The following is a 72,089-nucleotide window of genomic DNA, read 5'->3' as shown; positions in this document are numbered from 1 at the left end:
TAATTAATCATTTTCCCAAAGGTTAATTTGCATTGATTTTCTCTAAGGTTTGATGTAATTTACACTTTTTTTTTGCGTTTTAGACATAATTATCTTTTTTTGCTTTTGCATTTAGACATAATTAGCATTTTTTTTGGCTATAACACATCTATAGATACTTGCATCAAGTTTTTTCATACATGCAGATTTTGAAAGGTTTTCTTTTGCATAATGAAAAGATTACTAAGGGTTCCTCTGACTTTATTTCTGAAAAACTCGATAGAAGGATTATCCACCACTAGTCAAAGGACACACATAGCTTACCCCGAATTAAACCTTTCTGAATTAACATTATTTTTTCAAAAATTTAACACTTGACCCAGTGTTATACAAAATCTAAATAAATTGTTAAGAAAACCAATAAATGACAAAATGGTTGACCCTCAATTCCAAGATTCTCGCAGATTTCAAATTTGGCATGAAGGCATGGCACGAAACTAGAAATAATTTGGAAAATATCGTTTCAAAGATAAAGCACTTGAGCTTGGTTTGACACTTGATATTCTCCTTCTTGTTTAAGCAATAAACTTTTGAACTTGCAGCATATCAGCTTGTCCCTTGAACGCAATTCAATATCAGCAAATAAGGGACCTAAGTAAACTTCCACTTCTCTGCCATTACCCCGTGAAGTTACTAGAGGCCATAATTTATTTTGCTATAATTTTAGACAAAATTTTATAGGGTAAATTTTTTATATACTAATAGTATATACACTATCAGATCTTGATACATGTCACATGTATAAAATTTAATGTTCAAATTTAAATTCAAATAATGTGACATGCATTTAGATTAATCGATGTATACTTTAGCATTGTAAAAAAGATTAATCCAATTCTATATACCTTGCCAATAGAAGAACTTGTTAGTCACAGTTTTCAATTATCGGTAATACGTTTTAATTGGAAGTTTTGTTACAAGTCTATGATTTTGGCTTTCTATTGTATAAAGGCCAACATGAAACGCAAAAAGTTTAGCACATAATTACTCTAGTTAAGAAAAAATTATAGATAGGTCAATTATAATAGGATAGGTCAGTGAAAATCTTGAAATTTCAATACAAAGTAGAAGTTTTGACAATCAAGATCTGAAACTAAGATTAAATCTTCCCTTTTCAACTTCAGCTCTTCCAGTAAATTTGAAGGATGATCCTTGAATATTAGCGGTCAATCTCCCCCTCTTGATGTCCTTCTAACAGCTGACATGCCTAGCCTATCCAGGCGAGATTCCCCCCTAACTAGTTTTGGATAACTGTGGATATGCTCATAAACAGTACAGGCACGTTGTTGATGTGTAACAGCCCCACCTCCCCCTAAGGTGAACCAAAGGGTTCGGCGGACCGCCTGCCCAACTCTCGCCGGGACTCAGACGTTCACTACAGTCCTCAAATAAATTACAATATAAATATCAAATATACATCTAATGTTCCAACATTTACGTATCACAAACGCAGTGAAAACTAATTCCCAAGCGTGGAATGTACACGTCCATCCATTCAAATCCAAACATTTATACAAACCCAACTATTACACGAGGAATCTAAAACTCAAACTATACAGGAGATAATCCAACCAGTCACATGAATAAGTACTACAAGCACTTCTTTCGCCTCGAGCCCTGTGGAGAGGAATAAAATAGTTTTGGGGTGAGTTAGAAACTCAGCGAGTAACCAGTAAAATTAGTTATCAAATCAGTTTCATAACAGTTCCTTTCAATGATGTCATGATTCAATAATCAAGTGTACGTTTATTGCTCTCGTGAGCCAGTGTAATCATGGTACTTAGACGTCCAACGCTCAAAATAATCATTTAACATTGAACAGTAAGAGGGAGCCCATTGGTGCTCCAGATGAACAGTAAACAGTGGTGGAGTCGTTGGTTCTAAGCACAAAACTTCCCAAGAACTCGGTGAAGCCAAATCATGTCATGAGCTCACAAGCAAGCACGCATGATATGCAATCGAGTAAATAATGCAAGAAAACGTTCGAAAGTAACTTTGGGACAGTTTTGGGGTTACTCACCTCCACGACTCAGAAACCATCCATCATATATCATTGCCTTGCCCAAATCCAAACCCTAGATTACAACCTCAAAGCAATCAAACACTTTCAAAGTTCGGACAGCATTTCCCTTTCATTTCTTTATTTGTCCAACCTACAACCAAATACCAATTCTCATAACAATTAACCACAATCACCCATATGGTTCATAAGCAATACCATACATTCAATTAGGCCACAATTCCCCCTTTAATCAAGCCAATTAGAAGCTTAAAACCAACCATTAGAAAATCCCCAAATTAAACCCTAGAAACCGGAATTTATTTACTCAAGCATAAATTTCCCGCAAACAACCGCAATTAACACAGAAGAGCTTCATTTAACACCATAACAAGCTATCAATTCAAGACCAATCCATGATTATAATATAAAATCAGAAAATCCCCTAATAAATCAGAAATTCACCATAAATTCCTTCAACCCATGAAATACTCCACAATACAACATATTTAACCACCACCAACCCTTAATTAACCAATATTAGAACAAAAGGAAACTTGTTTATCCAACTTACCTCAAATTCAAGAAAGCTATCAGCTTAGAGCTTCCCTTCCAAAATCAATCCATCAAAAGCTTTAAACCACCATAGTACACCCTTGTATGAAATATTTTCCAAAACTATCGGTGAAATCGCAAGATTTGGTGAAGATTGAAACTAGGAAAAATTGAGAGTTTTTCTCTCTTATGATGCACGGTCAGGCCAAGTGAAAAATGAAGATATTTCCCAGCCAAAACAAGATATATATGAAAGAAAACAACTGGTCAAAGGTGGCTGTCGGAGCTGCCACGTCACAATCTGGCTAGAATCTAGCCGGATTTCAGGCCAGATTCTTGGCCGGATTCGAGGTAGAGGCAAACTCTTTTTTTCAAAATTGCAAGGCAATCCGGCCAGAAACTGGCCGGATTTCCGGCCAGATTTGGCCTCTTCCCTTTTTGCAAAATTTTTTCTTCTTTTCCAAGTTCAAACGTTGCGCTCCTCCGCTCGTCCAACAAAGATTTGTATAAAATGAAAACCCTTCTTCTTTCGGGGCGTCACATGATGATAAACACTCTCGTTAGCCAGAATGTCCGCCACACAATTAGCCTCTCAGAAACAATGAGAAACCCGCGTCACATCTCCCACCATTTGCCAGATCTGCTCTATTTCTCGACGAATCTGCTACGGGCATTGAAAGCGACGTTGTACAATCCTCACTAATACTTGAGAATCCGATTGGATGTCAACACTGCTGAAACCCTTCTCTACACATAGCTATAGCCCTGTTAGCATGCCAGAGCTTTCGCGTGTAAACTAGATCTTCTCCCAAAGAATGCCGAGTAAGCGAATACCGGGCTGCCTAAAGAATCCCGCAATATCCCTTCCCCACCACTCCAACCTGGGTTACCTTTGGAACACCCGTCCGTATTCAGCGTTAAACCTGCCTGTTTCTTTGCCTGCCACCGTACAATTTGTTAGCTGACGTCTCTCGCTTGTTGACCTGACCAGTCATACAGCTGGGGAAACATGACCCTTCCTAGCCTATGATTAAATTGAATTTCCAGTTCTGCCGCAATGTCTTACATAATGGCTTATCGGATAGTGACTGCGCACATCCGACTCCTCTCAAATACTGCTTGGTTCCTTGCCTTCCATATGTGCCAACAAATATAACAAGGCAAAATCCTGAAGAGTATGCGCCTTTTCTCAGCTCTCGAACCCACCATCCACCAAGCCACTACACGAGCCTGCAAAGTTGACACGACAGTTTGGAGCCCACTTAAGCCAGTAAAATAGGTCCATACCTCCATCGCGATCTATCCCTCCGAGAAAAGATGCTCCAATGTCTCATTTGCTCCATTATGACAGCAGAAATATTTGGAAGGCATATGAAATCTCATCTTACCAAAGATGTCTAGGATTGGCAGTCGTTCGAGCAACAAGCGCAGCATGAAGAAGGACACCTTTGTCGGAATGCGACAATGCCAGATGTGAGAGAGAACAAACGAGGAGCTTCGGCCTTGCCGTATCTCCTCGAACGCTTATGATAGAGAGAATTTGCCAGATGAAGACAAGCTCCAAATGACCTCATCCGCCCGCCCATGCTGGGTCATCGGATGATATAAAATCGAAGGGAGAAGGTCAAGAGTAATGACCTGGGAGAGCAAACTTGCATCACACTTCTCATTTGTAATGAAATCTTTGAAAGAGAGGGTTGGATGCACTGTGGTTTTAAGAAACAATGTGCCAGTTCCCAACCAGTTATCATACAAAAAATGACAAGTTTCCTCCTGGATCAGCCAGACCATAGACAACTCCATTTGCCGACTCACACTGAACATTCTCCGCAATATCCCCGAGGCCTACCGACTCAGCTCAACCTGACATGAGTGAAGATCTTTGTAGTATTTAACCCGTAGAAAACTTGCCTAAAGCGATGAGCCTGTCCTAAACTGCCACCACAGTTTGCAAGAGAATGCCGCATACACATCACTTAAACGTCTAATCCCTACTCCTCCCTCCTCAAGCGGGTAACACAACTGAGACCATCCAATCTAATGGTATTTCAACCCTGCCTCCGATCCACCCCAGAGAAAATTTGCACATACCTTTTCCACCATTTTGAACATCGAGGTTGGTATCACAGTCACTGCGATCAAATGTACTGGAATGGACATCAAAACATGCCTGACCAAGGTAAGTTTCCCCCCTCCAAGAAAGAAACTTAGATTTCCAGGAGACGATTCGACACAGCATAGCCTGACCGACCTCCTCAAGGTATGACGGTTTACTCCTACCAATGTATAGAGAGAAACCAAGATATCGAAATGAAAAAACCTGCCTTGAAAACCATGTTACTCGCTCAATCACCCTTCTGCGAGTCGAGGATATGGACGGGTGCACTAGATACCACTTTTTTGGACATTCACCAATTGGCCCGATGACTGCTGATACTCCCCAAAAATTTGCATAACGTTTTTTAATGCAGCGGTTAGGGGTGGAGCTGAATCAAATAACTCGACTCGAGCTCGCGAGCTACTTGGTCAGCAGCTCGAGCTCGGTTGACCAAGCTCGATCTCGAGCTCGGTTGACCAAGCTCGATCTCGAGCTCGAGCCGCTCGTTAGAGCTATCGAGTCGAGTTTAAACTTGGAAATATGATACTCGAAAACTCGACGAGATCTATCGAGATTTTTATAATATATATTTTTATTTTTATTATTGTGAAATGTAAATAATATCTTTTATTTAAAATTATCCTTCATTTGAAATTATATATAAAATATTAATTTTTATTACTTGAGTTTGATTAGGCTTAATTGATCTCGAATAAGCTCGATTGAGTTTGATTTGAATTGATTACATTTAATTAGTTCGAGCTCGAGTTCCATAAATTGATGTCGAGCTCGAGCTTAGCTATTTTGCCTCGTACTACTCGATCTCGACTCGACTTGACAGCAGCCCTAGCAACAGTAGACCCATTCGAAAAAATTAGCACGTCGTCTGCAAAGGCGAAGTGCGTAATAATAGGACAACCTCTTGGGACCCTAAATCTCAAAAAACCCACTTGTTGAGTTCAATTATTTAAATCGCGTGATAACATCTCTGCCCTAATAATAAAAAGCACGGGGTATAGGGGATCCCCTTGCCGTATACCCCTACTAGATCTAAAAAATTCATAAGACACCTTGTTAATTAGAATCGAGAACTAGACATTCAAAACTAGACTCCATACCATGTCTATAAATCTTTCCCCAAAATCAAATCTCCGCAGAATAGCAATAATATGCATCTAAGACATGCGATCATATGCCTTCGTTATGTCCAACTTTAAAGCCACATTTCCTCCCATTCGACTTCTTACCAGTGTCCGTCACCAGCTCCTGGGATAACAAATAATTTTTCGTGATGGCTCGCCCTTTGACAAACCCCGTCTGTTGAGGGGAGATGAGTTTTGGTAAAATTGGAGCTACACAGTCCACCAATATCTTGGAAATCAGTTTTTTAAAGAAATTACAAAGGCTGATCGGTCGAAATTTGGAGAAATCTTAGGGATTTGGAACTTTTGGAAGAAGCACTATAGAGGTAGACGTTACAAATCGAGGTAGCTCTGCTCCACAAAAGAAACTCACCACTACCCTATGGACATCACCAGCAATGATGTCCCACGTAAATGTAAAGAACCTGCCCTTATACCCATCCGGGCCTGCAGCACTATCCCCATTCATTACAAATACAACTCGTCTGACATCGAATTGTCTTCCCCCGTGATCAAGGATGGAATTAAATCTAGTAGTCCACCCAAGGCGTAGGTCATGTCTCCAGAAAAAAGATTCGAAAAATAAGCGATCACCTCATTTGCTATTGCATCATCATCCTACACCCATTGCCCATCCGCCTTCCTGATTCTGTGTATCATTTCGTGCACTCTCTTCTGTTTAACCACCGCATGAAAGTATTTGGTGTTCCGGTCCCCACTACGAAGCCATTTCACTCTTGTCTTCTACTGCCAAAATTGCTCTTCGATTACTAGCGACTTCGTAAGTTCCGCTTGAGCTCTTTGTAGCTCAATCTGCGCCTCCTTCGATGCTTCATTCTCCACAGCCTCCTCGGCTCTCAATACTCTAGTTTCTGTCTCCTGGACCGCATCAAATACATTCCCAAATGACTGCTTATGCCAATCCTGAATGCTTTGCCGTGTCACTAGTAATTTAGAACACAAGATCCGCAAGGGGGAACCCTGCATGTCCTCATTCCACGCATGTCGAATTACCTCCAATAGGTCTGGCCTTGCTGCTCATACATTCAAGAAGCGAAAAAATCGTGATTTATTATCTAGTCGTGATGCAAAGGAGATTCTTAGCAGAGTGTGATCCGAATGGTATCGTGCCAGGTGTACAACAGATATTGCCGAAGCAACATTTAGACACTCCTCATTGATTAACAGTCTATCTAGCCTTTTCCAAATTCGAGCTCGTCCCCTCCTGTTATTATTCCAAGTGAAATTCGATCCAAAAATCCCTGCCTCCTCTATAAACGCCAGAAATTCTTCACCTTCTGCCATGGAATAAGACCGTCCTCCACGTTTTTCATGGGGAGCTATTACCACATTAAAATCACCCCCAATGCACCAAGGAGAAGCATTTGGTTTATCCCTCAGTAAGTGGTGCCATAACTCACGACACTCCTCCATTGTACATTTTGCATAAACAAATGAGAAGAACAGAAGACCCGACAACCACGGATGATAAATTGACAGCGTAATATGTTGAGCCGAACTACTAACAACTGAGCATATAAATGGGCTACTAGAGAAGATTCAGAGATTTTCGAAGGATTAACAACTACTGAATCAAACGACAACCGCATGTGAATGTGATCAACATTACAAATGGGTTGCTTAGGTTCTGATATAGCCAAAAATTTAACATCATGTAATCGTACTAATTTACGAAGTCTACGAAAATTTGGGGCTCGAGCCATCCCTCTAATATTCCATAAAAGTACGTTAATCATGATGTAAATCTTGGTCAGAGTTAGAAGTAGATGTTGCTGACCTGAGCTTTCTATCAGACAGCTGATGGATGTGAGCACCCCTTCCCCTCGGTTTGGTGAAATCGTGTAAGCCCCCAGCATGATCAATGTTCAGTTCCACTACCAACGAAGCTGACTCATTATCAGGTATGGTCACCATCCTTGGTGATAGGTTGCTCGCAACCCAGGGTAGGTGGATGGGCCTTTCTTTCATCCGTGTCCATGTTCGTGTCTATTGACGCTTGCTCGGTTCCTGCAAAAGTCGAGGAGGTAACCCCTCCATACATGGCGTGCATCTCAATGCCATGGAGCTGCTCTTGCGCTTCCAAATGATCCCCGCTAGCTGTGTGTGGCAATGCCAATTCAGTAGAGACTTTCGCTGTTGACCTAGCGTTAACATGGCCTGCAAGCACCGCCTCCGCCATGCCTGAATGGTGCTGGGTAAGAGGCTGCTCACCCTCACGCAAGTCAAGCGCCTCGCGCAAGTCACTCAAAAGAACCAGTTCACCCTTCTCGTCGATCGTCGCTCTGGAGGAAAGGTAACCCTGGAGTGCGCCTTTGTCACTGTGCTCTTCCTACTGCGCATCAACCGGCCGAGTCTCTGTTGCGGCCTGCTAGGGAGAAATTTATCCCGCAGGTTCCCCGCATCACCCTCAGACTCTTGTCCCTTCGTCGACTTGGTAGCCTGCCTCTTCTGATTTTCTTTCCCTACCTCCAGCTGGACATGAAGCGGAACCCGTCTGTCACCAGAAGTGTCGTTTGTCTCCTGCACCACAGCAACGCTCATCTGGCCGTGCACATGTGATGATGGGTCGGCTGCAGCCTGAGTCTGCACCCAAGGCTGCGCATTGGGCTTCAACATCCGGTGCTCCTTAGCATTCCTCTTGCAGTCGGCCACCGTATGGCCCAGGCGCCAGCACCCAAACCAATATGCGGGCAGGTCCTTAGGCACAAGTTTTTGCTAGAAGCCAGACTCTCCTTCCACTGCCACCCAGACTCTGAAGCAAATCGATTTCATCAAATCCACTTCCACGCAAACCCGCGCCACGCTTGGCCGCGTTCCAGAAGCTGTGGCTACATCCAAGAAGAGCGGCATCCTCACAGGACTAACGATCGAGTAAAGAGAATGTTTGTCAAAACAATGGACCGGCAACAAAGGCAATGGGAACCACACTGGAGCTAGGGAAGACTCCTTATGAACGTGGAAGTCTCTCGTTCACCGGAAAACCAGCATAGGAAATTTGCCCAGCCGCCAAATCCCTCGCGTCCAGATTCTGGTAAAGCCCGATTCTGCCGTGCATCTCAACAACACATGACGATAGTCCAACAAGCCAATGGTTACCTGGTCCTTCAAGTTGAGCGTGGAGAAGAACTTCCGTATCTCCTCCAGTGATGGTCTGTCATGGGAAAATTTCCCCCCTAAGGCCCATCGAAATGGTGCAGCGAGTTTTTCCGCCTCAGCTTTAGGGAAGAATACCGTTGCCTCTCCTTTGTAGGAAGTCACTTGTCGAAACTGAATGGATGAGGCGGGTGGTTGGGTAAACAGTTGGGCAAAGGACTTCCTTGTAGATGGGGAGTCCTCTAGCCCTTTAGTCAGAGGCTGAATGTCAGCCATGGTGTCCAGTCGTAGACCCTGGAGATGGTTATTCTAGCAGCCCCTGATATGTCTTAGTATCTCCTATTTCTGCTAATTTGGACATTTTCTCAAACATGTGGTAGGCATGGTTTTAGCTCACATGCTTCTTGAAATTTGGCCAAATTTAAACCCCAAAAATTTATGCCAGCAATCAAATGTTGAAAAGAAAAAATTGGAATATATGAATTCTAAGTGCTTTTGTCCTAACCTTTGGGAAAATGATTAATTATGAAGTGATACTCCCAGACAAGTGTCCAGACGAATTAATGCCGCAAAATAAATTCAAGAAAAACTTTCTTCCTCAGCATAAGAAGGGGAGATCATAGCAACCCAATGATTTTTGGCCGGAAGTAAAACTCCACTAATAATAACCGTGACAAATTGATCATCCAAAAGCTGTGGACCTCCTTCAAGCAATGAATCACAACTTCACTAGTTCACTCTTGAACACCACTAATCACGAACTGAGATTCTTTAAATTTCAATCCAGATCAGTGAGACTTGGACCCTTACAAAACAGAGAAATTACCCCTACTGATCAGTAGCCCAGAATCATGCAGTAAATACTTTGAGCAAAACTAGATGTTTTCCTAGTCGAGGTTAGGGTAATTGATGAAGCTTTTTTGTACTATAATATGTGAGTTACCAGTCTTATCTACCAGTATTATAATAAAAGTAGAAGTTTTGACAATCATTAGGATTTAATCTAAGACAATCAACATAGTTATCGAATCCTTTATTCAGTTACCAGTAAGAATTTGCATTAATTGGAGAGCATTTGCCTCTTAGGCATGGTACTCACCTATATATCCACCCCAACCAGATAACAACAGTACATAAGTATTTCATACATTTTCTTTTTCTAGCTAGGATGAGAACTTACTATAATGACAACATAATTACGCACAAAAAGGGTAAAATGTGTATATCCTTATTTTTTTCTTGTAACTAGGTTACTCTGACATTTCTCACACTCCGTCGAATTTTGTATTATGATTACGTCTTGGTTCCAGGATTTTAGAGCTATGTTCCCACAAATAATTTTTTAAAAAATTTTCTTTATAGGTTTAAAGGTTTTCCCGCCACAAAAACTTGAAAATATTGTATGTTATATAGTTTTAGAAAAACTGAAGTTCATCCCTCAAAGTAAATTTTCTTGTTCCATGTATGTCCGTATATATATTATAGTTATTTATTTGTTAAAAAAAGGCGATGCTGAAATATTAACAATATAAGCTTAATAGATCAATTCAATTTTCTTAGTATTGTATGCAGATTTACTACCTATACAGTGAGAGAACTCCTCTTTTTTTTTTGGGTGAACAAACATCACCTTAACCTTATAAAAGCACTAAAAAAAATGAAATCCTATACTAAGCGATATACAACTTATTGAAATAAATAAAAAAATAATCCATCTTAGGTATTTCCATGTTTGTATTTATCCCTAAGAAATGTGGTAATTTTCAGGGGTGTTGATCAGGTTTTTTGAGTCGGATTTCAACAAGTCCAAACTCGACTCACAAGTTATATGAATTTTTGAGATTCGGGCTCATATTAAAAAGGTCTCGAAGTCAACTCACACTATTATATGAACTTCGGTTCAAATTGGGTTTGGCCCAAACTCATAATTAAATACATAATTGTATATAATATATATTTTACAATTATGAATTAAGACAATTTTACATATAAATTATTAACATTTTATGTCGTAATATGTAGTCAAGGCATACACTAATGTGTGTGCAACTAATAGAAAAATATTTGTGAAATATTTTGAGTATATTTATTAAAATCATTTTCAAGAAAATTGGTTTTATATTTTGAAAATACATACGTAAAAAGTTCACCAAAATAAAAGTTATAAAAAGTAGTTATTTGGTAGTTATTCATAACTATAATTGGTAGTTGCTAATTAAAATTAGGATTTACTAATTAAGTTAAAAAATAGAATATGAAAAAATACATATTACTTAGTAAAAAATCATATTGGTAGTGTTTAGTTATCAAAGATAGATAAATTTTTGTTTGTACGAAAAGTTCCCTCGTCATCAAGGGTAGTTTAGAAAGTATATAAAGTGACAGGCTTTTATTTACTCCATCCTCCCTTTATATATAGTATAGATAATTATAAATTATAGATATTATTATTTATATTATATATATAATTATACTCATATATAGACTGAGTTTTAATCAAGTCTGAATCTAATATAATTCAAACTCGACTCACATCTAGTTCGAAATTAATAATTAGATTCAAATTCTGCCCAATCCAATTAAACTTTAGGCTCAGTGCACTTTTTTTGGGCCGGGGTTCGAACTGATTCGCTCAATTGACAATCCATCAAAATAAAAAACAGATGCATATATTTCAGTCATAACGGCGTAGCTATAGGGCCACGCAACAAAATCTTTTCAGCCTTTGCGTAAGAGATACGGCTGGTGCCATGGTGTGCCAGATCCGTCAAAAGTGGATCCATTTACTAAGATTGTATTAGCATACTCTCTCGCCATGTATTACGGCCCGCTTGGAGACAATATCTAATATCATGTCTTATGGAGTCAGTCCAATTAATTAAAGGCCAAATAGTTTTATCTGATTTTAAATAAAGTATATAGATTTGAAAAAAAAAAAACTATTGACAAAGAAAGTAATATTGTTTTCCCGTAATGAGAAAAAAGTAATTTTCGGACTAGGATTCTCTGCCATTGGCAGAGAAATTGCACCATGACAATTGATAAATTTAAGATAAATTTATTTGAGCATGATTTTTACTTTCCAAAATATTCTTTATATGTATAAGTTTCTAGCTAAAAGACAAATTAAAATAGTTTTTTTCCATAGTATTTCAAAACCATACCAGATTGAACATAGTAATATAATTTTTGTTTTATTTCGAAGACATTATGATCAAGGTACAAAGCTGGAGAAAATTTAATTGCTAAGATCTTGCTGATCTAGAGTTTTGTCCAATAATTCTCTATCTCTAAATATATTTTTTTCCTTTTTTATTTTTCAATTAATTTTTCTTACCTGCTTGTATAGAAATTTAGTATCCAAAAATATTCAAGTCGGTCAGTATTAAGTAATTTCTTCTGCCACTTTTACATAAGAGAATTAAATAATAGGATGTATGAAGATTATGGAGAAATTAAATTATTTTCACAAGCAAGTAATTTAAAAGAACAAAACTTAAACATTTGTAACCGGGATATTCAGTTCCCTCTTTTTTTTATCCAAACAAACAATTTTATTAACAAAAAAAAAATCAGAACGCAAAATTTATAAAATGCCAAAACCTCAAATACATTGAACAAACTCTAATCTTTACAGGAAAACTAACAAAAGCAGCTAGCTGGTAAATTCCATTTTTTTTGTGCCCTAATACTAAATTACCAAAAAAAAAAAAAAGGAAAATGAAGGATGGAAATTGTAACATTACCACAATAATGCAGGCACAATATGCAAGCAATGATCCAGATTATTTGAGTTGCAAGAAAAATGAATGCCAAAAATACGTGGATGGGGAGTGCGTAGTTAGCACCTGTGGAGCCACTTTATCTTTTCATCTCATTAACATCAGAACAGGCATAAAATTTGTCTTCTTTGCTGGTGGATTTGAGACTCCTTGCATCTTGGCCGTGTCTGATTCTGCTAGCTTTGCCAATCCCCAAAAGCCTTTATATGGACATCTCTCCAGCATTGATTCAACAGGAACATCAGTAAGTAATTAATCTTATATATCTTTTGAAGCTTCAAATATTACTATGATTTTTTTTTTAAGAATAATGTATTAAAATAAAAAAGAGTGGCGTTTTTGGTTGGACCAGTTTTACTTGGTACCATGAATATTTTCACTAAGGGTCTGTTTGTTTGGACTGAAAATATTTTCTGGAAAATATTTTCAGGAAATTCTGGTGTTTGGCAGCCAAAAAGATTGGGAAAATTTTTTCCCGTGGAAAATCTTTTACACAATCAGGAGTAAAATGACTTCCGCATCTGTTGTACTGAAGTTATTTTCCAATAACTCTCAGAGCTCATCAACCTCACGATCCCTTTAACAGGAAAAATTTTGAGAGCTCATTAGTCTCATGATCCTTTACTAAACCGAAAATTTTCAGATCATGACTGAAAATTATCTATTGTGCCTAACCTAGACCTGCAGCCACCTTCCCCACCACCACCACAAAGATGCCTCCCCATCTTCCTTATCTTTCTTAGTACTATTTGTAAGCATCGGTGAAGTGCTTCATCTGATAGAACTCTATCAATGATAAGGATCTCATTCTCGAAGTAATTTTCAGTGACATAGCGATTAGGTAATTAGTATGATCGATAATGGTAATGGGTTTGTGATACTATGGATTTCCTGATCATGGAGTAAGATCTAATTTTTTGGAATTTGAAGTATTTGGAATGGGGTGATGAATTGATATAGGTGTGGATGGGAGTTCTAGTCGTTGGCAGAAGGAATTTGACGAATTTTTGAGGGGAACATTCTTTGTGGGTTTTGGTTTCAAGGACTATTTTTCAAAAGTGCACCAAATACCTGAAAATGAAGGCAAATAATCTTACTTTGCATTCCTAACATTTATCTAAAAAACTTTATGGTTGGATAGTACCATGCATGCTTAAATTTCTTTTGGCATTTTAGGGACTTGTGAGATTTTATACTTGGCGAAAGATGGAGGTGTATATTTTTATCTTATCCTTTTTCTTTATAAGACTATAAGGAACCCATAATGCTATGAGTAATACAATCAACAAACTTACCCATAGTTAGTAAAATTTACAAGTTAAGAACACTACAAATTAACTAATCCACATACATTTTAAAGACTTGTTAGATTTTTATACTAATGAAAGAAGGAAGTGTATATTGTTAATTTATTCTCTTTTTTTTCCCGTAAGATTATAAGGAAGCCGAAATGGTGCGATTAAATGATTAATCAATATTTAACAAACTAATCTGCAAGTAGTGGAAATTGCTACTCAATAATACAACAATCTCGCCCACAAATACATATTGTGGAAATTCTATCCTTTCGTAACAAGATGTTCAGTGATTTTTGATCAACCGATTTTTAGTAAGTACTAAAATAAAAGTTTGGCAGTAAACATAGTCTGTTAGGCTTAATATTTACCATATCTAGTCAAAAATGAAATGATGGTGCAAATTATAATTTGTGAAAATAATATAGGTCTAACTCCATTTTACACCTCTAAACTTGTACCACGTTTTCACTTTGCACCTTAAACTCTTAAGTATGTCGTATTTAAGTCCAATCAATGACAATTTTAGTAAAATTAATGACATAGAGGACTATATAAATTAATAATAACTTGCTAAAAGTAGTCAAAAGGAGTCAAGATATCGTAATTAAAAAAATATACATTTTCATAAATTTGCATTATCTTTTATCTCGTTAATCTTACTAACAATATTGGTGGTTTGGACCATATAAATCAATGACAATATGCTGAAAATCATCAAAAGGAGCCAAGTGATTATAGGTAGAACAAAATAATACATTATCATTAATTTGCACTTTTTTATAATGTTGTCCTTGATTGGACTCAAATGGGTCAAATTTGAAAGTTAGGGTATTAAATATCCAAAATTGAGAGTTTAGAATGCAAAGCATCCAATATTTAATTTAGGGTGCAAAGTGAAAACATGATACAAGTTTGGGGGTGCAAAGTGAAATTAGTCTAATAATATAGGAGTATTTCCAAAATTTAACAATTTTACTTTTTTTTTTTTTTTTTTTTGTTAGTTGAAGACATCTTAGCTAGATTATCTGTGCACAGGACATACAAAAGAATTTTTTTGGTTGTCTTTTGAATACAGATGAGAATAACATGGGTAAGTGGAGATGACAAGCCACAAGAAGTTCAGTATGGAGATGGGCAATCCCAAACATCTCAAGTGACAACATTTACTCAACACGACATGTGTAGTAAGTGACTTAATGCCCATAACCTTCTTAGCTGCCTGCAAATTTTACGGTTAGGGTTGTACTCAACTTGCAATATTTAGCAAGGAAAAGTATCAGATGCTTGCAAACCATTCTACTCAACAGGTTTATGCATGTTTCTTCCATGTTCCCTGTAATTTACAGCCATTTAAATTTTTGGAGATGGCCTAAATTCGAGTTTTGTAGAAATTTTTGTGCGAATAATATAAGCCGTTAATGCATCAGTGTGAAAGATAACGTTTCATATATGCACTTCATTTTTTTCGTCCAATTTTTATTTTGGCAACTAATTCCTCCAAAATTTCCTTCTCAATCCATCATTGCTAATTGTACCAGTATATAACTTTAATATGGACAACAAATGCAAAATTCGATGATATCAGCACTAAAGAGATCAAAGAACAGAGAACATAAGAAACCTCTCCTCAACTTTTTTTTTTTTCAAAGGAAAGGGGTTTACGTGCAGTTTCAATAGGTGAATGATTTATGTCTGCTTGAACTATTGTTAGTCCTTGGAAATTTTCTTTTTCAATATTGCAGACGAGTATAATTCAAACATACAAGATTAAACTCTATTTTCATTATTAAAGGTTCAATTCTGAAGAGTCCAGCAAGTGACTTTGGCTGGCACGATCCAGGCTACATTCATTCAGCAGTGATGACAGGACTTAATCCTTCAAGCAATTTCACTTACAGATATGGCAGGTAATTAATCCATCTCTCCATCAAAATCCTAACTTTCCGGTTGAAATGAAGCTTGAATATTAATAGGATGGGACTATTTTATTTTTATTTTGGCAAGTGAAAATTTTCGACAATTGTAAATAAAGAAGTCAAAATGTGCCATAAAATTCTCCCATTTAATAAAGCTAGTCGAGCTTAGGAAGAATAAACTCTGTTTCGCATTGTAGATGGGCACTTGTTATGAATCTACAATGTAACAATTGAGACATACTTTCTTCTGTACTAAATTCAATAGGCATTTACTACCATTTTAAGCTGTTTCTTGTCAGATATTTCACCATTAATACTTATATGTTGCAGTGATTCAGCTGGTTGGAGTGGTCGAATCACATTTAGAACACCACCAGCTGGGGGATCAGATGAACTAAAGTTTATTGCCTTTGGTGATATGGGCAAGGCCCCTCGTGATCCTTCTCTTGAACACTTTATTCAGGTAAGACAAAATGATATTTCAATTTTTGCTCTAAATATAAATTTTTATCTGCGTAAATTTGGGAAATTTCTTAGTAATTTAGTAACTAAGATTTCTTTCGTCGATTACCCTGAGTCCCTGATTATAAGTTTTAGTTACTTTCTTGTAATGCCAAAGATGAATGTACTTCTTATTGCTGGGAATATTTACATATTACTGACTTTGAGGTTATTTTTGGAATATCGATCACATAACTTAATTTGTTTGAACTTTAGGTTGAAGTCTTACGTAAAAGATAAAAAGCAGCATAATATGTAATCTAAGCTCTGATTTAGGCTTATAAATGTTTCAACATGTGATTGGGAAACACCCATTCCTGATTCTCTTTGCAAATCAGATTCAATTAAGGAAACAGACATGAGGCAAATTAGTAGGTGAAGTGATAGTAATTTTTTCTTAATAAGATTTCCTTTTTTTTGTCTTTCTGAAAATAAACCTTTTGGCTTGAGTATTTAGCTGTTGAAACTTTTGGAAATTGACAAATGTTTTTTTAAGATTTTGCTAATACGGGAGGTAAAGTAAGTAATTGTCTTATTCTCTAATTTTCACTTCTCTCTCTCTTTTTTTTTTTTTTTTAACTTTCCTATTGCTTTCCCATGCTCCCCTACGACGATATACAATCAATAAGATTTTTTTTTAAATGTAAAGAAGTGTTCTATATGTTCTATTAGAGGAAAAAGTTGGCAGCAATACAATATCAGAAATAGTTAAACTTCTATTATTCTTTCTAATTTTAAAGGATTATCTTTGTACGTGATATCACTAGAACAAATATGTACTAACATACAAAGTACGGGTTCTCATACTAGTTCAACTAAAAGAAAATGGCATTTCAATTTAACAAACTGACTCAAAACCATGACCCTTTTTGTTAATTGAGGAATTCTTGTTATTTCATATACAGCCAGGATCAATTTCAGTAATTGAGGCCATAGCTAATGAAGTATCAAGCGGAAATGAGACTCCATATTTCATATTGGAGACATAAGGTATGCCACAGGTTTTCTAGTGGAATGGGATTTCTTCCTTCACCTAATCTACCCTGTGGCTTCTACTACTTCATACATGACAGCAATTGGAAACCATGAGAGGTAGGTCCATTACGGTTAATTGATCAGAATATTGTTAAATGCCCAAAAAGCCCGTCAAATATGGTGCCTATGCTTGGTGGTATCAATATATGCCCGTCGCGTGAAGTAGGCATGACGGGCAGGGAATTTTTTTTTTAAACTCTTTCTGGCTGTCGCGCCATGTAGGAGAGACACCAGAGAATTCATAAATGTTTTTTAAAAAAAAACCTAATTGGCCGTCGTGCCATGTAGGAGCGACGGCCAGACAATTCAGAAAAACTTTTTTTAAAAATTTTTTAAAATTAAAATATTTAAAAACAATCCAGATAGTGTGACAAAATTTTTAAAAACAAACACTGGCCTCAAATAGCATTTTAAAGGATGCAGGGTAGAGGTTTTAAAATTCAATTTTTTTACGGTTATTTTAATTGATTAAATCATTTAAACTAATTATCCATGCCAAAAAATGATACACAAATAGTTCTTCATTTCTACAAATATGTTATTAATCTTTTTATACGATTGCATTTTATATAAAATAATTTAAAATATATAAATCACAATTCGTGTTATAATTTTTCATTTTTTGACACAATTGCAGTTCCTTTAACATTTTATGTGAATTATAGATGACAAAGTTAAAATTAACAAATTATAACAATATTAAGCAATACTTCCATCCAATACGCCATCACTTAAACTTAAAATCATATTATTAAACCATTTCTTAAAATTAAAAAATCATAATAACTTAATCTTACTAAAATGGTAAACCCTGAATCCTTTAACAAACGGATCAAATTTTTAAAACCTCTACCCTGCATCATTTAAAATTCTAAAATGCTACGTGTGGCCAGTTTTTGTTTTTAAAAATTTTGTCATTCTGTCTGGATTGTTTTTAAATATTTTGATTTTAAAAAATTTTAAAAAAAATTTTCTGAATTGTCTGGTCGTCTCTCCTACATGGCACGACTGCCAAAAAGATTTAAAAAAAAAAAAACATTTCTGAATTTTCTGGCTGTTGCTCATGTAGAAAGATTTTAAAAAAAAAATAAAAATTTTCCCTGACAGTCGCGCCTACTCCGTGCGACGGGCATATATTGATACCACTGAACCTAGCCACCATATTTGACGGAATTTTTGGGCATTTGACAATATTCTGATCAATTGCCCGGTAATGTCACAATTCCCTTGACCATCTTATATATTCTCACAATAGGTATGTACCTAATAATTTACATACAAAAATTTGTTTACACAAGTAGTTTTAGGTCTTGTTAGTGATTGTGGTACAATTACAGTGGTCCTTCTACATGGACATATACCTTGCCTATCATGCTATATATGAATTAATAAGGAATATTTTCAGGGATTATGTGAGCTCAGGATCAGTGTATATCACTCCAGATTCTGGAGGAGAATGTGGTGTGCCCTATGAAACTTATTTTCCAATGCCAACAGCAGAAAAAGATAAGCCATGGTATTCTATAGAACAAGGAAGTGTTCACTTTACTGTTATTTCAACCGAACATGATTGGACAGAAAAGTCTGAGCAAGTAAATATCTTCTTTAGCATTGCAACATTCTTCTTCTCCTTTTTATTCTTTCTTTCTTTTTTTCTTTTTTTTTTTTTTTGGTTGTTGGTTTAGTGGTATGAAATCCCTGCTGAAATGCAACCTATTACTATTTAACCAACAGTATAATTGGATGAATAATGACATGGCTGCAGTGGACCGATCTAGAACTCCTTGGCTAATCTTTATAGGGTAAGTTATGTTCTTGCCATCTACTTTGTCGAGGTTAACTCACTTTATATATTTGTAATGCTAGAAATTGATGATTACACACAATGCATCATCAATGTTCTTCGTGCTCCTGCATCTATGTACACTTTGGCCTTCCCCCATGTTACCGCTTGGATTTTATTTCCTAGAGTTTGTCTTATAACCAAAAAAATCAAGGATGAAGGGGGATAACGAAAGCCTTTTTATTTTATACTAACATAGTATGACCTGAATTGCAACATTACATTTGTGTCATTTAGCAAATATTTGTAGAAAGACCAATATTGTATGCATAAATTTTTTTGCATTATAGTAGTATGACAGACATTGTAACTTTGAAAGTTACAAAACAATTTACAACTCTCTCAATTCTTGATTTAATTTTGTATCACTAGGGGTGTTAAAGAAAGTATCTACAAATCAAGAGGAGAATATAAGTTGCAATGCCTGTGAAAATCCTATTTTCCAAGTTTTCTTTATGGGAAGGGAAATGAGGAAAGACAAAATGGTGAAATGGATGGGTTACCCGCATTAGTTTTGTTTTATGACAAGGAAACTTGGTCGTCTACCAAAGAGTCATACATACAACTATTATTGCATGTGTGCTTTTCCCTGTACTTCAAACTGTGAAAGAAAATTGTGAATTACAGACACAGACCTATGCACTCCTCCAATCATGGCCTTCTCCTTTATCCAAATGTGGACAATAATTTTGTACAAGCCGTGGAACCATTGCTGTTAGCAAACGAGGTAAGCAACTGATCAGAGTTGAAACCATTTATCAGATGATATAGTTCTTTATTTTATGAACGTGTACTAAATCCTGACTGCCCTCTTTCTAGGTTGATCTAGCCCTTTTTGGTCATGTTCATTATTATGAGAGAACATGTGCTGTGTACAAGGGTGATTGCAAAGCTATGCCCAAGAAAGATGAAAATGGAATTGATACGTGTGACAATTCCAACTACACTGCACCAGTTCATGCTGTTATTGGGATGGCTGGCTTTACATTAGACAAATTCCCAAGTGATGTAAGTAGATTGAATTTTTTTTCAATGTCAATTCTTCTTCAACCGTCATGCTTGTTCCACAGGAAAAGCCTCTTTTGAATTGTTTTGGGCCAAGAATGGTTGTCCCCATCAGCTCATTTCTAGGATAAAAATAAGCAACTCGCACAGTTGCATCTTTCTCCGAATGATTTACATCAATCACAAATGTCACAATGTACATACGAACATTGAAAATCACTATGCTCAGATCCCGTCAAAGGCTATATATTTTAATCTATCTGTGGCAACTGTAGTGAGAAATTATTGGGATGTCTAAAGTGATTTCCTACAGTTTTTGTCAAACATGAAATTTTAATCACCAACATATAAGCATCTCAAATCGTATTTACTACACAGATTTAAAACCGAATGTGATAATAGTTTTGGATTGTGAAATTGTCATCATTAGCATTCTATTGAAGGGATGTTAATGTTTTTGTCTGATCATCAACAGGTGAATAGCTGGAGCTTAGTTCGTATCACGGAGTTTGGTTACGTGAGAGTCCGCGCAACACAGAAAGAATTGAAACTTGAGGTAAGGCTACAAAAATCAGGGATTAGAGGTCTCACAAGTTGAGTTCTATCAATTTTAAATTGATGCATGTAATTTTTATTAATTTTAATATAAATTCATATAATTTAAGTGTAAAGTTAAATTTGTCAATTTATAAAATTTAAGTTGGTGACTAGACTAAAACTATTCGAGTTTATACCATATATAATAAGAATTACACGAACCACTTTCTACAAGATAGAACTCAACTTGTGATCCAAAAATCACACCACCACCCTTCACCAATAACATATGTGCAAAATGTTTTGATATAAAGTAAATATGTGGACAAGTAGTGTGTACTTAGAAAAATTACCTATAAACCATATTCATGCTTAGGCATTGACATTTGTACTGGAAAGATGAAAACTCTTTACTTGATGACCACATAATCATGAAAACATGACTATATTGTAGTATGCATAATTTGACTACTTGAAAATGCTTATTCAGGCTAGTTTTCTCTACCTTGCATTTCTAATTAATAATTTTACATTCCTTAGACAGTGCCACGTTAATTTAGTGAAGAGGACTCTTAGATGAAGTGTCTAACATGTTCTTTTATTTAACCTTGCAGTATGTAAATTCAAGTACAAGAAAAGTTGAAGATACCATCAGGATCATCAAAGCATAAAGATCACCGAGCACATATAATATAGCAAGCAAAAGTTTATCTTTTGGTAAATGTGCGTATTTGCATTTGTCTTATTGTCAATCACTAACGAAAAGCATTGGCATTTTTACTGGAAAGATGAAAACTCTGCGCTTAATGACCACATAATCGTGAAAACATGACTCCATTGTAGTATGCTTATTGGACTACCTGACATTAATGCTAATGCAGACTAGTTTCCTTTACCTTCCATTGCTAATACTTTTCCATTCCTTAGACAGTATCGCAGTAATTTTGTGAAGGGGACTCTTAGCTGAAGTGGCCTAATTTGTTCTTTTCTTTCACTTTGCAGTATATAAGTTCAAGTACAAGAAAAGTTGAAGGTAGCTTCAGGATCATCAAAAAATACAAAAATCTCAAAGAAAATAATTTATTGAGTTTTTCGGTTACACTTGTTCTTCATAAATATGTAATGGCTATAGCGATTATAACCTTTATATTGATATCAATTTGACCGATTGTACAATTAAACTCTACCATTATGTTTTCTACAAAAAATTGTGTAATGATTGAATTTAATGTCAAGAATGTAACCTCTATTTTTAGAAACTACAATTATGAGTTCAAACATAGATTCTTGTACCAATTATATTAGACCACGGATATTTTCTAACAATATATACCATATGAAAGATTTTTCTACCAAAAATGACGTGCTAAGACTTACTACATTGGATAATACTCTATAGGGATGTGATTCATTTTAAAGAGAATGACCTAATCCACTCCTTATCCCATACCAATATACTTTAATAAAACCATAATGCTACATTTTTTTTTCTTGTGACATCATTCTAGGATTAATATGAGAAGTTATTACTTCTAATATTTTTTTGGCTAGAACCTACAAGAAGAAGTCCCTATACAAGGAAATCTATATATGAGAATATGCAAAATAAAATGGACTAGGTTCTTCTCCATTGCATTAGAGAGACTTTCTCTCCATTACACCTCAATCAAATTAATTTATAATTATTTTCAAAAATCAACACCTTTCGTAATATATTTCATCACTTGTAAGAAAATTCTATAGAAAATTGACTTAGTTTGCCTTCTAAGTTTGCTCCATTTTGATCTAGAGATTAAAAGAAAATAATGACATAATATGATGATTTTATAATATTATAATAATTAAGATATCAATAAATACAGAAAAATGGAGAAAAATCTAATGGAAATGATCCTAAACCCAAACAAAACATGTATGACTTGCCCAACATAGCAAAACAAATTCTCTACAATTTTTGTTTCTATTAGCCATATAAACAAATTATATTAGGAGGCTAATCCAACTTAACTGAACTTCAATATTAAGAAATGACTATGTATCATTAGTTTATTGGTTGGCCATAGTCTATTATAATACTTTATACCGAGAGTGCGATTGATAAAACTCAAGTCTAAAAACTAAAATTTAAAATCTAAAATTTGAAGTCTAAATCCATTAAATTAGTGATTTGTTAAATACTAAAGTTGATACATTTAAATGTATATTATATTAAGTGATAAATGATTAGTTTATCACTTATTTTTTAGAACAAGTTTGACCTAAAAAATTCAGTGCTAATTAATTAATTCAGACATTCAATTTTTAGTTATCAAACACGTCTGAACATATTAAGATTTAAATCTATTAAATTTAAATGTTGAATTGGATTATCAAACAGGATCTAAGTCATATAATTCAATCCCAATCTTGAAGGGGAGAAAATCATCATATCGTCAACCACCAAGGGAATTTTTTTTTTTGGTAACTAGCTCAAGTAATCCCTGAACTTTTACCTATTCTTCTATTTGGTTCGAGTTTTAAAATATCTATTAGGTCCTTAAACTTTATAATATGGTTTTAAATAGTTCCCAAGGACAGAACCCAAATAGGATAAGGATTGTCCCACATTCAAGGTCGGCTTATCTTTTTCCAATTCAATCTCGGAGCTGGGTCTCAGGCTCTCAGCCCATATAAGGTTTACTTTATTAGAATGGGCGTAAATTTTTTTGAGATTCGTAAGTGGTGTGTGCAGTAAATAAATGAACGATGCTGAAAATCATAAATTTATGTTTATATGAACATATCCTCATCATTAGAATACACAGCGAATCTTCTATCCTATTTTTTGTGACATTCTGTGTCTCTCATTTTATAACATTACTATTTAACTTCATGAACATCATGTTTTATTTCTTTTTTATTTTTTTTTAAAAATCTAATAACTATTAACTGAGTTGTATAAAAAATGAGATTTTTTAATGAATTTTCTAGTGTATTTTTAAATTTTCTATTATATATTGCTTTTTTTAGGCTATTATATTCATTTTTTATTCAGTTAATAGTTATTAGATTTTAAATAAACCAAAAAAAATAAGACATGATGTTTATGAAGAAGAAATAGTAATGTTACAAAAAGTAAGACACAGAGAAGTACAGGGAATGGGACAGAAGATCCATTGCAATTAGCACAACGAATCTTTAGTCCTATTTTCTGTGCCACTCTGTGCCCCACATTTTATAACATTACTATTTTTCCTTCATAAATATCATGTTTTATTTTTTTAAAATCTAATAACTATTAACTGAGTTGTATAAAAAATGAGATTTTTTTATGAATTTTCTACTGTATTTTTAAATTTTCTATTGTATATTGCTTTTTTTATGCTGTTATACTCATTTTTTATTCAGTTAATATTTATTAGATTTTAAATAAACCAAAAAGAAATAAACATGATGTTTATGAAGGAGAAATAGTAATGTTATAAAAAGTGGGATACAGAGAGGTACAGGAAATGGGACAGAAAATCCATTGCAATTAGCACGACAAATCTTTAGTCCTATTTTCTGTGTCACTCTGTGTTCCACATTTTATAACATTACTATTTTTCCTTCATAAACATCATGTTTTATTTTTTTTTATTTTTTTAAAATTTAATAACTATTAACTGAGTTGTATAAAAAATGAGATTTTTTAATGAATTTTCAGCTGTATTTTTAAATTTTCTATTATATATTACTTTTTTTAAGCTGTTATATTTATTTTTTATTCAGTTAATAGTTATTAGATTTTAAGTAAATCAAAAAGAAATAAAACATGATATTTATGAAAGAGAAATAATAATGTTATAAAAAGTGGGACACGGAGAGGTACAGGGAATGGGACAGAAGATCCATTACAATTAGAGTGAACAATATGCACATACATAAATTGAAATGTGCACCATCTTGTGTACGCATCTTCACCAAAGTTTACATTTTGTTGACCAGATCTATCTACACATGTATATATGTACAAACTAGGAAGGAACAGCCCGCGCGATGCGCGGGAATTTGGTGCTTGTGATTCAAGATAATTAATAATTATTGTTTAATATTTTATAGTATAGGAACTGAAGTATGATGATTTTATCATGTGATTTTAATAGAAAAATCATAAGTTACATAGTGAGTCAATAAAAATAATGTGCAATGAAATATCCTTATCGTTATACTATATAAGAATCCGTTGTGATCAAAGGTTATGTTTGAATTTTAACTGTAAAGATAAGGGTAATTTGAAAATGTAAGAATGTTTGAAGTGCAATTGAAAAGTTTCCAAATGTCTCTTCTAAAACTTATTCAAGATGATAAAACATTTTAAAGTATCAATTGGACCCTTCATCTCTCGAATCTATATATGTTCGTGAAAGATCCCTCAAGCAATGCTTCTGATTTATCCCTCGACTTAAGCTCAACCCGAATTATCAAGTCAAGTTTATCCATCAATCACTTTGCGTCCAATCTAATCTAAAATAATTTTATTTTTGACTAACTATTTATATAATTTGGTGGGTATAATATGACTTAATCACATGTTTCTTACAGAGATAATAATGCCAAAAAATGATAGATAGATAAGAAATTTAAGTGGTCTTTTTCAAAGTTTTGTAGAAATTATTCAGATTTGGTGTTTTTTGCTAGGGACATTTCTTTGTAATCTCATAAATAAGTTCAAATCTGCATAATTGTTAAAGATTTGAATTGAAACCATCTTGATTATAAAAAATTGGTGCAAATAATATTTTCTAAATTTGAAATTGTAGGAAATGGTAACTAAAATCAGAAGAAATTCCTCATATGAATTCGAATTGCAAACTATAGGTAGAAACTGCTTAATGATATTTTATAATATTTACTTGTATAAGTATCCAATATAACATCTCTACTTAATTGACTCGTTTGAACTATGGATAATAGTTGTTTCAATCAAATCAAGAACATTATTTATCATTGTACAATATACAATTATGAGTAAATGAATTAATACAATGCAATCAAAATGGTGTTGTAGCTAAAACATTTAAATTCATCAAGTTTCACTACAAATTCTTTTAGATAGCATAAAAAAGTAATTTTTTTTGTATTTGAAACTATATAAATAGTATAATACAAGAACGAGATCACATGGAAAGCAAATAGAGTGCAAATGACATCTTAGTACTATGTAGCATGATTAATTTTCTTTTTTAGTTTCAATGAAGTACAAAATTATAAGTTAATAAATTTTACAATCATAAAATTTCTAATTAAAATAAACACAAGCTGAATTCCAAATCATATTACATGAAAAACTAACTACTTGAACCATAACTGCTGGAATGTAGTCAACAGATCCCTGGAGTCAAGAATAATAGGAGAAAGTTCATGAGAAATAAGGTTATTTGACTTAAATAAAAAGATAATACCTTGACTGAGGAGGAGAAGATGATAAAATTACTTTTCTGATTATTTTAGAAAGTGACAATGTTATCTCAAATTGTACTTTAACCAGAGATAGAATCTCTAGGATCTACTAAGAAAAACAATACAATTAGTCAGTTTTTGGAATTAGAAGTATCAAAAGGCAAACTATATGAAGTTTTTGAATAAACTAATCATCAGAAAAAAAAACTACAATCAAAGAAGACAACTCAAAGAACTTGCCTCAATTAAAAGGAAAAGCTATGCATTCCACCAAATATTTAATAGCCATAATAAAATCAAAGAGGTGAAACCGAAAAAGAAGAAAGGGTATCGGCTAAACATGGGAACATAAATATGATAATGATTGTTCAGATAATAATTAAGTTAATTAATTGTAATTAAAATCCAATTATGTAAACATCCAATTAATTCCTTAACCGATGAGAAAGGTTTCAGGAAATTGGAAGGCTTGGATGTTAGTATAATAAATGATTAAAAGGACTTTTATGTAATTCTATCAAAATACAAGCTTTATTCAGTTGTACTTGATACTCAACTTGGCATCAAACATTGTAACATACCAAACCTGCCCCTAACCTTAAATGTCTGAAAGGTTATATAAGTAATTATAGTGAAATTAAAGCTATAATGACTTGTACTCAGTGTTCCAATTACTCTTCAAACACTCTCACATTCCCAAAATAGCCTCACCTCTGCGGTTGAAATCTAGTGCTAAACTCGTTCTTATATAGTATAAGGATACATCCATATTGTATGTTTATGTGGACACATCAATTTATTATGTGCATTTAGATGTAAACATTATATGTACGATAAGATAAAATTTACACGGAATCACGGGATAAAATTCAACGGGTATAGTCGTTAATTTGTTCATAAGTTAACTATTCTTTATTCTATTTATTGTCAATGTTTTCTCCTATATTTGGTATCTTAAATTGAAAGGAAAATAAATGATCGGCTCTGTTTGGATCGCTGAGTTTTTCAAAAACTAAAATTTTTAAAAAGTATTTTAAAAGGTACTCTAAAAAGTAGTCTAAATTTTTATAATGTATAAAAAATATCTCAAAATATATTCTAAAAACTCTTCTACTCTTAAATATCCCAAAATATTTTCTAAAATATACCATAAAAACTCTGCTACAGTAAAATTTTTCAAAACACCCCAAAAAACAGCTAATTCCGAAATCTAATTTCAGAGCAACGTAAATATAAATCCAAAAAAATAGTAGCAGCATAGATTTCAAACACATCTGATAATTTAAACATATATCCACCCCCTGATTTTCAATAACCACGAATTAGTTAGAACTTGCTGGATTGAACATTCAGAGTGTATATCACTACTCTTTATAAAGACAAGACAGTGATTTTAGTTACTTTGTATCAACAATTGTTCAAAAAAAAAAATTTTTTAACATTAGAAGAAGCCGATGCATTTGCACAGGTGAATAATTAGTCGAGTGATATTTGCTTTGCTTCAACTATCTAAACGAAAATAAGAATTAATCCAAGTCTACTACATTCTGATTTTAGTCAAGGACATATCCTTACAACTGCACAAGCATGCCAACGACTTGATCTGTTTAGTTGCATATTGTCCTATCTCCAAATCTAAAGTAGAAAATGAGGAATACTAGTGCCTAATACCCAATGGACTTGAAAATGTATAAAAAACAACCTTATATTACTGGAGAAAAGGAAAAAAGAGCCAAACTCTTAACAAAGCACTTTCACATATCACATAGGTATAGAAAAAGTCTCCGCATATCAATTAATCGACAACTACAAAAAAAGTATTAATACATAGTTTCGCTACTTCTAGAACAAATGGAGAAATATCTCCTCACAAACAAGTGAGATTCATAAGAAAAATTCACAAAAAGTAACAACCTATAAGCTCAACATTGGTCTTCACTGGTCAGATTTTGCACTCTGCTGCCCTTCAAGGTCAGCTTTGATCAAGTTGCTTACATATCTTCCCCCTGGTTTATTCATCAGGTTGGCATAGTGTGGCTTCAGGGCTTCAACCATGGATTCATACAGATGTCTAGCGTGAAGCTTTGCAATTCTTAAAGCTGTCTGGATCACATAGTTCCCAAATTGATCTCGAGCCAGCAGTGAAAGTGTTTTGTCATTGTTGAAAATTTCTTTAATCACAAGAGAGAGCCCAAGTTCGGATGATTCCAAGCATTTTTCGACTACACGACTACCACTTTTCCTCTGAGCCAGCTCCACATATTGGCCTCTAAGACTATAGCAAATTTGCTGTGTTAGAGGATCAACTTTTAGTCCGAGAACACGCTGCAGAACATAGTTTCCTGAAGGATCATTTGACAGGCAACTTGCATTGTCTGCCACCAGCTTGAGAAGAGCTGCTCTTCTCGGACCAGTAATGCTATCGATGCAAACATTAACTGTTATGCACCCGACACGATCCGTGGCTAATAGCAGGAAATAGGATAATATGTGGTCATACAACACCACATTAGCTTCATCTCCCAAGTACGTGAAAGAATGTTGGATGACATGAGAGGCTGTCTTGTGAGTCATGAGTTCCAAGCATCTTCTGGATAGCATTGCTGTAATGATGGATTCCAATCCTGTCTTTTTGAGCTTCTTGATTAGCCTCTGAATTGACCTTGACGCAATATCATTGAACGTTGAATCCAGAAACAAGTCAGTTTCCCACTGAAACTTCATCACGATTGCACATAGCTGACAACTTTCACATTTGTCAACCAGGGTGTCAAAGATAACATGTCCGTTGGAGTCGTTCATCAGTTGAAAAATGTGGGGAAAAACAGCTTTGAATGTTTCTTGTGTATACCAAGAGTTTCCCTGTCGAAGAATCCTTTTCAATTGCTCCGAACCCGCCCTGTTCATAGCCATTGCAAAAAAGTCGAATCCCGGCAATGAACTTTCAACCAGGCTACCATGACCCCAGATACTCTGATCTTGAAAGTAAGGGGAAATTGCCTTATAACCACCCATCCTATTGTTGTACCCACTACCTATATTTCCTGAAAACTGATTCTCCGTCACTGGCCTGAAATTCCCTGTACCATTCAACCCATTATCTCCCATATTGCATGAGCCACCAAACTGATTTGGTGAACGATACAATGGCGAATTCTCATGGAAAAGATTGAATCTTGTTTGATCTCCTAGGCTTCCATAAGAATTATCTTGTACATAATTCACATGCGCATAACTCAGAGAAGTCACTGAATTTCCTTGGCCATTGATCCTATTTTTCGCTGGATTCTGTTCTCTATTGTACAAACTATGACATGCCCAGATATTTTTCCGAGGAACCGAACCTGATAATGGCCATTCTGTTCCACCAGGGAAGAATTCCTGAATAGCCCGCAAATTATCAAAATTTGAAGACAACCCTTTTCTTGCCTCGTTGACAGCTTGAGTTCCTTGCAGTTTTCCTGAAGAATCGGGAACAGGAGGAGATGGAGAAGAAGCAGCATCAGTCGAGGCATTGCTGTTGCGGCTTAAACACAAACTGCCAAAACAAATAGTAGCAATATCTTCATCGACGTTGGTTGGGTTTTCCTTGTTGGTCATGTTATTGACGCTCCTGCACCTTGTCTGGGACATTGCAGAAGTTGAACTCTCCATTGAATTGTTCAAGAAAACAAGAAAGAGAGAACAAGAATTTTATGGAGAAAGCGAGAGAACTTAAACAGAGCTTTGTTGAACAAATCTAGTCCAATTTAAAGACTGGGGATTCGATTGCTGGTTATAAATAGAGCGACATTGGGTTGTCCAGTTATAAGCATAAATAGGAAGCCTGGTCCGAAAAGGAATAGGATCCGGAGCATGAACTAGGAATAATGAACCAAAAAGGAATATGAAAAAATCTTTAGGAAAGTATTGGCCGTTGCAAACCCTAATTGCTTCCAAGAAAATACTGCTTACCGTTTCCAAATACGAGTAGGAGTTGGGAAATTAGCAAGAGCCAAAAAAAAAAAAAAAACTCAAAATTTTAGAGAAATTATAAGGCGGTGGTTGCAAATCCTAATTGTTTAAAAAAAAAAAAAAAAAAAACCTCTTCATGCTTGCATCTTTGGCCTTACGATTACGTATCTCTGACATGTAAACACGTGAAAAGGGATGTAATTAAATTGCTAATGCAATGAATTAGTTCTGGAAGTGAATACCTTTGACATGCTTATTCTTGGTACTGAGACATAGGAACTATTTCAAAAAGATTGGATTTTGCCTATACTTTTTCTACTACAAAATCTTGGGAAAAAGGAGGTTTTTTTTTTGTTAAACGAAAATATCACAGACGTTTTTAAATCTTTAGTTTCTTTGTCAAAGCCCTTACAGCTTTACTCCCAGTCTTAGAAACTACTATATTTTGAATGCTAACTTCTCATCCCTCAAAAATGGTTAGATGGTTAGAGAGCATTAGAAGATTTGATTCTAGGCCTTAACTTCAATGTCGCAAGAGAAAATATTTACAAAAAAAATCACGAGAAAAATCTACATACTGAATGAGAAATAAGCATTTAATACTTCTTAAATTTTTTTTAATATAAAAATCCTCTCCTCATTCACATAAATACGATCACACAATTGGCATCTACAGCTCAAAATGCTTTTCATTGCTTTAGAAATTTCACTAACAATTGAACAACATACGCAAGCTTCACCACAAAACAAAAAAAAAAAATTTACTAATTTCAATGATGAAAATGCTCTTTCTTAGGAAGTATAGGTGAAAAATCCTATCAAAAATCTTAATCAAGGTACATATTTTTTATGCACTCAAGCATGTCTTTTTAAATAGGAAAAAGTATTAAACTTGAGCTGCAAAATTAACTTGTATTTAACCATTGGAGTAGGCCTAATGGTCAGCCCACTACAAGTTCAAGGTCGAATCCGGGAAGCTGAGAGTGCAGAGTGGTAATTGTAGTTTATAAAATAGAGCGAAGGGAATGATAATATAGCCAATTACTATTTTCTATCACTCAAGGCAATAAAGCATAACATTTTCCCCATATTTAGATGTTATACTGTAAATAATGATAAAGACTGAATCACGTGAGCATTATTAAATAATTAAAAAAAAACCCTTCATAAACCTCTAATTGCATTAACTTGTAGGAGCATTATGCTTCATCCAATAAGTACATGAACAAGAAAGTAAATTAAATCAGAATTGGATTAAAATCCATTTTGACCGCCAAACACCAAACAAAAAAAAAAAAAAAAACAATGGGCCGTACCAGAAAATTTAAAATAATTAATCATTTATTAACTTGTCACTGTCCGGCGAAAATATAAAATACTTTTTAGGCATAATAACTAATTGAAAATTGAAATTGCAGCTACTCAATGCTGGATGGCCATTGGACCAGAAAATAGGGAAAACACACTAAATACAGGGAAGAGAGACTAAAAGTGAATGAGAATGTCCAAAATAACACATACCCAGAGGGGCAGGTGAATGGAAACTGGAATATGAAATGAAAGTCCATCAACATCCTATATTTACGTGCAATCCTCAGACTGCAAAAATTGCAGTTAAGAACTATATCACATCCTTGCTTTCTATCAACTCTAACAAGCATTTGAAAAAACTTCAATGCAAAGTCAACCGCCCCAAATCAGTTGGAAGATGTTTCTGCTAGCAGCACTGCTAATCAAATTGTTACTCTGCTTCTTGAGCATATCCTCTTGAGCACAAATGTCACCATCCTTCTCAAAATCAGACACAAGACTCAAATTAGAGGTCAAAAGATATCAACCAAATATCGGGAACTGTAAGTTGACTCAAAAGCAATTATCTGGCCATTAAGATAATTTTCCCTGCATAAGAAGACTGGCTCAAAACACACGACATGAGAAACTTTTCAGGCAGTTCATGAGAGCGCTTTACTGGAGGTAGTAAGTCCGGATGATTCGTTCACATGCAATTCATATTAAATGCCTCGGGTAAAACCACCCCTCCCCCCCCCCCCCCATCCTTTTCCCAAAAAAAAAAAAAAAAAAAAGGAAAAAAAAAATCCACCAAGATTTCAGTTCTAAATTTAATACTGAACCACGTCAGGATAAAGAAAGACACTAATGTTTATCCTAAAGATTAGTTCATAATAAGGCCATCACATTATGCTGAATAATATACACTACAGTGATTTTTGGCCTTGGCAAGTCCCCAATTTTCAAAATGTTCTTCAAATTAAAATAAGCCTCAGTTTTTCTTTGACATGGCATTCCATCCCCCGCCTGTGATTTTGGCATAGCCTATGATCTTTTCTCTTTTCTAGTTTAATGGGCATTCAGTTTTTGGCCTTGGATTCCTTTTTTTTTTTTAATTCAACAGGAAAAGGTATTCTCCCTGGCCTTTGAATCCCCTAGAACAACTAGCCTGGTAAACCAGTAACAGGGCAGTAATCATTAAACAGATCAACAATTAAGAGGCAAAAACCCCCCAGTTCTTTGGAATTGACAAATATATAAGATGAATCTTATACATATTTGATTGGCGACTGCAGTGTACTTGTGCCCCTAATTTATTTCAACACAAATTTTGTAGAATAATAGAAAAACTTACTAGCACAGAGTATGCCTGAGAAAGAGATCGCAAAGTTGGGTACATCTCTAGAACAGCAATAGCAACCTCCTCAGTTACTTGTGGAACCTACATTGACGAAAAAGTGAACATAATAAGTAGCTAAAAAAAAAGAAGTCCACAAGGTGCCTAAGCCTGCAACAACTATATAAAGCTTTTTTATCTGGGCTAGTATCTTAATCAGGTTCTGTGCCATGAATTACAAGATACATCTGACAAGTATGATGAATGTACTGTCTAATATCTGAAATAAGATAGTTAGAAGAAGAAGATACTCTGGAAACCCTCAAAACGAGACTAAACCAAAAAGACAAAAGTGAACAACAAGAAGGGAAAAGTTTTAAATAAGGATCAAGAATAAGAAGAGCTGGGACAAGCAACTTCAACAAAGTATTTCAAAGTCGTGTCAAGCTGCATTAAACTTAATTGGAACTACTAACTGTCTATAAACATGAAAATGTGCTCGTATCACTGAAAGTTAACTTTAGACTTCAAACGCTTATCTATGGTCATGTCAATCTGCTTATTGTACATTCACAGAAAGAAGCTGCGTACTTAGCAGACATTTGACTATATAAGAGCTTCAGTATATATCAAAGCTGTCCACTATGATGTGTACTAATATATCAGAATTTCACTATATGATAAACTTGCTTCTAGCACAAAGCAAACCTGCATTAATTGGATCGCAAACACATCACTGACAGTCAGCTTGTCTAAATCTTCACATCTCCTAATGAATTCATGATATTGTGGGCAAACCCTAGAGCTTTTATGCTCTGAATCCAAAGACTTGTAGTACTGGTATATGGCCTGAGTAAGATGTCCATATTTCCTTAATGTTTCTCCCAAGCCATTAGTTCTTTGTACATCAAAACCTTCCAATATTTCAGTCGTGAAACAACTGTCATAATCCAATGACATAAGTCAGAGTCAAGGGAAATTTGTATAGAAACAGAGTGATATTAGGATGTATAATAAAGAAATCTGAAATACGAGAGAGAGAGAGAGAGAGAGAGAGAGACTACTTTTGTGTTCTCACCCATTTAGCTTATAGAAACTAGACCTTACAATTCACCACCCGAAGACCAGCATCCCTCCATAATAAAATTTCAAGTTTCACAAAGAGATATAAACATAAAAAAGCATTGGCCCTCAAATAAACAAATATAGGGATGGAAAACAGTCACAAGGTATTCAACAAGATCCGGATTTGGTTTGCACATATCACTACATGAGTAGCAACACACATATCTCAGGATAGACGGCAAAACCAAACAATTAAAAAATAAAGCAGATTTTCATGCTCTCACGATACTATAAAAAGGACAACGGGAGATGAAAATGCTCAATTGACAACAAGGGATACTCATAGGAAGATTATTGCAAAACCTCTAAGAAAGAGAAGAACAAACTAGAATTTATGGATTCCCTAGTACTGCATTCCTTGACAATCACAATCAAATAGCCAAAGGCAAAGAGAAAATTAGTGTTCTAAGGATGCATTTTCATATATCACTGTAGATCATTCTTTCAGATTTTCATGCTCTCACGATACTATAAAAAGGACAACGGGAGATGAAAATGCTCAATTGACAACAAGGGATACTCATAGGAAGATTATTGCAAAACCTCTAAGAAAGAGAAGAACAAACTAGAATTTATGGATTCCCTAGTACTGCATTCCTTGACAATCACAATCAAATAGCCAAAGGCAAAGAGAAAATTAGTGTTCTAAGGATGCATTTTCATATATCACTGTAGATCATTCTTTCAAATATTGCCCAAGAACAATCAACATTCAATTCTAGCAGTGTAATTAACCAATCCAATACTTAAAACTATCAAAATCATACATCCATGGACTAACTTCCATAAAGGGAATGCATTTGTACTATATTCTGCAAAGAAGAAGAGTTCTCTGTCTTAAAATTTGAGTTCAAACAGTAGACTAGTTTGTTTGCAAAAATGATTGATCTTTTCTCCCCACCACATAAATATTAAGATGGAGGCTACTTCTCAAAGGTCTTAAAAGCAGTGTTCCAGTGGAATATGTGTAGTGTCAAGACATTCAAAAGGTGCATAAGGTTAGCATTTTCCCTCTTTGATTTGAGGCATATGATCACAATTAGTCTCAGTTAGAACATTCTAAACTCAAATGAATATACACAACAGAACACACAAGGCTGTTCATGCAAAATTTGTTTACGTACTGAAAGAATAAATACTAAATGATCACCTACTTTAGAAGACCTAGTTCCCCCCAAATTTAGACAAAAACAATTTATTTCAGCTATCCTCAGAGGCAATTAAATAAAAGGAAAAAACAGAGTAAACTACCCCTTGTTTCTAAAAACCAAATAAATAAATAAAGAGTGAACTACCACTTTCAAAATTGACTAGTACAACGTTTGGAGACAGAACAATATGTACCAAAGTCCAAAGAATATAGGACACCAAAATAAACCCAAGTGGTTGCATATTCTCTGTTTGCAGATATAAGATATTTCAGAAAGAAAGTTGCAATAAATCTTTTGAACACTGGCTCCATCCTAAAGATTGAACACAACTTGGAAACCTAATTCTAAGAGTATAATCTATGAGAAATATGTAATAGTTGACAAAAAATGTAACCATAAGCTCATTTGCTTGCCAATGCATGAAAAAAACATATCTGTATTTATAAGCCATTCTCACTCATTACAGATAATTAATATTACTTTTGCTAAGACATAATTGAACGCTTCCAAATTGTCATTTCCAGAAGAAAAGGAGTATGACCGGTGGGGGAACAGTACGACTACAAGGAAGATCAAGAGGAAGAATAACGTAAGTGGCCTTCAAACCAGAATTGGGAATTAAATGTACAATGAGAAATGATGAGAAGAAGAGCCAATCCAATATAATAGACATGCAAACTCGACCAATTATCTCACCATAGGATTCCTAAATGAGCATAAAACCCAAGAGACATCCCAGAATGCACAAAGTAAAGATGATATTGGCGCACTGCCGGGATAGGACAATCTCTAAAGACTAAGCAGGAAATTTGGAAAAGCAATATCCCCAGTCTGAAGGCCTTCTCACAAGCCAATAAATTTAGCAGCTGTAAATATGCTTTAAACTCTCTGCTGTCAAATTTGTCACCAAGTTTGACATAAGACCAAAAAATCTTGGTTTCCAAATTATTTTCCCTATAATTGTGCTGCGTAACAGCTTTCTTGGGCAGCTTGCAATGGAGCATAGTTCTAATTATGGGCTCCACTTTCCTGGTAAACCTAAGCCTTCTCCTCTTGTTTTACTTCTTTTTGTTTTCTTATTTCTTCATATTATACTTTTAAAGTCTTTTTCAGCCTACACTCGGTAAAATACTGGTATCTAGCTTTTTCCACTTGACCACCAATTTTTGACACTCAAGAAAGGGCAGGAAACAAAATCAGCCAAAGACTGATCCTGAAGCCAAGGAGAGGTGATACCTACCTTTCCAATGGTGCTGGAGCACCAAAGGCTTCACTGCATTCAGCCTAACACTCTCTAACCAACTAACTAAAACATGCATATATAGTCCAAAACAAATTCAAGCTCCATTTTCAACATATATATGTAATTCCATTCTCCCGCTTGAATAATTTGTGTAGTCAAACTGCAACTTTTACTTTAAATGAAGAAACTACATAATAAATGCAAATCGTATAATACAGTTCAAAAATTCAAAACTAAATCAAACTCAGAAACACAAGTATAAAAATACTATTAGGAAAATTAAAAAGAAAGTCTTGATTAAGAATATCAAAGAATTGAATCAGTGGAGGTTATAGCAAAAACTTTTCTTACGCAGTTTTAATACTTTCAGCAGCTTCACACGAATTTGGGTCACCTTCAACAAGATATATCACCTTCTTGAGTCCACACCTCTTACAATTAAAAAAAAGAAAGTTAATAATGTCTCACTAATTAAGATAACCAGTTCAAGTTATATAGACACACATATATTAATGTGAGAAATATGAAAGCTTGATAGGATATACACCATAAGATCCAGAATGATCAATAGAAATTTAGCACAACCTATCATAAACCATTGCCTATAGACTAAAAATGAACTCTAAAAATGTTTACGTGGAAAAAAATTATAATTTAGTTGGACTACATTATTACCTTCTCCATCAGGTAGTCGCAAGCACATCATAAAGTTTTTGTGGTTCAAATATTCTAAGCTGGATAAGGTTTAAGTGTGATTTGAAATTTAAAACCATATTTATTATTTGTAATTAAACCAACAGATAACAAAGAATTGGATTGACAGTTCAGTTTAGGCATTTGTAAGCCGAGATTCCACTCTGAGATTAGAGAGTAAACAGCCTGTTGTGTTTCCTCAGGATTTCTCATTTAAAGCATCACAGGGTAGCTTCACAATCTAGTCAATGAAAAGTGACTTCAAATGGCCTAAGGAGTTTTACTAATCCACATATACAGAAGTTGGTAGCAAAACATTTCTTTGTAGACCACTGGGACAAAGCTTATAGTCTTGTTAGTGAAATAAGAGGAACCGACCAACAAGTGTTTCCTTCCAACAAAGAATCCTTAGACGAAGATGTCCAAGGAGTATTCTTTTTACCCATACCTTAAGATGCAATAGACCAACTAATTAGTTTACTTATCTTCTGTATCTTCACCCGAAACTTCAATTTTTCCATGACCACATGACCTCATCAAAAGTACTTCCCACCCGACCCCCCTGATATTGGGTATGTTTTAAACCCATTGGAAAGCAAAGTTCAATTGCAAATTTTTAGCTCTGTTTCAATTATCAGCTCTACAGTGATCAGGTTACTCAATATTAGCAAATATCTAGCAATTAAGTGACGAAATTAAATTCAAGTAGATGCAGAAGACATTGGAAACATGCTTATACACTTGCAAAATAAAGTATGAAGAGCCAGGCTTTGAATTATACATTAAATGCTAAGTAGCAAGGTGTGAGGGATGTTTATTCTAGCTACCATTTTGTGATTCATTATTTATTTTCTTACAGCATATGCAAACAACAATAGATATACACTCCCGCAGCAATAAAGATAACAAGAACTTGCATAACGTACATCTGCATGACGTCAATTTTCCAGATATACAAGAAACTTTTGCATATGTATATCTAAATATGAATTGAGCAAATGTATCCCAGACATTTGCAAAACTTACTAAGAAAAAGGTACTCAGGCTGGAAAACTTTTATGTTCAAAAGCAAATAAAGTACATCTCTCCTTTTTTTGCTTCTCTAAAACCTCCCAAATGACCACTTTAGTGATAATTTATTCGCAATCAATTACAGACATATAAAAGTGTCTGAAACTATGAAAAGAAACAATACCAGAAGTCGCAGTTTCTGATCTTTATATCGATTATCTCTGATTGACAAGCGCAAATCATCAACTTTTTTCCGCTCAACAACAAAGTCAAGAACATATTCAGTTCCAATACGTTTATGGTGAGCTATCCAAATGGCATCCCCAACAGGCAGTCTTCTAACCTGAGAAGATGATCAAAGGTAAATTCCCAAATGGTTATCAAAGACTTGAATGCGATAGTTTTGCAAATTATAGATCGACTTACCAGCTTTCAAAATCAGGTAATCATGTATATATTGGTGTTTTATGCTTGGAAATAGGACGACATGTTTAGCAGCCAACAGTTACCAAATCACATGGAAGCACAGTCTAGCTTTCTTAAACTACCTCCCCAACCTATTTTTCTTTCTTTAAATCTCTCATTTCACCAGCTACCCACTAAATTTTACATAGGTATTAATCAAGTAAAAGAAGATTACCAATTGACAAGACGAGCAGCATAAAAGACAAAAAAAAAAAAACTTCACATGAAATGTCAAGAAGACTTTGATGTCCCTAACAGTCTGTGTGCAGTGATGTAACAATACATGTGACTTTTCTGGTGCAATATTATCAATGTGACGTATGCAGACTCTTATTTTGCAGAGTATGCTTTTAGTTTATTCTTATGATATAAAAGGGCTTCCAGATTCTCATCTTCCAGATGTTGCTTTTACTTAATGCTTGTAAGAAATGATTCCTTCCATTATTCCAAAAGGATAATGGAAAATCCCTTGGAACTGTAATATAGTTTGTAGTCAAGTGCCCCAATTTCTACAAACAGTCTTTACTTGTACTCATGGTAAAGGCTGGTCAGCTCATGAATAGTATTTCCTTTCCTTGTAGTGCCAGTATCCTTGGCCGCTTATTTTAAAGTTTTAACGGTTTAACTATACTGCACTCGTATTTCTTTCTTGAACTCAGGCTCTTCCCATGACTAACGAAGCAAGCCTTGAAGTGCATTCTCTAGATAGATGCTGGATACCAATTCTAGACAGTGATGTCATATGACAAAAAGGAAGGGAAAAGGAAACTACATGGATATCATAAGTAGCTTTCAGACAAGCAGAACAGCTACACCCATCCCATAAAGCCCCTGAATGAATATTAGTTCTTACTTGAGGTATTCTGATTCACAACTTGTATCTATTATCCACTTATGTACAGGCAGATATTTTGCAGCTTTAATGCTAGTGTAAAAGAAAAAAGGAACCAACCAAAGAAGTATTTATTAATACTTAAAGACAACTGTGACCTTGAATATGTCATGTTTTAGGAAAAAGTTCATATCCCTAAAACACATTTTCCAGCCACCCTTTTATCTTTCATGCATCATATTACAAAAAATGATGGAGTTGATAATTGAAGATAATTTCCCAAATAATCTTGAATCCAAAAGCACCATTACCAAGTTAATTAGGGACCCAAAGACTTGAAATAATTCATGTGTTTTAAGCATACATGGTCAATAGAAAATCAAGCTCCATGTAACTGAAAATTTTGTAAAATACGCAACTGTTTGGAAGGTGAGTTTTTTGGGAGTTTGTCTAAAACTTTAATGTAGCTTACTGTAGAAGTTTTTTAAAAAATTTTTAAAATGTGTGGATTTTTGAATATTTTGAAGTGTATAGCTTAAAAACTTTGAGAAATTTTTTGAGATTACTGTAGTTAAAGTTTTTAAAAAACTTATAGAAGACAAACTTGACAAAAACTTTAGGTTCCAAAAATTTTAGGGAAGTTTAAAAAGGCAAGACAGCAGAATCTGAAGGTAATGATGAAATTGGAAGATAATTTCAGCAGCAGTTGCATTATAGTAGTGGTTCTAGTGACGAGATGCCAACATAAACAAGTTCCACTACAGAAGCAATCCATGGAAGGAGACAAAGGTTCAAAATCGTGATAAGACAAGGATAGTTTGCATACCCATAAGCCTACCATTGCTCCCCTGAATGTCAAGCCCCAGTCCAGAAGAGTTTGCAATATTGCATTTCTAGTTTTCTACTAGCCAAGTATCAGCCAGGGCTGACCCATTTTTAGCTTGAAAACAATGAGCTTTAAAATAATACATGCAACCATATAGACATACACACAGAGATGTATGCAGAGACAGAGAAAGACTTGTACTTGAAACACTGGAAATTTGTCCTGACCTCTATTTGAATTTTGAATTGAGAACTTATGTTGTCAATAATCTTCCTAGACTGGGACCTGAAATAAAATCATTAGAGTGAAAACTCAACCACAGCCACCATGAATGAAAGAACACACAAACTCTTCTAAGCTAACCCATAAATATATTCGAAACCAGAAAACAACCCACAGAAGGAAGCATTTCTTTATATATAGATATTCAAGATAACAATGGGTGTGTTTGGATAGTGGTTTACTTGCAAAAATTTTTTTGACTACATCATAAACACCTTTTCTAACAATTTTTTTTATCCTCTCAACCACCTTTTTATCTCACATACATCATATCAAAAAAAAATGAAACAGTATTTTTTCAAAATATTATTCCAAATAATCTCCTATCCAAACTCATTTAAGGAGAGGATGTGACAAAGAAAGACTGACAATGTATTAAGTCACCATTAAAACTCGCCAGCATGATAAAATAGAAAATTGGAAAGCTAGCACTTTAAGACAAGTATTCAACTCAAGACTACTTTTGGGAGAGAAACCCAATACAAAAAACACAACTTAAGAAACCTCTACAGTCTTCATCCAGAAACCAAATTCTCAAGTTATAGCTGTTAGGGGAACAAAGCAAACTGCACTCAGCGCATGTGACGCCTACACTTCCATTGAAAACAATATACTATGGTTAGATCAATTCATCGCTCCTAGGGTATATGAATTGTGCAGAAACCAGAGAAGTTCAACCTAACAATTAAAAATTTGAAAACCAAAATTTTTTAGATGTACAAAAAAAGAAAATTTTCAATTCAAAAGCGGTGGATGATATGACTGCTATCTTTCTGTGTGCTCACAGCATATCCATCATTTTATGAGTTTCACCTACAAAGTGGAATGTGGAATGGATAGAAGTGGTGTAACAGTAATTGTAGGAAAAAAAAAAAGAAAATCATTAGCTCTAGCAGCAGTGGACACATGAGCTACATTAGCAAGCTCTTAAAGCATCTCCTTGGCCATGGACATAATCCACCAAGCCCCAGGAAAACAGATGGTACTGAAACGCGTTGTCACAAACCACCGTGAGGTGTGTATTTCTTTTATTTTCATCTGACCTGAATTATCAATTTTAAACTCTTCAAGTGTCATGCACCAGAATGAACTCTGCCTAACAGGGGTACCGAGAAGGTATTGAATATGTCAAAATTTGAATAACACTAACATGACCAGCAAATTGCTTAAATATGTCCTAGTACAGCTATTCTTGCCCTCTTTTGTGTTTTTTGCTCTCCACTTATTTGCTGACTCCTTTTTCAATCAATATATTAGAAACCGATAAGTTAAGAAACAGATAGCTAGTCTTGGTGTGGTAATAGCCGTGAAGGTAGCATTAGTTATATGATAAGTAAACAATGTGCTTAGGTGCCACTAAAAGGCATATCTAGAATATAAATTACTACTATTATTATAAAATTCCTAATGATCACACTTTTATAAAGATCACACGTTCAGTGCCAAAGCGTATAGTCCATTCATTTCCAGTGTAACCTTTTTCGGTAATCTGTCGAACTTTTGGTATATTAAGTCAAAAGTTATCTCTTTGCCTTCTTTTTACCCCTAACGTTAGGTAGACAACAGCTAATGTGAGTACTTTCAAAATATGAAAAAGGAAAAAAAAAATGCAGAAATATGCAGTTCAGGATGAAAGCTGCTGCATAAGTACCAGTTTTACTTTTCTATTGTTAAAACTAAGAATAATCTCAATCCATGCTAGTTACAGCTCATCTGAACCAGTGACTTCAGTTTTTCTCATTCAACCTTGCCCAAGTTTGGTCCAAGGAAATGAATTATATATGCATCCTGAAAAACCATAGCCGGGCCCTGGTAGATTAAAAAATTCAGATCAAAATTGGTGAGGCTCATTTGTTACGAAGCTTTTCAAACAAAGAGATAACCAAAACATGAAGCAACTTTCACCATGATATCAACTGTTTCGATAATAATTAAGCATGTCAGATTCTCACCCCTTGCTAGCAAAATGTTCCCTGTCATCCAGTACTAAGATTATACCGTAAGCGTCTTCAAAACGTTCTCTGACATCCAAAGGCGGCATTGATAATACATGAGATTTAGATTCCAAAGCTTCTGTCCCCTCCTTATCCTACTTGCAGTGAGAAAAGGACAATCACATCCGTATCATAACGAAGGACACTGAGTGGTTAAACAGAAACATAATAACCTTATGATGTTGTCATGGTTCTGCATAATCAACAGGTGATAAAGCTTGAGGGTGAGAGGAAGAGGGGGGGGGGGGGAGAGAAAGAGAGAGAGGACAGACTTTACTTGCTTCAATAAAGGTCTTTACAGAAAAGTGCAATTCAACAGTAAGTTCCAGAAAAAACTTAAGGTGGATTTTTTTTTTCGAAAAAATATTAGCATCATGGCAGTTTTCCAAAGTCTAAATTTTAGCGTGATTGACCTCAAATCCTATACTAACTTACCGTGAATGAGCAAGCTTTCAAAGGACAAGCCGTCTGACCGGAAGTAGCAAGAAGCGGCAACTTTACACCCTCGAGTGGCCCGTTGCATGTGCCATTGATCAAACTATTACCATGTATGTTAGAAACAGAATTACCTGGACAGCAAAACGATGCACATTAGTATCTCAAATTGATCTGATAAACAATAAATACAAGATTCTGTATGTTTACGTGTCGTAGCAACAGCAAAATCATCCACTCTTGTAATTTTAGGCTGAATAGGCAGGCCATAGACTTGATCTTCTTTTAGACGACATAGAACAGCCGGCCAGAGTGAAGACATGTCCTGGGTCTGCGATGCGTCTGACGCCTCAAGAAAAGCACGAGTAGTTTGTTCCCTAGAATACCCCATTTTAACAAACTAGAAGAGCAGACAATAATTAGTTGGTACAATACATTATCTCTCCGCTAATTAAATATCAACACAAAAAAGTACACACTGTTGAAAGAACCAAATTTTCATAAAAACTGAGATACATATTTTTGTCTAGCAGAAACTTTGTTCAAGAATACAACTCATAAAAAGCAACAAACAGATCAAAGTTTTAGCATGACCATAATCTATATTCCTTCCCATGCTCTATAAACAAAATATTGCAATAAATTAAAAGTAAAGCAACAGAGCCAAAGATACACACCCTATCAAGAGATTCAGAAGGGATGTGAAATGATTTCTTCTCGCTATTGGAAGCAAAAGAAGTAAGTGCAACTTCGTTTAATGAACGAGCCTGAGCAGAAGCCAACTCTGGCATGTCTATTTCCGCTGAGTCTATATCTTTTGGTTCAGGACCACAAAATCTCAGCATATCTGATGAGTCTAACTCCTTTGGCTCAATACACGAAGATCTGTGCGCAATAGCTGAGTTGTCATTGCAATCAACTAACCCAGATCTAGAAAGACATTCCTTTGCTGCTTCCTTGCCTTCTTCTGTAAGCATGTACCTGCACTAACAATTTGAGGAGGATCTAAAATTCGTTGATAAGGCTGATACAGTATAAAACAAACTGCTATATATGAATAAAGTAATGTATGCCTAATGGAAGTTCTCATGGCTTAAGCATACTTCCAATTGTTCTTCAATGAGCCAAAAATGTGCAATGGTAAGTATAAATAAGTTTGAACAAATAAAACTTAAAAAAAAACAGATTAAATAGTTCTAAAAGGCCAATTTCAATACTCCATTGTCATCACTAGATCGTCATTTCTCAATGAGAGGAAAATAAACTAATTTATAGATAAAGGTGACTAGTTATATGTAAAGGCTTCAGGAACTTGCAATCAAAACTGCCGCCTCTAAAGGGAAATTATTACTGGATTTTAGGTTAAGTTTTGCCAATTTACCGGCTAACGGATGTAAAAGCTTGAGGTCATACTCTAACTTCATCAAAAGTTTACGTATATATCGATCTGATTGTCACCATTAAGTACTAAAAGCCAACAAATATTGCAGTTTGATAAAGTAAATAATTTTAAGCATAACAAAGAAAAAAAATATCTGATGTATATGCAATATAAAAAAATTTACACTACCTCCATCATGTACCTTATTCTTATAGTTAATTCTCATTTAATACCAATTTTTTGCTCCCTTTGTTCTATTACACGCCAAAAAAGATACTTTTTAAGTTTAAAATTGGTTCTACTCCGCATATTCTGTCTGTTAAACAGGATCTGGTATGATGAAATCCAGCATACCATTTTTTTTTTCTGGAGGCTAGAGCTACTTGGCATTGATATTAAGACAAAGGTTTATTGTTCCCAAATTTTGTAGATCAAGCTAAAATCAATAATTAATTTCTGACAGAGAAAACAAGTTTCATGGACAATAATAAGGCAAATACTTAAGCCACTTAGCCCAGTGACAGATAGAAAAGGAAGAGCGTGCCAAAGGATAATTGAAAAAGGAGAAGAACATACTTTGCAGGGCAGCTTGACTTAACAACCAATCCTTTTGTTACTAATGTCTTCATGCAACTCCATCCACTATACCATTCCCGTGGTGAGCTCCCAAATTTTCCAGGCTTCCCTTTCCCCTTTTCAGGCCTGAAGTGTAGTTATCTAAGCAATCACTACCACTCGTATAACATCCAATCCAATTAACTAAAGTTCAAAAAGGATTATATAGCATACACAATTGGCCCTCGAGAAAGTCCACTAGCTTCAGCAGCATCAATTAGCTCCTGCTTGCGCATGAATTCACTCCCATTTGTTGTCCCTCTAATACGCAGGACAAAAAGAAAAAGAACAACAATAAAATAGTCCTTTCACAGATTCATCTCCAAGAAATAATTAAAACAGATGGAATTCAAAGATTACCTGTAGAGAGTAATTAACAAGGCATAAGCTACTGAGTTTTTTTGTGGCACGTACCGTCTAGTACCCTTACTTCTCTTCCCTATAGTTATTACAAACAAAAAAAAAGTGGAAAATTTTATCTTTATCGGTACTTTGTTGGGGGGGGGGGGGGGGGGAACTATTAAGACATCAAGTAAGACATGAAACCAAAATGTCACACCATTTTTAATCGCGTCTTCGTTCTCCGAACCGCCCAAACTGGTATCAAAAAACCCTTGCATTAGCTTCAGAATCCATTTTCCTACTCCCCTGCGACACCAAATGACTAAATTCACAATGGAAGAGCTTCTTTATAAAGAACAAAGAGATATTTTCCCATATAAAAACACCGAAGGCAAAAATAAATTCATTCATTTTGAAGAAAATTATCCTACTTACTTGATTTCTGCCAAGTCTCGGAGGGATTTGATGGGAGTTTTGGAATTACATACATTAGCATAAGCCTTATAAAAAGTATTGTTAAGATTGTCCGAAATCCCTTTGGGATTTGCCGCCATTTCTTGCCATTTATTCTTCATGAAGGCTGCGACATCTTCATTCTCCGGGCACACACTTCTTAGCTGGAAATCCATTTTCCCCGTGAATTAACTGAAATTCATGGAATTAATCAGTTTTTCTTCAGTTCCTTGGGGAGAATTTTGGGATTTTGGCTAGGCGTAGAGATGGGAATTAGAAGGTTAGGGTTTCCTACTCTTCGTCGTTTTGTTATGAAAAATGGCGCCAGGATTTCCTTTTTGAATATTAATCTATCATATCTCTCAACTATATTATAATAGAGCAAATTATCCGGTTGGCCACTAAACTTTTACAATCATCGAGTTTTGGTCACTCAACTATTAAAAATCTAGTTTTTGCCACTAAAATATATAAAGTTAAAACGCGAGACCATTCTATTAAATTTAGCTGTTAAATTCGCTGATCTGTCTGTCCGCGCGATTTTCAATATAAAAAGTAGGGTCAATTTCGAAAGTTCAACATAGCCGATTGCTAAATTTTGATTGAAGCAACAAATTGTTGTAGACCCAACGATCGATTCTGAAAATTGATGGAGGATTGGAGCTTTCTGAATACCAACCATCCTTGCTAGTTCTCCGGTTGTGGATTTATAGTAAGCCTACAAAAGTAAATGTATTTTGTGATTGACCATTTCGCTTAATCATCTAATAGCACCGAAGTTGTAGTCTAGGCATACTAAACTCTCTTCCCCTTATGAGATTTCAACTTTTTTTTTTTTTTTGACAATGAGATTTCAACTTGTTTAAATTGAAGTTTATGGAGATCAACTTACGATTCTAATAAAGAAGTCAAGTTACCTAATACCATATTGAAATGGCCAGGATGATAAGGAAGAGGAAGAAGACCTGCCATGCCACCTTGGACATAAGGATGATAATACTCAATAGCTCGATAAGGGCAAATTCTAATCTAGCTAATCTGTAGGGAATATCAGTATCCACTATGCTTTAAGGGCAAATGCTAGTCCAGCTAATCCGGATAAGGGCAAATGCCTGTTCCTCAATCCCCAGTCAGAATAAAACCTCTCAAAATGCAGTCGGCTAGCCCACGTTGCCAAAGAGAAGAGAGATACAGTCCAGCAGCTCACATTCCAACTTGATCCAACTTCTCTGTTCCTGCACATAAACCAAAGTACATGGCAGCCACGGCATCAACAAATGCTCGAGCTCGGCCATTAAGTACGCCAAGACAAAGGCCTTCAACCCATCAGACTGAAAAAAAGGGTCAGCGAAGAAACAACTGCTATTCACAACTCTAGATCCATACAGCGATGTAGACATTACTCCCAGATGGCATCACTCGTCCAAGAACCACAGCATAGGAGAGGAACAAGAGGTGCAAGTGCTATGCTGAACTTCCTAAATTGGCCCTACCTTTTGTCTTGAAAATCGCACGGACAGACAGATCAGCGAACTTAACGGCTAAATTTAACAGAATGGCCCCGCGTCTTAACTTTATACATTTTAGTGGTCAAAACCAGACTTTTAATAGTTGAGTGACCAAAACTCGACGATTGAAAAAATTTAGTGGCCAACCGGATAATTTGCTCTATTATAATAAAAAGAGATTAGATGTGTTTGGAATGGATATTTGGTTTGCCTAATCTAGCCGTAAAAATAAAAAAAATGTTTGGACAAGAGATTATTTGTCCAAACATATTTGCTTATATCACCATTACAATTTTCAATACACTTTCTTAACTTTTCAATTACCCTTTTATTTCACATACATCACATCACAAAAAGTGCTACAGTAAAAATATGTCAAATAATTTATAATCCAAACACACTCAAAGTTTCCGTGAAAATAAATAGTGTGTTTGGATTATAAATTATTTGAGATATTTTTACTGTAGTACTTTTTGTGATGTGATGTATATGAGATAAAAAGATAATTGGGAAGATAAAAAGATGTATTGAAAATTATAATGGTGATGTCAGCAAATAAATTCGGGCAAATAATCTCCTGTCCAAACACACTGAAAGTTTTTCAAAACTTTGTTTGGACATGTCAAGTTTCAAACATTTGGTTTTTAAAATGATATGTTAGAATGTTGGAGTACCCCACAAACTTTACTACATAAGGTTTAGGGTAAAAAATCTCAACAGCCACTGAACTATTGGTCAGATCATGTTTTGGCCATCAAACAATTTTTCGTCAGTAATTGGCCACTAAACAACTTAATCAGTAAACTCGTGACCATTTAGTTGATAATTGTTCTTAATTTATAAAATTAACAGTTAATCTATGAAATAGAGTCGCGTAGTTGTTGGACAAAATTACCTCACGCTTTGCCACGTGTACTGCTAATTTCACAAATTAAAAGCAATTACCGACTAAATGGTCACGAGTTTACTGATTAAATTGTTTAATGGTCAATTACAAATGAAAACTAGTTTGATGGCCAAAATATAATCTGACCAATAGTTTAGTGGTCGTTGAGGTTTTTTGCCCTAAACTTTATTAAAATCAGTAGTTCACGGTCAGGAAGCTGTCTAATATCAAATAAAGGGCTGCGGGCCGGACGCCCATGTGATGTCATGGATTTCATTCCGTTGTGATAACTGAGCAGTGAAGTTTACTAAAAGTGTCCGGCACCGAATTTGCTCACAATTCTTCCGCACAAGTGCCGCCAACCTCTCCAACCTCCTATAATTTTTTACCCCATAAAATGCATTCTGCTGTCAACGAAAAGAGCTAGCATCAGTGCGCCAGCCAAAGTTTGAAAAGCTGAAGCCGATTGAAGTTATTTTCGCCATTTCTGCATCTGGGTTTCCAGCTTTCGTGATTTCGAATTTGAAGATTCGCTTGACCAAATTTGCTAACCAAATTTGTAGCTTGCTAAACGGCAAATTGAAGTCTATTAACTTATATTCACAGCTAAATTGGCAGGTGTCACAATTACTCTCCGAAGGGTTCCCCAGTTTGACAAAGAGGTTAGTCGGACCTCTTTCTACACCGCTCACATCAGCTTCTTCCCCCGGTAATGTTACCGTTAGCCCTAATTGCTCTTGTCCATTTGGTGACCTATATGAATTGCTTTTGGGCAAAATAGGCATGGTGCTACCTCTCCTCATTGTTGGATAATTTCTTGTCCCATAGAGTAGTAATGGCTCTAAGATTTACATTTTAGGTCTCACTCACCACTCGCAATCTTCAACGCAAATTTGTGACAGCTTAATCGCAAATTTGCTTGGCTCCTACTTGTGTAAGGTCTAGCTCGTCATGACCTGCTGTTTACACGTTGAGCACCAGTAAATGCCCAACAAGCGAAGGAGATCACTATTCCGTCCTATTACTCCCACCCGTCTTTCCGAGGATTCATCCGAACACTCCATCATTGACTCCAACGACTACATCCAGTCCTTAGTTAACTACTTCAGAATAAGTCCCGTGAATATCGATCATCCATGACAGTTGTTGTTTGATTGTAATAAAACCTTTATTAATAGTGAGAATTAATACTTTTAACAAATCTAGCCCCTACTTATATTTGCAAACGTACCTCTGTTAATTCATCTTTGGACGATTAATTGAACATTTTTTTGGTTTCCCCTGTACTCTACATTGTTCAATATTAGTATAACTTATATTGGAACTTGCTTGCATACATCTGCCTTGAATTTGTGGTGTGGCATCTATTATTGGCTACCCTCTTCACTTATGCCCTATAAAAAAAAATAACAAAACAGGTAGTTTACTCAAATAATTTCTAGCAATTGGCATGAGTTACAAAAGAAAGTAGTGGTTATTAAGTTAAGGAGTGGATGTCTGGCACTTGTAAACCCAGATTGTATTATAGTGGTGCCACCTTAGCTTATATGTTATTCAAACAACGAACAAATATGAGCACCAATTTAGATAGGCCAGGTTTTTGCTATTAAATCTTAAATTTAGGTCTGCAAGCTGCTTGACCATTCAAAGAAGGCAAGCTACTGTAATTCAAAAAATTCCAAATTAGCTTACAAATTTGGCAAAGTTGCAGACACTAGTGCAAATTTGTAAATCAACTTTTAAACATGCAATCCTTTTGGTTTCTTCTATAGATGCCTCGAACCACACCATTGCAAAGGTGCATTGGGATGAAAACATGGAGATGCAGTTTTGTATGATGTACGTTGAATGGAAAAAGAGCGAGGAGTGGAATTCAAACATCATATCAAATGCTAATTGGATGAAACTTGCTTCACACCTTAATTCTACATGGGGAAAGCAGTATAACTAGACCGTCTACCATTCTAAGTTCATGTGCTTGAAGAAGATTTGGTGTGCCTTTGCCAAGTTAAAAGTTTTGTGACTTTCGTCCGAAACTGGTATTGGTTGGGACGAGAATTGGAGGTGTTTCTTGGCTGAAGATTCTCAGTGGAACAATTTGCAAATGGTAATAATTCAAATACCCATCTTTCTTATCCAGCCATGAACATTTTAATGTTTTCTTTTTTTTCCCTTTTTCACAAGGAGAAGAATTACTATTGTTGGTTGTGCCATGAAAGATCAAATAAGTTGAGTAGCTACAGAGATATGCCCACTTAATCTTTTTAATGACTGTATATGTAACACAACTAATTTGTTTATATGTTTTTTTGGCTTGACATCTTATAGCGTGTATATAAGTTATATTTTCACTCTACATGCTGATAGGGTACATTTAGTTGGTATATTTGCTTATATTTTCCCTTTTATTTATACCAAATATTGCCTTACTTGATTGATTCTACTCACAATTGATATTTTGTGTTAATTTTAGGAATTGGAATAGAAAGTAGTTAAACTAAAAGTTCCTAGTGATTTGCACGTGGGCCAAAAAATTGGGAAAGAGTTTAGGCAGTTTCCTAATCCAAGTCAAATTCCAAAACAATTGATTGCTGATGGAGGTTTCCTATCTTTTGGGCAGTCCACGTCAATCTCAAGCAGTTTGGGAAAGTTTGAAGAAATTGATTTGTAATAGGAAACCATCAATTCAACTAGTTAACTTTTCCCTAGAAAATAGGGATTGGGCAGAGGATTTTGGAGAAAGCTTTTTCGGCAAGGCCATATAAAAGGAACTTAGTCTTTTATTAGGGGGGTCTTATTCTTTTTTCTCTCTAGCTTTTCTTTGGACATTTTGGGAGGACAACGGCTGTAGGCTTTCAAGGGATTCTTTTCGCATAGATTGTTCTCTATTAATGGAGAACTAACTTCTTATTTCTAGTCAAGGGGACAACTGAAGATTTGATTCAATGATAACTATGAGATCTAAATTATTTTAATTATTTTTTTCATTCATTGCTATTTATATGTTTTTTGCTTTTAGTGGCTATAACTATTGTGTATGATTGAATAGTTGCGCAATATTTAATTATTCACGTAGTCTATTGCTAATTGGGGGTAGTTGAATCCGTAATTGTTTGATTACTCTCATCCCTGTAGCAACTGATATAATTGGATTTGTATCAGGAAAACATATAGGCTAATTTTAATAAACCCTCGTAGCGTGTTTATTAATTAGAACAGGGTTTTTCTAATTTCTAATGCAGTTAGAAAATTAAATCCTATAGTCATACCTAGGGTTATTTCTAAATTAGGGAAATAATCAATGGTCCTACCTTGACTATCGAAACAGTACGGAGGAACTGATTGTCATATCGTATCGGCAATTAAAAATCTGTTGATTAATGAATGTTGGAATTATATTTAAATCCATGATCAGTTGCATGAACCATTTCTGAAGTGTATCTTTTGCTAGAGCTTTTACCATTACTTATTTCTCTCATTCTTATTGCTCGGATATATTACTCTCTTTTAGTTCTATTAATTTTCCAAGATCCCCATAAATTTTCTTAACTTGAAAAGAACGAATTTTGCCCATTCCCTGAGGAGATGGCTCTGCTTGCCACTATCTATGAATTAGTAATTTTCTATTAGTTAGTCCATTCTGGTATATCGGATTAAGCAAACTCTTTGGAGTCAGGGTGAATCAAGTAATCCATTGCACATCTAAAGTCCCTACTCCTGTATCTGGAATTGATTGTTGACTGTTTTGGTGGTAGTTAGGTTTTTATTATTACACAAGCTCAGCACCTGTCACATGCTTACCCTTTGCCTAATTTTTTTATCTCCTTTTTTAATAATTCATGACCCATGTACCCTATTCTCTGCTAATACCAAATGTGGAGATACTACTACTAGTTCAAAACATTTTACATGAATTCATATGAATTAAATTTTGTGGTTATAAACTTTGCCAGGACCCCCAATATGGGAATTTGTTTGATAGTTATCCCCCCAAACAATATTCATTGGTTTTTAGTGATGACATTGCAAGCCTTAATTGTTTTCACTTTTGAATAGGAGAACCAGGATTATAAGAACTATAGATATTTCTAGTGCGTCAACAAATATGCTATACTATCTGAGGTTTTGGAAGGGGAAACTGCCACAGAAAGCAAGGCTCAATCTTCTGCAGTTCTGCCGTCACTTTTCTCTCCATGCAAGATATGACAGCCCCACCTTCCCCTAAGGCGTACCAAAGGGGTTAGCGGACTACCTGCCCAACTCTCGTCAGGACTACTAAGACGGTTATAAACAATTTAAAACGTTCCGAAAGGCAATAGCGTGCTCAAACAATTCAAAATTCGCGAAATGAAAAACGAAAAAACGGAGCCGCACAGGAGCAGTGTCGGTCACGTCACAGTCCGGCCGGAATCTGGCCGGATTTCCGGCCGGATTGGAGGTAGTGACCAACTGCCCAGATTCAAAATTCTAAGACAATCCGATCCTGTTCGAAACCCAACCGATTACCAACAAATCATATAAACCTTGAAATTTACCCTTTATAAACCAAAATAACACATGAGCATTACCAAACACGTTTATACACGTATAGTTGCAAATTTACAACCCAACAGGAAATATTGAATCAAAATACACTTAAGGTTTTCCAACCATCGAGGAGCTATACAAAAGAATAGTAATCTAGCTCAACTTGGCTTCAAAATCACAGTCTTCCAAAAGTTATTCATGTCCCTGTAAGGAAAACAAAGGAAAACAAACGCAATAGAGTGAACTTTCGTCCAATGAGGTACCATCACCCACATAACGAAGTTCATATAAGCACAAAGCTACTCAATCCAAATGCATTCAATAAGTGAGTCAACTAACACCACATTTCAATAAAGATTTTTAAAAGGATACAGATGGCTCTCAAGAGCCATTTTCCTCGCTTGTCGTACTTGATCTTGCCCCTTTGACCCTCCATTAACGCTTAAGGAGGAACCAATACCATAAACTCCACTTTCCCCAATTTCCTTCGAGTATACCCAACCAGTTCATAATGGTAATACTCGAATATACCGGAATCAAGAATCTCATACCCAATGATTCCATAGAAATAGTCCCCATGGCTTGTCAATCTCCTCGACCAAGCCCTTGCTAGCTCGAGTCAATCGACCGCCGATGGGGTTGAGCTCAGAGTCAACAGTAAGAGTCGTTGGATACACGTCCAAATGACACCAGTTTAAGTATATTCAAGAGACATTCAATTGATACAGTAAACAGTCACATAAGCCATAGAGTGTGAGAGTGATAAAATACACCCTCAGCTCAATCAATCTCAACAGTACACACAAGCATTCAAATCATAGATTTCACGTATAATAAAGCCATGAAATAACAATCTCATGTGAGTAGTACACTCACCAATCAAGCAAAGGAAGATTTCACAAATTTCCGTCCAACGAGTGCCTTGGGTCACCGGCAAGCCCTAAATCATTCAAGGAAACACAACGAGACTCGAATACGAGTTATAAACCCAAACCACATATCACTAATGTAAAGCCAATAGCACTTGAAAGTAATATAAGGAATACTTGGGGTTAAGGGTTTAGACAACCCTAAAGTCACTAATTAACACTCTAAACAACCCAAATCCAAGAAATCATATGAACCTAACATTTGGACAGCATTTCCCCTTAAAATTTCAGATTTCCAACCTACAATTCATCATTCATTTTCAACCAATACAACCCCCAACTACAAGTACAAGTCCTATGCCATTCAATACACCTTATTAGGGTTATAATACCCATTAAACAAAGCCAATTCAAGAGTTCCACAATAACCCTAGAAAAGCTCTAATTCAAAACCCTAAATCTGAAATTTTCCGTACAAACCAGAAATTTTTCGCAAATAACTACAATTAATACACCAAAGCGTCATTCTAGACCATACTAAGCCATCATTTATGGCCAACCAATACTAATCATATAAAATCAGAAAAATCATGAATAAAAATTAAAATTCATCAATCTCTACCAAAAGTCATGAAATTTTTCACAAAATCACTTCTTTAACTATCACAAGTCACTAATTTAATATTATCATGAACAAAGGAAAGATTCCTTAGCCACTTACCTTACAAACTCAAGAAAAGAAGCAACTTAGCACCTCCTCTTTCCAAACCACATCACCAACTAACTCAATTCTACTTAGTTAAGGGTTTTTATGGAGAAATTTGAAGTTTTAACGGTTAGATTGTAAGATTGGAGCAAGATTGTAAAGAAGAAATTTGAAGGTTTCCTTTATTTTTCTCCCTAAGAGAGTCGGCCAAATGGATGAAGAAAATGAAGATTTTTGGTCAATTTTTGGGTTTTTAGTAAAGTTCATGAATAGTTGTCAAAGTCCAAGGTCAAATCTCAAAGTGACACTTGTCACCTTTTTGGTTCAAAGCTATCCTTTTGTCTCTCCAATGTTAATCCATTTGGGTAACCTCTAATTATCTCTTAGCACCTAGTAAATTAATCATTGTATACAAAACTTAGTCTAATTGACCGAATTTTATCGCACTTACAGCACCAGTGGGTCTCACGTCCGATATATACTCCAAAAATCCTATAAACTAACTTATATTGAAAAATAATTTTAAAACTATATTTACTCATAAAATTATCCAGAAAATTTTTCTAATAAAGAAAATATAGAAAAGACATGCAATTAAATAGAATAAAGCCTAGAAAATAAGAAAATTTTCGAGTTCTCACACAAGAGAGCTGTGCAATTTGGAGGGTAATCATCTTGGCAATTTAGTAACGAAATGTACAACGTCAGCCCAGATGCCGAATTTAACCAAGAAGCTCCCTCAGTGAGAGTTAAGTGAGCATCAAGCAGTCAAGGGGCTACGATCTCAATACAAAGATCTCGTGGAAGCAAGTCAAGTAGGAGTTCAGATAATCCTTTCATTGAGTGTGCCAACTCGCTCTCCAACCTAGCAAATTCAAAAACTAAAGATTAAGGATCACTAAGAATCCGAATTTGAGAAATTCGATGTGACAATGGCAGCCCAGGTTGTGGAATCATTCAAAATTGTGCACCCAGTGAGGAAGCTCACTGCTATTTTACAACTACAGGACAACAAGTGGTGGAAGACTTTCCTGAATCTCACTAACGATCTTCAAGAGTACTAGCTTAACTCTTTGGAGATTGCCCCTCAAATGGGGTCAGAAGGAAAGTAGTTTCGACTGCTTTACAGTGCCTGTGCATGCCCTATTAGATAAGCTGATTGGAGCCACCAATAAAATGGGTTGAAGTCCTTTTTCATATTTCAACATTTCTTGGTATGGTTTGGTGCCTGTGACAATTTATTATTTTACAATGTGTTTAAATTAGTAGATACCCTGAATATTGGAAGGGCACTCCTATGCCCTTCGTATCAGATTTGGATAGCCCATTATTTTCTTCATCAGACAGCTTATTCATGTACTTTTCTCAAGGAAAGTACTAGTTATTTATTATTTATTTGTTCAGGAAGAAAAATGTGGTTATACTACTATGCTAAGTTTTGTTTTAGTTTTATGAATTAAAATTATAAAAAATACCATGGTGTGCAAAGTTAAATGTTCACAGAAACTTAATACTTGACATTACTTAATATGTGATTAGTTAATGAAAGGGTTAATTACTATACAACCCTAAACTATGCATCAACTTATGAGTTGCAGCCAAAACTACTAATTGCACCACTTAACTCCGTTATACATAGCAAGTTGTGCTATATTATTTCAATCAACCGAGGATGCAAATGGAATGATATTTTTGTCGTAATTAATTGTAACAAATGCAGCAAATTCCCTGTAGCTCTTCTTATGTGATAGTTACATCATTTTTATTTTATTACACTTATTTCTAGACCATTCTAACTAAATGTAATTTTCAAAAAGCGTATTAATATACAAATATTAAGAAGTGTTTACAGTGTATTAAGACACTAATCTCTACGTATTTGCATTATAATTCATAATTAGGTTTGTACATTTTAATTCGTATATAAATAACTGGAAAATATTAAGAACTATGACAAGAACATTTACAATCCCCATAACCAATTTAGCTGATCGCATTTTTCTAAGACACCCCACAAAATACCAGTTGTTTATGTGTTTTCTTCAGCAACTTAGAAAATTTACCAGCTTGCATGGGGCATAATTTTCAAAATATACATTTTAAACATTTCATTATACATACATAGGGTTGTTTTACAAACAATTATTTTCTTTTAAAGCGTGTTAATTGAAGACAAGCAAAAAAAAAAAGAATTTTATTGTGTACATTTTATCTAACATACGTAAAACAACTTATGATTTCTAATGCTTTTTGTAACTTGATATTTCTTAAGACGGTCTTATTTACATGGATGGTGCTAATAATAATGGTGATGAAAGTTGCTATATTGTGGGAACAGAAAAAAAAAAGAATTAGTAGATTTGTTATTAAGGTAATTCATCAATCATACGGTTGTTATAAGTTTGATAGTAATTTATAAAAAATTGACTCTATTAACTCAATAAATTGATGATTTACGAAGCCTAAATCATGTAGTGTGTTATTTTAGGCAGGTATTTTACAATTTAACCCTCGAGAAAATGATCTATATTTGCAAATGGAATCAATTATTAATCTCATTAACAAATCACACGTACTACAAGGCTCCCAGCCAAACAAATCCAATTTTGCTTGGAAAAAGCAAAAAGGGTTGGGACATCCAAAGATATTGGGAAACTTAGCATCCATGCAAATATGGAACAAGAGACTTGGGTCAAACAGGTGGGCTCATTTGTAAGTGCTCATGCATGTCAAATGAGGTTAGACGTGACTTTTTGGAAATGCATCTCATAGCCGATCTTCTTTCACATGCTAAAAGAAGTAATTGGTTGTCCCTCAAATTTGTCCTCAAAATTTGGGGTTGAATTTATGGTTCTTTTTAGGATAACTTCCAACGAGGGGTATGTAAAGTAGTGAAGTTATGTAAAATAGAGCTGACAACTAGTTATAGTTTGCCAAAGAATTACTGAATAGAGTGCTTCGAAGATTGAAGCAGAATATTGGGTTAAATTGCATAAATGTACATTCTGCGTAAAAATTAAACCCATATATAGCTGGAAAATGAAAAGTGACTAAGGCAAAGATGCATGTTGTGACGACCCCACTTCCCCCTAAGGCGAACCAGAGGGTTGGCGGGCCGTCTGTCCAACTCTCGCCAGGACTCACGCAAGCATTCTAACCCAAATCCTTTCAAAGGATAACTTAATCTGTGATAAAACAAATCTTCTCGAATAAGATCATCCTTACATCCCACTTAACTTCAGAGATAGCAGAGATAAATTAGCCAGTCGAGGCTCTTAAACGTCCCACGTGCTACGTACCAAAATATAAAGTGTACCAATCCGGGTAGATAAATACATAAATCTCTATTACAAACTTACAAACCAAGTAATCAAATTAGGGTTACACATTTTCCAGCTTCAAGTGGCAATCCAAAAGAAAGTTCATTATCCCAAACAACACATTACAGCCCACAGAATAAGTTATAGTATTCAATTACAATCCAAAAGGAAAACATAAGTAAGCATCCAGCTTTCAGTTTCCAGAACCTGTTAAGGAATACAATAAACGTGGGGTGAGCTAAAGCTCAGTGGTGCCCCAAAAACATGCAATCAATTAAAACAATTAACACATATTGATTCGACTGAAGTAAACAAATAGGAAGGCGATAAAAATTAAATCTAACTCAAGAAATATTAATTTAATATAGCAAAACCGAATAATTCAATATTGGGCACAATCATATTATTTGTTACATAAAAATTATCTTTACACTTTATTTCAAAACAATTAATTACAATACTAGAATTCAAAGAAATTAATTGTTAAATCAATGAAATAATTTACCATCGAAATATAAGTTTAATGTAACAAAACTAAGAAGTTTAATAGTTTCGCACAATTCTTTTATTTTGCGCATAACGTTTATTTATACGTACTTATTTAAAAACAATTAGATTTAGTGCTAAAATTTATTAAAGAATTAAAATGCAAATGAAATATGCACTGATATTTATATGTATATTTTCAGGGTTCTCACATCCTCCCCTCCTTAAAATGAATTTTGTCCTCAAAATTCTTATATATATATATATATATATATTTTTTTTTTTGACTAAATCAAATGACTCAATCATGTAGTTCGAAACTCAAGTACGAAGATATATTTTCTATAAAAGATTTCACTCACCAAATTGTCCAAAATGATTTACTAGAATTCGATTTTCAAAATTAACAATTTTAGAAATGATACAGCTTCTTTTGTCCCAAGACGGCCAACCGAAAATCTTATTCGTTCGGGGAAAGCTTTTTCACGTACCTTTCGTAACCAAACTAATAACAGGATATCAAATACACATTTGGAAAAATTGTGGTATATATATATAAATGACTATTCGAATGGAATACAAGAAGAAAGGAAATTGGTTCTGGTCATGATGGTCAAAATTTCTAAATGCATTCGACTTTTGGTAAGAGGTTTAACATTTGTTATTTGAACGTTTGATCAAGAAAAATCATTTAACCCCACAAATCATTTTTGAGAATAAAATGCTTTTAAGAAAAATAAGCAGACATGCAGGTTCGTATTTACTTAAACTTTGGTCCAATGCCTCTACTCTTCACACATAATCTGAGAATTAGCTTTTATGCCACATAAAACTCAACTATTTACTCTCCAATTCACGACCAATATTCATTCTTATTTCTAAGAAAAGGTCCAAACCCAAACTCTGCCTGATTTTCAATTTTTGTGTGAGTTCAAGGTGTATACATATATATAAATATTCTTTTTTTTGTAAGTAAAATCAATATGAGAATTGAGAAAAAGGAGAGTTAATTAGTCATGTAACTTATTCAACTATATCATGTATTCAAATCACTCAAATCACAATATCCTAGAATAGTGTAATATATATATTAGAATCGAATAAAAATAACATATTAAATCGAATAACATGATCATTACTTAAGTACATCAATGGCTCTTAAGTATTCTGAATGATCTCAAACATTTCATACATTGGCTTTTCTAATAACCTAACAATTAGTTATCTTTGTCCTTTTGGACATTAGTCCCGAATAATCCTCCAGTAAAACTTAAGGAACCACAATGTCATCGATAACTCACCTCACATGGCAAATTCGTCAACTTATCTCACCTCAGTTTTAAAGACTCTCCTCAAGGTTTAGAGCTGTTCACAACTGCATAGTTCCTGTCTAAACTACTATTTCACTCAATTCTATGTCTAAACCATTATTTTGGGTAAGAGATGGCATATATTCCATTTACCATTGAATGACTAGTAGAATTATTCATCTTAAGTACAGAATTGGCACTAATCTTCAAGATCTCACTATTGGCTCTTCACTTTTATCTTTCAAAAGCTAGACTTGGTCCTTTCATTTCATTTTTCCAAAATTAATCATGCCTTCTAGTCACATCATAATGAATATACTAAATTCTTCCCAATCTGCAAATATACCATTGAATGAAATATCTGGTATTCGGGTACAGGAATCTGACAATAGGATAATTTACATCTCAGGCTGGCCAGTCCCAAGAGTAACTTACCTACATTTGAGATTCCTACCCAACATACATATCTAATATCCTCAACTATAGACTTTTGTTTCACACTTAACAAGCCAATCCCCACAGTCCGAGAACCTTTTCCCGGTTTGAGCTCGATAAGAGCTCTGATACCACCTGTGACGACCCCACTTCCCCCTAAGGCGAACCAGAGGGTTGGCGGGCCGTCTGCCCAGCTCTCGCCAGGACTCACGCAAGCATTCTAACCCAAATCCTTTCAAAGGATAACTAATCTGTGATAAAACAAATCTTCTCGAATAAGATCATCCTTACATCCCACTTAACTTCAGAGATAGCAGAGATAAATTAGCCAGTCGAGGCTCTTAAACGTCCCACGTGCTACGTACCAAAATATAAAGTGTACCAATCCGGGTAGATAAATACATAAATCTCTATTACAAACTTACAAACCAAGTAATCAAATTAGGGTTACACATTTTCCAGCTTCAAGTGGCAATCCAAAAGAAAGTTCATTATCCCAAACAACACATTACAGCCCACAGAATAAGTTATAGTATTCAATTACAATCCAAAAGGAAAACATAAGTAAGCATCCAGCTTTCAGTTTCCAGAACCTGTTAAGGAATACAATAAACGTGGGGTGAGCTAAAGCTCAGTGGTGCCCCAAAAACATGCAATCAATTAAAACAATTAACACATATTGATTCGACTGAAGTAAACAAATAGGAAGGCGATAAAAATTAAATCTAACTCAAGAAATATTAATTTAATATAGCAAAACCGAATAATTCAATATTGGGCACAATCATATTATTTGTTACATAAAAATTATCTTTACACTTTATTTCAAAACAATTAATTACAATACTAGAATTCAAAGAAATTAATTGTTAAATCAATGAAATAATTTACCATCGAAATATAAGTTTAATGTAACAAAACTAAGAAGTTTAATAGTTTCGCACAATTCTTTTATTTTGCGCATAACGTTTATTTATACGTACTTATTTAAAAACAATTAGATTTAGTGCTAAAATTTATTAAAGAATTAAAATGCAAATGAAATATGCACTGATATTTATATGTATATTTTCAGGGTTCTCACACATGTTGTTGCAAGAAGTTGCAAGAACAATCAAAACTGATCAATGGCCCTATACGATTTGATGTGTCATGCAGCCTTTCTTGTTTTAGCTTATTGTAACCACACAACAAAATGTTACAATGGTGGACAAGGCATCAGCCAAGGCTGCATATATTCGGTGGTATTAACAAAGGCGGACTATAGAATAGCCTATTCTCCACTCTGTTGTCGGGATTGCGTGCACCTCTACATGGATAGGTAACGGACATGTGGCCATGAAGGGTTATCTTGCCTTTTAAAGGATTGGTCAATTGGTGTAAAACACATATTTTGTTGTTAAATGAAAAGCTTGTTATGATCGGTATCTCAAGGCTTTAAACAGCAAATTACCTCAAAATTCTTTCTTTTATGATAGAACAACAAATGAGAGCATTTCATGACAGCCAGGGGATGAGTTCATCATCGGATGAAGATGATCTTTTATTTGCAGCTTGTGCTACCCTATTATTTGGCTCAAATGCATAACCATACGGGGCCCCTATCTAGAAGGTATTGTGTAGGACATCTACATTAACTGGCCGACACTAGGTTGAAGAATTGATGTCAGGTCGTCACACCCGAATTATGGATATAACAAGGTTAACTGTAGATTCTTTTATGAGATTATGCAACGTATTGTCCGAATGTGGATTTGTCTCATAGAATTATTAGAAATGGATTATAATAGAAGATGCATTGGCAATGACTTTGGTGATGATGAGTGACAACATGTGAATTTCAATAATTGCTGACCGATTCAACCATTTGATGGAGATAGTGCACCGAAATATTCACGAAGTCATTCGAGGGTTATACATATTCGCTCAATTAATTATTACTCCAAAACAGCAGGATGAAATCCATCTAAAAATTATGAATGACAAGAGATTTTATCCATGGTTTGAAGTAAGGTTAGCTAAAATTGTCTAAGCCAAACTGCTATTAAAAAATTTAACCCATGATACTTTGTTGTGCCATAGTTTTACAGTTGTTTGTACATTGTAGCAATACCTCAATTTGTCTTTTTATCATATTTAGGGATGCAAATTCAGTTCTTAAAAAATTGTAGCTAATGTTGAATGTGCAGGTGTCAAGCCAGCTAAATATTCTTACATCTCATGAGCCTAAAAAAAAAAACAAGACCAATAGAGCTGGGTCTTGTACTTAAAAGTGTTTGTCCTTTGCTTTTCGTTACAAGATGGGATCATTGATATATTTATTATTTTGTTTTAGGCCATGGTGGTGATACTTAGTCCACAAAGTCATCCAGGTGTGTAAATACATCTAAAAGTGTGTTTTATTATTTTGGTTTTAAAGGACTGCATTGGAGCCATTGATGGGACACATACCTACTTTTGTCTCGAGCCGACAACAAGTGGCATACACCAATAGACATGGAGTGCAATCACGAAATGTATTAGTTATATACAATCACAATATGCAATTTGTATATGTGTATGCTAGTTAGGAGAGAAGTGCACATGATGACCGAGTTTTGAATGGAGTTTTGACCGGCCTAAATCACTTTCCAATGCCTCCTCCAAGTATAATTTATAATTCCTATACATATATGGATCAGTAATTCCATGCAAGTAATTCGATTGTATCTAGAAATTGTGATAGGCAAATACTGCTTGATTGACTTTGCATATCGAAACTTACCCGATTTCTTACCACCTTATAGGGGACGGCAAGTAGATGTAAGTGGTCGTAAGAGAAGGAGATTTGCCACTGCCAAAGAACTATTTAATTACAGGCATTCTGCTCTATGCAATGTCATAAAGTGAAACTATGGTGTCTTTAATAGGAGATTTGCTAGCTTATAGGGAGTTGTGCTGAACTATATGATGACAATTCAGATAAATGTAGTTATTGTCTGTTGTACCGTGCATAACTGCATTAGAGATTAGTAGCCGAATGACATGTACTGTACACACCCTAGTATGGGAGATCCAAATATTCACGGTGCAATTCCTCCTTATCCTGAGATACAACCGTAGCATTCTCCACCCGAAGTAATTGATCAACGGATTGCCATGAGAGATGTAATGCGGCACATATGTTCAATGCCTATAGAAAAAAGTGGCACTATTCATGAAGCAAGCACACCTGTTATACATATTCGGTCTAGGCTGCCGAATTGAACAGCAATGCCCACACAATTGACATTTTGGGAATTCAGATTTCAGTGCACAAATAATATTTTTAGTACCAGTTGTTTTGCTTTGTTTGTGATCGGAGCATTTTAGTCATGTTTTTAAATCAATGGATTGAAGAGGCCAAATTTTGCTCGCAGTTGCGCTCCACCAACTTAGGTATTTGGAAGACTAATAAGAAAAATAAATTTTTATTAAAAATCTAATGCAATAGTAGAATGTTATTTGTCTTATCATGCAAGGACATGATAATCGCTTCTAATCTCAAATCTCAGTCCGCCGGCCAATGTATTCAACATGTGAAGACAATTGAGATGAGTGGTGGGTCAAAGTGCGGGACCCACAGCTGTCAAGGACATTTCTTATCCACCAGAGGGTATGCGAAAGTCATAATTGCTCATGATTCTCAAAATTCAATTCAGCACAAGTGGTCAAAAAATCCAAATCATGATTTCATTTTTTCCAACCAAATTATCCAAATTCTAGGTATCCAAACGAACCCAATGTTTTCCACTATATTTACTTTCCCTTTTGACAAGTGTTTTGCTGTTTATTTGACGCTTGGCACATGTTAGATTTTTGAAGAAAGAATTTTGTTCTATTTGATTAGTTTCATTCTTTTGCTATCCTAAGAGACCCAAACAAATTTATGTATTGTTTGTTATTTGGCTCATTGGATTACAAAGAATTAACACAAAACAAGAAACAAACGAAACTATTATCTCTATTTCTTCTTCTTTGGCCGATGTTACTAGCAAATACTCTTTAGTTCTTGTAACAGAAATGACTCCCATACATGCCAATTGTACTTGAAAACATGGAAGCGCTAAAATTCCTCATAGGTTAAGTGTTTCCTTTTTACCCAAAATTTAGGGATTTTTTTCACAAGCACACCATCAGTCTAAATTCTATTTTTAGGGATTTGATGTGACAGAAATAGAGTGGCTAGTGATTTAGATTTAGGTTTAAGAAAGGAAAAAAGAGAAAGCACCCATATAAAAGTAGTAATTACTATTTTTTCTAAAGAATTTCTATTTGGAAGAGAACTCCTTTTTCTGCCTCTAGTTATTTTTGTTTCATAAGAAAGTTTCCTTACTCTTTTAAATTTGATTGATTTTTTCACACATTATAATAAGAGCAAATAAGTAACAATAGGCATGAAGAAATATAGTTATTAATAGGATTGCAAACGAATTGAGTCACTCGCGAGCAACTCGAGTCAAAACTCGACTTGAACTTGATCAATATCGAGCTCGAGTCGAGATCGAGCTGGCCAAATCGAACTTGAACTCGAGTTTGAGTTCAAAAATATTAAGTTCGTTAGCTCACGAGCTGACTTACGAGCTCAAATATATATATATATTTTATTTTTTATTTAATAGTAAAATTATATATATCCCTAACATTTTATTATTTATTAAGAAAAAATTATTTTATTTATTTTTAAAAAATAAAATAATTATTTTTTATTTTTTTGAACTCGAGCTCGACTCAAATGCTCGAGTTTAAACTTTAATTTGGCAACTTGTCGAGTTTGAACTCAAGTTCAAACTCGATAAAACTAATTCAAGGATCGGGTCGATTAGACCAAAACTCGACTCAACTAGTTTGCCGCCTTAATTATTAACTATTTTGCTACTATTTTCCTTTTAAAATTGAGTCTTTTGGTAGAGGAGAAAGAGTTTTGGATAAGGGTTCTTTTCATTTATAAGTTAGTTTCTATTTTTTATTTTTTTCCACAAGTATAAAAGTGAGTGGTTTTCACTGTAACTACTCCTCATTTTGACAAGTGTCTTGTTGTTCATTTGACACTTGACACATGCTAGATTTTAGGAGAAGAAATTTTGTTCTATTTGATGAGTTTCATACTTTTGCTTCCTAAAAGGCCAAAATGAATTTATGCATTATTTGTTGTTTGAGCCATTGGATTACAAAGAATTAACTCAAAGCAAGAAACAAACGAAACCTTTATCTCTTATTCTTCTTCTTTGGCCGAGAATACCAGCAAATACTCTTCAGTTCTTGTAACAAAAATGACTCTATCACATACCGATTGTACTTAGAAATATGAAAACCCTAAAACTCCTCATAGATTAGGAGTTTCCTTTTTGCCCAAAATTTAGGGATTTTTCTCCAAAAAAATAGTCAGTCTTCTAGTTTCATTCATGTGTAGTGGATTTAATTTTGCAGCCATCCAGTTTTTTCACAAGCACCATCATTCAAAATTTTATTTTCAGGGATTTGATATGATAGAAATAGAGTGGGTAGTGATTTAGGTTTTAAATTTAGGAAAAGAAAAAAAAAAGGGGAAGTACCCATATAAAAGTAGTTATTACTTCTTTCTCTTAAAAATTTGTATTTGGAAGAAAGCTCCTTTTTCTTGCTCTATCTACTTTTGTTTAGTAAGAAAGTTTCCTTGCTCTTTTAAATTTGATTGATTTTGCACACATAATAATAAGAGCAAATAAGTAACAATAGGCATGAAAACATATAGTTATTAACTATTTTGTTGTTATTGTTCTTTTTAAAATTGAGTTTTTTGGTAGAGGAGAAAGAGTTTTGGATAAGGGTCCTTAATTTCATTTGTAGGTTAGTTTCTATTTTTTTTTCAAGTATAATAAAAAGAAAGTGGTTTCCACTATAATTACTGTAAGGATCCGAATTTTTTATTTTACTTACTTTTATTTTATTTTACTGACTTATTTAATTATTTATTTATTCATTTACTCCAATTAATTTATTTCATCTATTTTAATTTCATTTGCGTGAAACAATGTCTCATTTTATATTTTAAAACATTTGCTAGGAAATTTAATTTTTATGCAGTTCGTTTAGTGAGAAATAGTGAATACACTTTTTTCAAGGCAAAATTCGATTCGAGAATGCAGTGGTTTTGGAGAATTAAGCATGATTAATAGTACATTAAGAAAAGTTAATTGAGGAATTAGAGGTGAGTGAGTTAAATTAAACTCAATTAGGGACACTAATTGTCCACTATTCATTTGTTGTCTTTTTGTACCAAAGCACCTTTATGTCATTTTTCCCTTTTCATTCCATTACTTCACCAACAACACACACAAACCCTTTCCTTCTTCTCCTCCTTGGCTGGCCACCCCTCTCCAAAATTTAGCCAAAATTTCAGTTAGCATTTCTTCCATTTTGCTTCCAAAAACTCACTCCAATCTTGCTCACCTTCTTGGATCATCACTCAAGTTTGGAGGGAGATTTTAAGGAGGATGATACTTGGTGGTTTAGATCTTGTTTCCTTTTAGTCTTGCACCCTACACTTGGAAGAAAGGTAACACTCCAAAACTCTCATTTTTCCTCCTAACTTATGGTTAGTTTAGTTAGTTTTAACTAGTTAAGCATTGAGTTGTTGATGGGTTCAATGAACCTTGACTCTAGGTAGATGTCTTGAGGTGGCTTCTTAGGTAGTGGCCTTGAGAAATTATTGTGTGTTTAGCTGTTTATTTGGTGCTTGTTTTGATGATTTATGACTTGGTTTTGGTTATGGAAATTGAAAAGAAAACTTGAAGAGAGAAGGGAGCAAGCTGTCCAAAATTTTGCTGGTTAATTCCCTCATTTTGTGGTTATTTTGGTGCCAAAATACTTGTTATATGTTGGTGTTTATGTGTCTCAATTATCTCTCAAAAAGCATTTCATTTGATTGAGTTAAAGTTGGGTTAAAGTGAGGATGCAAATCTGGAAAATTTCTGATCAGGATACCAGACCAGAGTGTACGTATCAGCCCATAACTTTTCGTCTGAGAGTTGAAATCAAGTGCCATTTATGGTATCTGAAAATAGACTCCAAGAGCTTTCAAATGGTATAAAATGCACCTTCTAATTCGTTTTCTATGAGCTGTAGTGAACCGGCAAAGTTGACTGATTTTCCTCACTATTTTCATCCGAGAAACAAGTGTAGCTACAGTTTACAACTCATTTTCACTTATCTTACAAAACAAATTTTAAGAAGTTCCTTCTAGTGATTTTTAGCATTTTGAATCTTTTTTTCAATGCCACAAACCATGCTAAATTTGGAGTTGTGTAGCTTTAGTTATGACCTGATTTTGAAACTGTGTCAAGTGCTTCAAAACTGGAAATTCCGTGAACTAGGTTCCAAAAATCAGCTTTCCTAAAATGGTTGTATCTTGGTGTAGAAAGGTCCAAATTGAGTTTCGTTTGTTGCATTTGAAATAGACTTAGAGTTCTTTCAGTGGTACAAATTTCAAGGGTTGATTCTATTTCTATGAATTTTGCCAAATTTTCAAAATTTACTGAAAATGCAAGACTGTTTTGCTCTGTTCTTGCTGGAATAGTGAATTGGAGCTAAAATTTGAATAATTTTGGATTTGAATTTGAGAAAAGTGTCTTCTAGAGAGTTTTAGTTCATTGAGTCTATTTTCCAACGGTATAAGATTTGCTAATTTTGGACTTACAGAACTCGAGATATAATTTTTTCAAGTGGTGTTCAAACAAAATGCTCTTTTAAGAACTTTCAACTTTCCTTTGAGATTGTTAGTTCGTTTTAAGTTTGATTTCATGATTGGATACAAGGCCTCTTTAAACATTAGACCTTCATTTTGAATCTTGGTTTTCAAAGGATTAAACCTCTCTTGATGTGTTTTCTTGGTTGCCTAACTTTCTTGATTAATTGCACCTCATTTCATACTTGAGAAATGGATTTCAACCCCTAGTCTTATGCCCTTGATTTCCATGAAATTGAACTCTAAAAATGAAGCGTTTTGTCTAGAGTAATTTTTGGAGAATTTCACTAGTTTTATACTCGAAACTTAGAACCTTTAGCTTTAACATTTGCTATGAAAATGAGTGGAGTTTTGATGAATTCTGATTCTATTAGTTTAGAAAATGTGAATGCTCCTTATATTCTATAACTTGGGCGTAGGACTAGAGGTTTGGAGAGATGAAAACAATTTTTCTTTTCTCGATTTTTGTGCCAAAAGTAAATATGGTACTTTCTTTTGGAACTAAGGGTTCTTGTCAAGACTTGACTCGAAAATGACTTTTGAGTTTTCTTTGAGTATTATTTCAATGATTTAGCAAGAAAGGCTCCTTTAACTTGACTCGAACTTGTGACCTTGAGAGTGGGTAGCAAGAAGATGTTTTTCTTATTAGCTTTGGTCGAGTACCTAGGTAATCGTGATTGTACATGTCTCAGATGGTCACGTGGGCGCCGATGAGCTTGTCTCAGGTGTCGCTTTGCTCTTGTTTTGCCCTTGACTTTTGATGAGTGTCAAGTGCATATTCAATGTTACTATGATTGAAACGATATTTGTACAAGTACTATATGATACGTAAACTCGCCGAGGCGAGAGTGTACTTTACCGCTCTCATCCTGTCTCTTTCTTGATTAAATGATACTTGTTACATGAATGTTTGTGACTTGCACTTGTACTCGAACATATTTTAACTCGTGAGCACTGAGCAGCAGAATGTACCACACCCTGTTCGGGTGGGAAGTGCCACTCATCCCGACTCAGTGCTATGATCGATTCTAAGTCGATTGGAGTGTTATCTCATCGATCAATTATACTTGTGGGGACGCCCCAACCCATTGGCTAACCTCGTAACTCGAGTCGGCAAGGGCTTGTCGAGAAGTTTGGTGAACCATGGAAAATTTTATAGTTTGATCTTTTGAGATCTTGTTTGGCATACTCGATTAGTATTTCCACCTCATATTTGTTTGGTTCCGGATCCGAGAGGGTGTTATATTAGAGAGAGGAAGTAAGTGGAGCGCTACGGTCATGTTGCTACTTGAGTTGACGGAGAGTCAACCTCAGATGACTTGAAGTGGTCGAGACGTGGAAATTACTCTTGAGAGCTCCTGTATCATTCCATGTGTGTTTATTTCCTACTTGTATACTTAAATGAAAGTTCATGTTAAAGTTGCTTTTAATTATGATATTTGATTAATTAGTGCTACTTGCTTGCTTGCTTAATTTTTCTTAGCCTCATTGAGCGTTAGCTTATCCCTTTAAGTTTGTTTTCCTTAATAGGACTTGGAGGTGGAAGTTGGTGATTCTAGACTAGTGATTTTTTGTGGAAGCTAGTATATATTTTGTTTGTTACTGGAGACCTTTAAAGTGTAAATTTTGTTATACTTGGACATTTTGTATTGTAATTATAAATGGTAACCTTGGGAATTTTGGCTTGTATATTTGAAGTATCCTTTAATCCTAAGTCTATGATTGACTTGTGGATCTCGATTAAACTTGAATGAGTACGTGAGTCCTGACGAGAGTTGAACAGACGTTCCACTGATACCCTAGGGTTCGCCTTAGAGAGAGATGGGGGCATCACAATTACTCTTCCTTTTGACAAATGTCTTGCTGTTTATTTGACACTTGGCATATGTTTAATTTTTTGAAGAAGAAATTTTATTCTATTTATTGGGTTTCATGCTTTTGCTATCCCAAGAGTTTCAAATGAATTTATGTGTTGTTTGTTGTTTGACTCATTGGATTACAAAGAATTAATACGAAACAAGAAACAAACGAAACTATTATCTATTCTTCTTCTTCTTTAACCAAGAATACTAGCAAATATTCTTTAGTTCCTGCAGTAGAAATGACTCCCTCACATTTTGATCATACTTGAAAACATAGAAGTCCTAAAATCCCTCATAGATTAGTTGTTTCCTTTGTGTCCAAAATTCAGGAATTTTTTCCTAGAAAAATGGTCAGCCGTCTGGTTTCATTCTTGTTTACTAGATTTGATTTTGCAGCCGTCTAGTTTTTCCGCAAGCACCATCATTCTAAATTCTATTTTTAGGATTTGATGTGATAGAAATAGAGTGGGTTGTGATTTAGATTTTAGGTTTATGAAATAAAAAAAAAGGGAAGTACCCATATAAAAGAAATTATTACCTATTTTGCTGAAGAATTTCTATTTGGAAGGGAGTTCCTTTTTCTGCCTCTAACTGCTTTTGTTTGGAAAGAATGTTTCTTTGCCCTTTTAAATTTGATTGATTTTTTCACACATAATAATAAGAGCAAATAAATAACAACAGGCATGAAAACATACACTTATTAACTATTTTGTTGCATTTTTCCTTTTTAAATTTGAGTTTTTTGGTAAAGGAGAAAAAGAGATTTGGATAAAGGTTCTTTTCATTTACAAGTTAGTTTCTATTTTTTTTCTCTCATGTAAAATAAAAAGAAAGTGGTTTTCACTGTAACTACTCCTTTTGACGAGTGTTTTGCTATTTATTTGACGTTGGCATGTGTTGGATTTTTTGAAGAAGGAATTTTGTTCTATTTGATGGGTTTCATGCTTTTGCTATCCTAAGAGGCCCAAATAAATTTATGCATTATTTGTTGTCTTGCCCATTGAATTACAAAAAATTAACACGAAGTAAGAAAGAAACAAAACTATTATCTCTTCTTCTTCTTCTTTGGCCGAGAATACCAGCAAGCACACTTTAGTTCTTGCAATTGAAATGACTCCCTCACATGTTAATTGTACTTGGAAACATGGAAGTCCAAAATTTCCTCATAGATTAGGTGTTTTCTTTTTGCCCAAAATTTAGAGATTTTTCCCTCGATAAATTATTAGCCATTTGGTTTCATTCTTGTGTACTAGATTTGATTTTGCAGCCATACAGTTACTTTTTCCACTAGCACCATCATTTTAAATTCTATTTTTAGGGATTTGATATGATAGAAATAAAGTGGATAGTGATTTAGGTTTTAGGTTTAGGAAAGAAAAAAAAAAAGGAAAGTACCCACATAAAAGTAGTTATTACTTCTTTGTCTGAAAATTTTCTATTTGGAAAGGAGATCCTTTTTCTGCCTCTAGTTGTTTTTGTTTGGTAAGAAAGTTTTCTTACTCGTTTAAATTTGATTGATTTTTTGACACATAATAATAAGAGCAAATAAATAACAAGAAGTATGAACACATACATTTTGTTGCTGTTTGACGTTTTAAAATTGAGTCTTTTGTTAGTGGAGAAAGAGTTTTGGATAAGGATCCTTTTCATTTGCAGGTTAATTTCTATTTTTTTCTCTAAAATATAAATAAAAAGAAAGTAGTTTTCACTGCAGCCACTCTTCCTTTGATAAGCGTCTTGCTGTTTATTTGACACTTGACACATGCTGAATTTTTTGAAGAAGGAATTTTGTTATATTTGATGGGTTTTATGCTTTTGTTATCCTAAAAGTGTGAGGACACGAATTTTTATTTATATTTATATTTATTTATTTATTTCACTGGTTTATCTAAGTATTTATTTAATCATTTGCTCCAATTAATTTATTTCATTCATTTTAATTACATTTGCATGGCACATTGCCCCAATTTATATTTTAGCACATTTATTTTTAAAGTTAATTTTTTGCGGTTCGACCAGTGAGAAATAACGAAAACACATTTTTCGAGACAATGTTCGGTCCTAGAGTGCAGTGGTCTTGGAGAATTAAGGGTGATCAATTATAGACTAAGAAAAGTTAATTGAGGAATTAGAAGTAAGTGAGTTGAATTAAACTCAATTAGGAGCACTAATGGCCCACTATTCATTTGTTGATTTTATGCACCAAAGATAGCTTTATGTCATTTCATCTATCTCATCAAGTCACATCACCCAAAAGGCTCACCAACCCTTTCTTTCCTCTTCCCTTTGGCCAGCCACCCTTCTCCATTTTTAGCCAAAATTTCAGCTAGCATCTTCTTCCTTTTTACTCTCAAAAACTTACTCCAATCTAGTTCATCTTCTTGGAGCATTATCAAGTTTAGTAGGAAACTTGAAGGGGGAGAGAATCTTAATGGTTTAGAGCTTAAACTCTTGTGGTTTGGCCTACTACTCTTGGAGGTAAGGTGACTCTCCAAAACCCTCATTTTTCCTTCCAACTTATGGTTAGTTTAGTTACTTTTAACTAATGTAAGTTTGGGTTGTTGATGGGTTCAATGAACCTTGATTTTAGGTAGATGTCTTGAGGTTGATTCTTAGCTAGTGGTCTTGAGGAATTATTGTTTGTTTGGTTGTTGTTTTGGTGATTTATAGTTTGGTTTTGGTATGAAGAAGTTGGAGATAAAATTTGAAGAGAAAGTGGAGCA

At 34.7% G+C, this 72,089-nt stretch overlaps 3 protein-coding genes across 4 annotated transcripts; 1 reads left to right on the top strand and 2 right to left on the bottom strand.

Annotated features, from left to right (window-relative positions):
- The first annotated feature begins 12,700 nt into the window (after positions 1-12,700).
- Positions 12,701-21,535, top strand: LOC113724296 (probable inactive purple acid phosphatase 27). Its single transcript, XM_072076927.1, has 10 exons — positions 12,701-12,973; positions 15,103-15,211; positions 15,820-15,934; positions 16,274-16,406; positions 18,817-19,071; positions 19,214-19,281; positions 19,950-20,049; positions 20,142-20,330; positions 20,803-20,883; positions 21,479-21,535. Exons 1-10 carry the CDS (start codon positions 12,701-12,703, stop codon positions 21,533-21,535), a joined length of 1,380 nt encoding a protein of 459 aa, XP_071933028.1.
- Positions 21,536-28,066: 6,531 nt separating this feature from the next.
- Positions 28,067-30,228, bottom strand: LOC113724300 (putative pumilio homolog 8, chloroplastic). The gene has a single exon (XM_027247214.2). It carries the CDS (start codon positions 29,937-29,939, stop codon positions 28,221-28,223), a length of 1,719 nt encoding a protein of 572 aa, XP_027103015.1. The 5' UTR covers positions 29,940-30,228; the 3' UTR covers positions 28,067-28,220.
- Positions 30,229-31,691: 1,463 nt separating this feature from the next.
- Positions 31,692-46,039, bottom strand: LOC113727237 (crossover junction endonuclease MUS81). 2 transcript variants are annotated; one of them, XM_027251274.2, is made up of 15 exons: positions 45,696-46,039; positions 45,478-45,566; positions 45,279-45,357; positions 45,093-45,179; positions 44,880-45,005; positions 43,600-43,903; positions 43,133-43,322; positions 42,923-43,056; positions 42,446-42,582; positions 40,439-40,496; positions 38,273-38,431; positions 36,736-36,815; positions 33,574-33,805; positions 32,884-32,970; positions 31,692-32,027 (listed from the first exon to the last, which is right to left on the bottom strand). In XM_027251274.2, exons 1-15 carry the CDS (start codon positions 45,887-45,889, stop codon positions 31,923-31,925), a joined length of 2,061 nt encoding a protein of 686 aa, XP_027107075.2. In that variant the 5' UTR covers positions 45,890-46,039; the 3' UTR covers positions 31,692-31,922. The 2 variants fall into 2 exon arrangements, with proteins under 2 accessions (XP_027107075.2, XP_027107076.2); XM_027251275.2 differs by having other exon boundaries at positions 45,478-45,515.
- Positions 46,040-72,089: the final 26,050 nt, after the last annotated feature.

Source organism: Coffea arabica, chromosome 2c (genome assembly GCF_036785885.1).
Source record: "Coffea arabica cultivar ET-39 chromosome 2c, Coffea Arabica ET-39 HiFi, whole genome shotgun sequence".
NCBI lineage: Eukaryota > Viridiplantae > Streptophyta > Magnoliopsida > Gentianales > Rubiaceae > Coffea > Coffea arabica.
This window is presented reverse-complemented; position numbering and strand designations above follow the sequence as displayed.

Bases quoted from the DNA above. Each gene is read 5' to 3' on its own strand.
- LOC113724296 (XM_072076927.1), top strand. From the start codon at position 12,701: ATGCAGGCACAATATGCAAGCAATGATCCAGATTATTTGAGTTGCAAG. The intron at 19,072-19,213 runs GTAAATATCTTC...TTTAACCAACAG, and splicing joins GGACAGAAAAGTCTGAGCAA to TATAATTGGATGAATAATGA. The intron at 20,331-20,802 runs GTAAGTAGATTG...GATCATCAACAG, and splicing joins TAGACAAATTCCCAAGTGAT to GTGAATAGCTGGAGCTTAGT.
- LOC113724300 (XM_027247214.2), bottom strand. From the start codon at position 29,939: ATGGAGAGTTCAACTTCTGCAATGTCCCAGACAAGGTGCAGGAGCGTC.
- LOC113727237 (XM_027251274.2), bottom strand. From the start codon at position 45,889: ATGGATTTCCAGCTAAGAAGTGTGTGCCCGGAGAATGAAGATGTCGCA. The intron at 45,358-45,477 runs GTGTGACATTTT...TAATAACTATAG, and splicing joins CGAAGACGCGATTAAAAATG to GGAAGAGAAGTAAGGGTACT. The intron at 32,971-33,573 runs GTTTGCTTTGTG...TCGTCAATGTAG, and splicing joins TTGCGATCCAATTAATGCAG to GTTCCACAAGTAACTGAGGA.